This window comes from Ricinus communis, chromosome 6 (assembly GCF_019578655.1).
Source record: "Ricinus communis isolate WT05 ecotype wild-type chromosome 6, ASM1957865v1, whole genome shotgun sequence".
Taxonomy (NCBI): Eukaryota; Viridiplantae; Streptophyta; class Magnoliopsida; order Malpighiales; family Euphorbiaceae; genus Ricinus; species Ricinus communis.
Genome location: NC_063261.1, coordinates 29017669 through 29089757, shown reverse-complemented (window position 1 = coordinate 29089757; position 72089 = coordinate 29017669). Strand labels below are relative to the sequence as shown.

General features: G+C 33.9%; 3 protein-coding genes and 2 long non-coding RNA genes across 8 annotated transcripts; 2 read left to right on the top strand and 3 right to left on the bottom strand.

Annotated features, from left to right (window-relative positions):
- Positions 1–39013: 39013 nt before the first annotated feature.
- On the bottom strand, positions 39014–41347 carry LOC8260859 (tRNA (guanine(26)-N(2))-dimethyltransferase). The gene is made up of 6 exons (XM_002523003.4): positions 40758–41347; positions 40319–40519; positions 40128–40227; positions 39709–39909; positions 39530–39592; positions 39014–39433 (listed from the first exon to the last, which is right to left on the bottom strand). Exons 1-6 carry the CDS (start codon positions 41345–41347, stop codon positions 39320–39322), a joined length of 1269 nt encoding a protein of 422 aa, XP_002523049.1. The 3' UTR covers positions 39014–39319.
- Positions 41348–41620: 273 nt separating this feature from the next.
- On the top strand, positions 41621–50942 carry LOC8260858. The gene is made up of 11 exons (XM_025158057.2): positions 41621–41762; positions 42000–42129; positions 45064–45383; positions 46328–46507; positions 47515–47607; positions 48254–48436; positions 48510–48612; positions 48701–48886; positions 49425–49933; positions 50050–50510; positions 50595–50942. The coding sequence occupies exons 3-10, from the start codon at positions 45159–45161 to the stop codon at positions 50503–50505; spliced, it is 1935 nt and encodes a 644-aa protein (XP_025013825.2). The 5' UTR covers positions 41621–41762; positions 42000–42129; positions 45064–45158; the 3' UTR covers positions 50506–50510; positions 50595–50942.
- A 165-nt stretch (positions 50943–51107) lies between these two features.
- LOC125370404 (alpha-galactosidase 3-like) lies at positions 51108–54641 on the bottom strand. Of its 4 annotated transcripts, none has more exons than XM_048375630.1 (8): positions 54320–54641; positions 53934–54012; positions 53305–53369; positions 53127–53209; positions 52557–52647; positions 52358–52416; positions 51870–52010; positions 51108–51333 (listed from the first exon to the last, which is right to left on the bottom strand). In XM_048375630.1, the coding sequence occupies exons 1-8, from the start codon at positions 54366–54368 to the stop codon at positions 51133–51135; spliced, it is 768 nt and encodes a 255-aa protein (XP_048231587.1). In that variant the 5' UTR covers positions 54369–54641; the 3' UTR covers positions 51108–51132. The 4 variants fall into 4 exon arrangements, with proteins under 4 accessions (XP_048231587.1, XP_048231588.1, XP_048231590.1 ...); XM_048375631.1 differs by having other exon boundaries at positions 54371–54641; XM_048375633.1 differs by lacking the exon at positions 54320–54641 and adding an exon at positions 54213–54288.
- Positions 54642–57200: 2559 nt separating this feature from the next.
- LOC107261566 lies at positions 57201–58621 on the top strand. The gene is made up of 3 exons (XR_007216326.1): positions 57201–57240; positions 57445–57682; positions 58425–58621. It is a non-coding gene; the product is annotated as an uncharacterized LOC107261566 (long non-coding RNA).
- Positions 58622–61245: 2624 nt separating this feature from the next.
- LOC107261565 lies at positions 61246–64126 on the bottom strand. The gene is made up of 5 exons (XR_003079600.2): positions 63423–64126; positions 63031–63089; positions 62268–62323; positions 62149–62183; positions 61246–61691 (listed from the first exon to the last, which is right to left on the bottom strand). It is a non-coding gene; the product is annotated as an uncharacterized LOC107261565 (long non-coding RNA).
- Between the last annotated feature and the right edge of the window lie 7963 nt (positions 64127–72089).

Genomic DNA, 72089 nt, shown 5'->3' with positions numbered 1-72089 from the left:
ACAATTTAATAAGCATTTAATTTACTAAACAATAGTATATTAGGAAAAAATTACCAAAGTTATATTAAGCATATAAATCATACAATTAATTCACAAATAATTTCAAACTCAACCAATTCAATATTTCAACCAAACAAACAATTCCATTTTACATTAATTTCCATAAAATTAGGGTCGGATGACTTAATCTCACATTTTCTCACTTAATTCATGTTTCGGTGGCTACCGGACGAGACTATCTGCCGGCTCAGTCTTGCCATCTCACATACTCTGGTAGCTATCCCCCCAGCTCAGCTTTTCCGATTACACACCTATGAATCCGAAAGTCATCCTTTCCTCAAATCAGAATTAATTCACTTCACTTCATAAACACATCACAATTAATTCACAAAGTCTCAACTCAAGTAATATCTCATCCAATTCATAATTCACAAGTATCAATTTATTCATTACTACTCAACAAGCCAAGAGCATAGCAAACACCAATTCAATCATCTAAGAATATGTCAAATAATCAAACATAGTAATTCCTACTCATATACACAAAGTTTAGTCTATTAAATACTTACAAAAATTTATAGGACAATAAGATAGTCTTATTCCTCTCTTTTTACCACTTCTTTGCCCTTGGACACACATATTGTCATATATTCAATACAAAGTACAATCAATAAAAAGGCATATATATATCTGCAATTCAATACTTGATTTAATATGATGCATGAAATGAATGATAACATGACAGTTTGTTTATTTTTGTAGGCAGTTTACAGTAACTAAATTTAAAATTATGCCAGAAATTATATACAATTAATAAAAATCTCATATTTTCTAGAATCATACTTACATCCATTTACAAACTGTATAAAGAATCACCTCAAAATCATTTATATAAAGAAAGTTATGATAATTTTAGTACAGCTGCTCCAATTCCCGTTTCAGCAGAGCAGTAAAAAGTTGTCTCTTAAATGACCAATCAAATGGATAAATTTTCTCATGAAATTTTGTAGACTTATAGATGACATCTTCAAGTTTCCATAGACACTAAATTCACTAAATGTGGACTCTTATAACTCAAGTTATAGTCAAAATGCCGAGACTGTTTTACATAGGTAAAAAATCAGCAACATGCAAATATCTATAATTCATGTAATCAAACATCAAATGATATATTTTTTTACAAAATTACGCATGATTCATGCTATATAATGTCCTAATTACAATGCTACAGGTTCAAATTAAGTTTTTTCTAAATTACCCAAAAACCTAACTTAATCACTCAAATAGATAGTTAAAGATAAACTCACCTCTATTAAACTTCTTGCTCTTCAATTAAATCTATCAACAATAAAACTTTCTCCAAATCTTAATTATCTTCTCTATCAAAAGCTTCAAATTATGTTAATGGAGTTTGAGAAAAAGAAAAAAAAAGAATAGAAGAAGAAAGAAAGAAAAGGAAATGAAGTGGTGATGGTAGAGATTCCTCACTCATTTTTTCATATTATTATTATTATTATTATTATTATTATTGCCACTTATCACTCTCTTTAAGGTGCCACTTGTCCTTATAACTTTCCTCCCCATACAACCCTCACTATAAATTCTATCAATCAATTAATCCCTCACTCAAACTTATACTACAAATAACTCCTCTAACTATTCTTACAATTTTGTCCTCACTTTTTGAAATACCCATAAACTCTACTTCTACCACTTAATATAGTGAAAGGTGTTACACAAAATTATGATGCAAATAACATGTTTAATGATATGTTAATGCATATAAATTATTATTTAAAATACGGCTGTGACAGATGCGGTTTTGCTTTAAAAACTAGTTTATCTATTTATTTTGCCTCACTTTCTCATATAAAAAATCATCCATTTTGTGTTTTTTTAGAAATCATCGCTAATGCTTTTTAAAATTGTTCGTTGCAAATATCATTATTTTGATAGAAAATTTTAGCGTCATTTTAACAGCAACAATATATTATTTTTTCGCAATAACTATAATTTTTGTGATGTCAACAATATTTTCATCACTAAAAATGACCATTTGCTACTAGTTATAGTGTCAACCTCAAGTTTTAATCAACTTGCTTTATTTTCGAGGACTAAAATAATGTTGTTGTGATATGCTATTTGTGTAGCTAAAATCTAAGATAATGAACCTATCAATGCAGACTAGTACAAATGGTCAGTATCAAGGTCGTATTCTCCGGAAAGGGTGATTCTAGACCTACTGCAGCGTCTTATGTTATCTAACCTAAACAAAATCAATGAAGTATTATGCTATGATTAAATATGAATAAATAATTAATTAAATGTCAAATAATCTGAAAGGATTTAGAAAAACTCTCGAAGGAAAAAGCAAACCCTAGGGGACCTAAGCTAGTTAGATTTTAGTGAAGATAAAGATTATATTGATTATCAATTGCAATTACCCATGGACGAAGTCTTAACTGAATTTGGTCTCCCTCTCGAGATAACCGAATTCCTAAACCTAATAACCTAAAGTTGGAATCTCTTCCTAATGATCGATTATTCGATTAGCATTAAGATTTAACCCGCCTCTATTAAGCTTTATTAATTCTTAATCCGACTAATTAATTACACTTATCTCTAAGTGATCATTAACCAGTTCTTGCTATTCAAATTTCCAATTACTAAATGAATTTCTCAATTACATAAAGCAATTTGAATACCACAACTCAGAACGTCTCATGAATAAAGTGATTTCTCATTAATAATGAAAGCAAAAAGAAATAAGCATTGATAATCAAAATCTCATGAGCATTAAAATCAATCCAACAACATAGGAACTCCAAATGGGTTTGACAATTTAGTTACTCATACTAATAAGCAACACAAAATAAAGAATAGATTCAGAAAAGTAAATTAAAGGCATGTAGACCCTTCTTCTTCAACTTGGATGAGAAACCCTAAATTCCCAATTCAGAATAGTAAACCCTAATTTGCCTCTTAAATTCTTCCAAATTTTATCTTGATCTTCAATTTGATGTTAAAACAGTTGTAATCCTTCCTTCAATGGATGAAATAATCTTCTAAGGTCGAGTATTGAAGTCCGGAAGAAGATGGTCTAAGCTTGTATAATGGAGATCAAGTCAGAAAATCGAACCCTAATTCAGCAAATCGTTTTTGCCTATATAGTTCCTTCAGCACATCCGTGGTCAAGCCCGTGCTGATCAGCATGGGCGGAGTCCAGGCCGTGCTGGACCTCCGCGTTCCGCATTTGTTGACTTCTTCCAAGCCGTGCCCTAGCCGGTGCTGATCCACCACGGGCCGTGGTGGAGGCCGTGGTGATTTCAGAAACTGTGCCAAAATGGCACTCTTGGAGGGCAACTATTTGATGATTCAGCACGGCTGGAGTCCAAGCCGTGCTCAATCTTGGAATACTAGTCCTTGCTCAATTTGATGGATTTTAGTCCGTAATTGCACGGATTTTCCTCGATTATTGATAATATCCCTCGATAATGACCTGAAACGTGAAAGGAACCAAAAGACAGGTGATTCTAGCATAAAACGAGATAACTATGCACAAAAATATAAACAATTGAGCATGTAAATATGTATAATATGATGCATATCATATTGCAATTAGTAATACTTATCTAAAATAAAAATATAAATTTTAGATGTCAAATAAAAAACTAGAGTTGATTATATTATTTGATAATTTATAAAATATTTAAATTTATTAATAACAAGAGAAAAATATGCTTAAGAAAAATCTTAAAGATAATGAAAAAACATCCTTACCAATCTAAGGATAAAAGAGATTTTACATATAATTGCACCATTGCGACTGATATATAAAAAGGAAAAGACATAAAGAATAAAATAATACCAGTACTTCAAGAGACTAACAACCAATGATCGTAAACTTATAAAAACTAATTTAAAAATTCAATCATCATCATTTTGAAATATTTTCTGAAAGATTTGCATCTTAATTTTTATTTCCACCTTTATAATTGACATCAACCTATAGGAAAAAATATTTATTTTCTAAATGTTATTTTTATTATGTTAAAATATTTTTAAAATTTGTGAAAGTATTTAGTTGTGAAAGATACTCCAAAAAAATAATTTAAAAATATTTATAAGTGAATATGTTTTTCAATTTTATATTAAGAAGTGAAGAATATAAAAAAAAAAATTAAAATGAGGAAAGTTCAACTTATATTAGAGAAATAAAGAGATTATATCGTACTCTATGAGATGGTTATGCTGTAGATATTTTTCCACTAGTTTGTGTAATACGATAAGACTGTAAAATCTAATGAATGATACTGGGTATCTGATTTTTGGGTTCATTATGCTCATCTTCTATTTTTTTGAACTGATTGTATCATTCTTTATTATTTTTTTTTTTTATATCTTCTTCAGCATATCGCTTGCTAAAATCTCTAAATGAAGAGGCTCCATGACTTGGTTCTCCAGTCACATCATGATAAATGTCCTATTTATTTATGGAAGTGTCTTTTAATGTTACAACTGATTTTATTGATTCTATCTTATCCTAAAACAAATATAGGGAAAATATGAAAATTTGACTAAATTTAAGAATCTTAAAGAAACTAAAAAAGAATTTAGCTTGTTACATAAAATATTTTTGCTTTTTCAATAGCTCAAGAACCATCTTTTCTTATACGAATTTTCTTCCATAGGTAAATTGCACTTAGCTCTTTTACCAATTTTTTTTTAAAGATGAAATCATTTCATAAAGAAAATATAGCAATATAATTTAAAGATTCATGCATTAAATATTATCAATAACTTAAAAAATTATATCATATCTGCTCGGTATCTTTTTGCTGGCATTAATCCAATTATTGTAATCAATTCAGACTTTAGTCGATTTTGACTATTTCCTCTATTTTAATCTACAAAATTTCATCAATAAATTAAAATACTTGTACTTCACATAAATGCAAAAAGAATACTAAAATATAAAAAGCTAAAATATGAATAGATAAAAATTGGATATATTTACTTTCCAATCTTTCGTTCTCCATTTAATCACCATATTCTTCCAAACAGAAGGTAATACGCATGACAGATGATGGTTGCAATGCTCTTTAAAAGAGTGATATTTATTAAATACACTATTCCTTAATGTAGACGTCCAATATGAAAAACGAGTCTACACATATAACTTATCATCAGAGTAATTGTATAATACCCGGAATTTTTTTTTAATAATAAAATATTATTAATAATAAATAAATAAATTTTTACTTAGATTAATTTTATTTTATTTTTATTTAATTTAATTAGAATGATTTAAATAGAATTTTAATGCTAGACAAAATAAGGAAATTACTTTGTATATATATTTTGTTTGATTTTTTTAAAAAAAATTAATTAAGTAAATTCTTTGAAAAATAAATTATATTTTCGGTCATTCAATTTTTCCTCAATATGAATATATAAATTAATTTCTATATTGAAAGTTATGAAAGAATTAGTAAAGGATATTTTTATAAAATAATTTTTAGGGAAATGACATTTTAATTAGCTAATGGTGTTAATTTTAATTGAAAAATATTTAGCAAATTGATTAATTAAATTAATTGTGTTAGGATTAAATTGAAATTTTTTTTGTAATAAGGATTAAAAATATAATTCATTAATATGGGGTTTTAATGAAAATTTGTATGTTTGGTATTTTTGTAATTAAATATGTTGGCAAGGGTTTTTTGATAATTTTATATTTAAAAGCAAGGGTAAAGAAGTAATTATATATTTTCAATAATTCTGTTTTGGCCCAAATTAAATAGTTAGGGGCTTAATTGAAAAGCTAAAGAAAAGTTAAAGGGTTAATCAGAAATTTTTATGCACGAAATTGTTGGTAATTAAAGAAGTTGAGGGATTAAATGGTAGTAAGAGAAAGTTGGGGGACCTATTGGCGATAGAAGAAAAGAAAGAAAGAAAGTGGTTGCTGGTTTCAGTTGCTGCGGGGAAGCTACTCTATTTGATTACAACTTTTGCAGAGGTTGAGTTGAACAAGCATATTGTTGGTTGAAGAGAAAGAATAATACGATGTCATTAAGAATAAAAGTAGGGTTAGACAAGTTCGTGGAAGAACTGAAGGAAGCACTAGATGTTGATATTCAATACAGGTATCAAATGGCAAGCAACTAATGGTGAGTGATGAACGACAAGCGATGAAGATAGCAGATAATGGTACATGCAATGAGGATGGGAGTCGATGGTGCATGCGATGAGAACGCCATGCAATGCAGCAGCGGCCGCAAAGACTAGAAATTGTATCTCTCCCAGTAAACTACAATATCTCAACAAATCATCGGCTAGGGATATTCTTAAGATCTCCAGCATGCAAATCATCGTTCTTAGTAGAGGCGGTGCTGGGTCGATTAGAGGGCGGAAATGAAGCAGAAAAGTAGGGCAGCATTCATTTTCGGTAGGAGATCAGACGGTGGGGGAATTAGATGGGGTTGAGAAAAATCACAAGTTGCAGGTGGCGGTTGCAGCGTCGGCTACAGTGGTGTTAGGTGTAGGGAATAGAGTTCTGTTTAAGCTAGCTCTTGTTCCTCTTAAGCATTACCCTTCTTCCTCGCACAGCTCGCTACTTTCGGATATGGTTTTGGGTATTGATATTGTTGCTGATGTTTTTTAAGGTGTGAGGATTTGCAGGAATTAGTTATTCTCATCAAAAGCAAAAGTTGTTAATGCTGACAATAATGTTGGTAATAGCAATGCAGTTTCTTTTATAGAATTTGAGATGGTTATTTGTTATGTAAAAGCAAGAGTTGTAAGAGTTCTTAAAATGCCTTATCATACAAGATCTAGTCAAAAATTTAGTGTGCTTGCTGGTGGGGCTTGCACTTGGTTTGGGTGGGTATGATGATTTGGGCTGTCCTAATGTAATTATGGGTTATAATATTGGAGCATGTAAATTTTTTTAGTAGGGGCACATCCTGATTCCGTCCGTAATGGATTTAGAGTGGATAATGGTCTATTTGGAGCATGGTTGTGCATATTTGCTACTGATGATCTAGACATGTGCCTTGATGTTTGAAAATGGAGGGATGATTGAAATTTATCAATGTGCCTTGCTACTGGAGTCAAGAAAGAGATGATTCGTCAATTTGGCTCGCTCCATCCGAGGCATCGGAGCAAAGCTAGGAGGTCGGTCAAAATTGTGAGTTAAAATCATATATCTGCTTACGAGTTTCATACTAAGATTTTTATGCGATATCTTTGATTAAATGATTAATATTTTAATTATTTGTTATTTACTATCTATATATATTTCATTTTCTGCATTATGATTTTATTAATTTCTTGCTTACTCGAGATGGGACGGCTGTATAACATGCTATTTGATGAGTTGCACCGATATAAATCTGAAACAGATAGTAAAAAAAATATAAATTTTAAAAGGTAAATTTAGGACTTGCCCTGGTCAAGCATTGCTCTTTGGGCGCCGGCTTATTTAGAAACCTAAGTGACCGGACTAGAGTTAAGGACCCTGGTCGAGCTTCGCTCTCTGGGCGCCAGTCTTATTGGAGTAAGAGAGCCAAAAGGCTAAGACTAATAGTGTGACCGGACTGAACTTAAGGACTCTAGTCGAGCTTCGCTCTCTGGGCCCCAGTTCTGTTAGAATGAGAGTCGAGATGTTAGTGTTGGGATTAGGGTTTTGTTAAAGAACTCCAACCCGTGGTATGAAATATAAATTTATTTATTTTAATTTACAGAAGCATAGCATGACATGTATTTTTATTTTAAATTAAGCAAATATTTTATTGAAGTGTTCATAGTCGTTTTTGGAATATATGATTTTAACTCATTCTCGAGACTGACAGTCTCAATTTCACTGTATTTCAGGTGATTGTTAGTCTTTCCGCAGTTCTTATCTAGTAGCCCAACTCCTTCATCATCGGGTTGATGTAATTGATTTTGGTATGTTTGGCTTGTAAAATTTTAGATTCTCCACAGTAGAAATTTTAGACTGTTAGTTTGTAATTTTATGTAAATTCAAGTCTTGCCTAATTATGCTGGTAGACCGTATTAAGAATGTAGGATTTGATGGTTAAGGTTAATTGTGAATCAGTGCTTTGGATTGAGTCTGAATTTTTAATTTGATTGAGTTAGTGGATATTCAGGCTTACTACGGAATTTGGTGGCCTTAAACCTACCCATTCTCTAGTGCCGATCACGGGCCCACAGATCGAGTCGTAACAAATTGTGGTAAAACCAACATCTAAAAATGATTATAAGGTGTTAAACTCGGTCTCTAGATATTCAGCATAAGTGATATACGACTTATCTATTTTCTGATGAAAATATTGTTAATCTGATGAAACGCTATGGGAGTTATAATCCTACAAAAAGCAATCATGAAATGTTATTTTTAAAAATAAGCATATGCATATACATGAGTATTTTGTGTAAAAATTTAATAAAAGAAACACTTATATATAAAATTTTACTTACTATAAAAAATTTCTAGTTAAGTGTTATGTCCCAGTTGCACTCCTTTGTCTTTTCCTCAACCTTTTCTTTTTGCAGTGCTAGAAATTTAAAAAAGAAACAAATTATTGGGTTGGCATTAGGATGTGGATGTTTTAATCAGTTGACTTTTACAATTATATTTATCAGTTACATAAAAAAAAGGTGTTATAATGCGGCACATTTATTAAAATACTAGTTACTAGTTTTAATTATTTTGATCAATTTATCAACTAAATAGTTTTTTGTAATCTAACAATTCATTTTTCACAATGGCACAATATCATTAGCGTACTATAGATAACTCAAAAGTATTTTAAGAATACATATATAAATATATAAAAAAAGAAAAATTTAAGTATTACCTTTCCACTAGCCTTAACTGAAACTTCAGATTAACAAACTAGAACATGTGTTATTCCCATTGGTGATGCACCTATTTATTCACCATGTTCATGTGGATCGGATTCTTCATGTAAGCCTTCATCTAACAAACGAGGTTGCTTTTGTTGTAAGCCTTCATTCTGTTGTTGTATGTGTTCTTAAAATCTAATTCTTTTCTTCATTTGAACACACTATACATTCATTTATAAATAATTCAAACTTTAGTTATTATAAAATTATTAAAATATAACATATAAAAATAAATTATTAGATAAAATATATTTCAAACATGTTTAAATTGCCCAACATACAGTATAGAAAGAAGAGCAACTCTAGTTAATGGACTTCATTAAAATTTATAATAAATATATATAACTTTTAATTTACAATACATTATAAGAATATTTTGATGGAAAGTACTATATCAATTTTATTGAAAAATATAATAAAATAATGATCTCATTCATTATAAAAACATCATTATTAATTTTATTTCTATTCCAAATAATCTCATCATCTTTGTTGTCTACAGTATAAGCATCATGCATTAAGGACTCTTCATAAAATGGCTCCTCTTCCTTAGCAAGTATTCTAAAAAGACTTCTTGAATTTATTTTAATTATAAAACTCCAAACAAAATCTTTAATTCCCTTCAATTAGAACAGTTGATTAGCTTGGCAAGCTAATACATATGGCTCTTAGGCGTTTTAGTTTGCGTGCAGTATTAATGCTAATATTTTCATGTTGATCTCTCTTGTACCCAATTCCTTCATTAACTATACCATACCAATCATATATGAATAATACAATTGAATTCCTTTAGTATAATGAAGTTCAATAACATATGTGAGTGAACCATAATAAGGAAGCATATCATTGTGAAATTCTCCTTTGACAACAACTCCATTATTTTGAGTTTTTTTTTTACTTTTTTTCATATGAAACTTAAAACCATTGACATAGTAACTAGAGCAGCATGTAATTCGCTTGTCAAACCTTGAGCTAAAGAAATCATATCCAAATTAATTTGCTCTTTTTTTTTTCATGTAATCAAATAATCTGCAAAAGTAAAAGATGTGTGGTATATAGCTAACATAAATATGTTAATTATTTAAGTATAACTAATTATATCTTATTTTTAAACCATCAAATAAAGTGGCGACTATACACTTTCTCAATATTATTGACACCTAAATCATCTAGGTGTTTGTTATGTTCTTTACAGTAAAAGTATAATACATGATTAAGTATATAAGAAAACTATAGTATATACATAAGGCTCGACTTCATTATAATTATGTAGGACATAAAGTGTAGTAACATTCCATAACATATTGTCTAATTCTTTTTGTTCTTGGTTTTTCTAATGGCCTACCAAACAATGAAAAACTGATAATTTATAGGGCTCATATGAATATTTTCCTATATTGTCATTTCTTTCAGGCTGATTAGAAATTGTTTTGAAGCCATGCAAGTAGTGAAAGCAAAAAGTTATGCATTCATTTGCTGAATATGCCTCAAATATAGATCCTTCTAGACGTGCTTTATTACAAACTTTACCTTTCAAATTCTTTAGATCCCTATTTGAAATGACACATTATTTGAAATTCTAGTAATAATAAGATATGTTAGAATTTTTTAATAATGATTTCTAAAATGAAAAAAGATAACTCAATAAATGTGCTAAACTCAATAAATGCAGTATAAAATTTTTTAAGGAGTAAGTCACTAACTATTAGTAGAAGTATTATCTCGAGTGAAACATGGCAATCATGAGTCTTCACACTTGAATTTTACCCTCCCTAACATTCACACATCAAGATAAGTTTGCTGCAGAACCATCTAGATCCTTTAGGTTTGATGACCAATTACAAAATTCTTTTTTCTCATCCTTTGGCAATGAGAAATAAGTAGATGCTAACATGTCTTCCCATTTTCTTCTTTAGGATAAAGAGAATGCCTAACTCTCATATTCTCAATATCTCGACGTCCACTTAAAGAGTTTTTCTTATTTTTTCATCAATATTCATGAATGTTCCAATCACATTGTCACATATATTCTTCTCTATATGTATTATATCTAAATTGTGCCTTAATAAAAGCATCTCCCAATATGGCAGCTCAGAGAAACTACTATGTGTTTTGTCATACCCAAAAATATTTTGCTTTCTCACTGATTTGCCAAAAGTACTCAGCTTTAAATGGCGAAGTTGTCTCGAGGAATCAATGCCGGATGGTAGTTTTGGTGCTACTCTTTCTCCTTTTTTCATCAAATTGTACCTTTTGCTTGTGCCATCTTTGATCATGTGGTAGAATAACAACGTTGTCCCATATAAAATTTTTTATGCCCATGCTCCAATGTTAAATGAGAAGTTTGAATACAACAATATGGACTTGCTAATTTTCCTTTTGTACTCTAGCCGGATATATAACCATAGGAAAATCATTAAAGGTCCATAAAATTGTAGCTCTCATTTGAAAATTCTCATTCAATGATGCATCATATGTGCATATGCCCCATTATCCCATAAATCCTTCAATTAATGAATCGTTGGTTGCATATAAACATCAATGTCATTACTTGGGCCTTTTGGACCTGGAATAAGTAATGTCAATAACATATATGACATCTTTATACATATCAATTGAGAGAGGTTATACGGGAATAATGACAAATGATTCATGAATTTTATCCATTCTAACCCGAGCTTCAGTGTTTGTAGGATATCGTAATACTCCATTTTTCACACATGCGTCATGATGCCATCTCATGTCCTTTGCCGTCTTAGTTGACATAAACAACTTTTAAAGTCTTAGTGTCAAAGAAAAATATCTAAAAACCTTCCAAGGGATCAATTTTCCCTTTTTTCAACTCGTAGGATTAGATTTCCATCTTGACAAACTACATAAAAGACAATGAGTTGCTTGTTCATGCCTCTTGTAGTAAATGATACTGTAATATCCGAAATCTTTTTTAATAATTAATAAACGAGTTTTTATTTAAATTAATTTTACTTTATTTTTATTTGATTTAATTGGGATGATTTAAAATAGAATTTCAATGCTAGATAAAAATAAGGGAGTTATTTTCTATATCTAATTAGTTGATTTTTTTAAGAAATTAATTAAATAAATTTTTTGCAAAATAAATTATTTTTGGTCACTTAATTTTTCCCTAATATGAAAATGTGAATTAAATATTATATTTAAAAATTATAGAAGAATTAGTAAAGAATATTTTTATAAAAGAATTATTGGAGAAATTGAAGATTTTAATTAGCAAATGGTGCTAATTTTAATTAGAAAATAGTTAGAAAAATTGATTAACTAAGTTAATTAAGGGTTAGGATTAAATTAATAATTAATTTTGAAATAAGGACTAAAAATATAATTTTATTAATATGGAGTTTTAATGAAAATTTGTATGGTTGGTATTTTTATAATTAAGTGTGTCGGTAAGGGTATTTTGGTAATTTCACATTTAAAAGCAAGGGTAAATAAGTAATTCTATTTTGGTCCAAATTAAATAGTTAGGGACTTAATTGAAAAGCTAAAGAAAAGTTGGAGGGTTAATCAGAAATTTTGTAAGGCAAAATTGTTAGTGATTAAAGAAGTTGAGGGACTAAATGGTAAAAAAAAAAGTTCAGGGACCAAATATCAATAAGAAAGGAAAACAAAGAAAGAAAGAAAGAAAGAAAGGAAGGAGAATCGAGGAAGAAGGAGAAGAGAGTGAGAGGGAGGACCTTCGGTTGCCATCCGCATGTTGGCGTCGATGGTAGCAGCCAGCATTCAATGCGTTTCCGGCGACGGTGGTGGTCGACTCCTTTTGGCCTGAGCTTCATTTCGGCGGTGTTGGTGACGCTTTTGGTGGCCAGAGTTGGAAGTTTGTGATGGAGAGAGAAAGTGGGGGCAACCGGAGTTTTCGGGCTTTTTTGGCGAGTCCCGACGAGCTATGGCCGATTGGAGGGCATATCAGGACTCTCATCAGCTCAAGCTTTCCAATGGCACCGGTTTCGCGACGATCTGACTCCGTTTGAAAATCGACGCCCGAGATTGTTTGTAAATCTCTTTGGATGATCGGGGGTCAGATCGGAAGATCAAAAGCTAAAATCATCATCAACGGGTTGTCTCGAGTCCGTAGGCGCGTTAGTATCATCGATCGGACTCCGGCGGTTTGAGGCGAGTTGACCAAGTGATCAAGCATCTCGATAATCCGTCAGTTTGGCTCGCTCCACTCGAGGCATTGGAGCAGAGCTAGGAGGTCATCAGAACAGTGTGGTTAGTTTTCTACAATTCTTTTCTCTAGCAACCTGACATCTTCATCCTTGGGTTAGATGTAACTGAATTCTTTGGTATGTTAACTTTTAAAATTCTAGATTCTCTGCAGTATAAATTTTAGACTTATCAGTTTGTAATTTTATGCAAATTCAGGTCTTACCTAATTATGCTGGCAAACCAAATTAAATATGTAGAATTTGATGGTTAAGGTTAATTGTGAATCAGTGCTTTGGATTAAGTCCAAATTTTAATTTGATTGAGTTAGTGAATAGTAAGGCTTACTACGGGATTCGATGGCCTTAAGCTTACCCAGTCCCTAGTCCGGTCACGGACCCACAGATCGGGTCGTGACAAAGTTGGTATCAGAGCTTAGGTTTAGATTTCTTTCGACCTAGGTTAAGATTCTTGGTACTGCGAAGCTAGGATTAAGTCTGTCCTTGTTTGTTTTTATTGACTCCAGTGTCTCAGCTTTCACTGTTAGAGAGTCTATCATTCTTTTCTTGTGAGCTTGTCTTTGATGCTGTGTTGAGAATGAGCACTATAGGGATAGCAAGATCAGAAGCGCGGTAGACTCGTGTCGTTTCTCCAAGTGATTAGTGTAGAGTGGCCTTGGATGCTTCGATTGTTGTTTCGGCAGTGGGCACCCACAGTCAAAATTGGTGTAAGGTGTAGTTGTATTCGTGTCATGAACTGCCTCGTCATCGCATCGGGTATCACCTTAATGAGTAGAACCGAAGTTAGTACGTGGGAAGTAAGCAGAGGTTATGGTTGAGTTTTATGGTTGTAAGAAGCATAAGAATGGTGGTTGGTGTATTTTTCGGACGCTCGGAATCTAGAAAAACTTAAGCGAACACTATTTATTTTCTTTGTAGAACAAAATGTTTTAAAATACAATATTGCGCTCAGTCCTGCAAGAACTTATTATGGCATTTCATTGTTAGGCATGCACAATTTCATGACTCATTTTTAGGGCATGCATCATACATCGTGCATTTCAACCCTTGGTGATAGGGGGCATCATCGGGTTAAATGCACCGCTGGTACCAAACCTTCACACTTTTTTCCAAATGGTACCAAACCTTTAATTTGTTTCTTTTTGGTGCCACTCCTATTATTTATGTATCTTCTGCCGGTACCAATGAGGAATCCGGCACTTATTTGCTGATGTGGCTACCGGATTTATAAAATACCACAGACCTGTTGCCACATATATTGCTGACTCCTTTACTTTATCCTAGTCACCAATTAACAACATCTCAACTCTGTCTCCCATATCTAAACCCAAACCCATTTTGTTTTCTTGTATCTGTTTCCTCTTCTCATCTCTCAAACCCATCAATCCATGTAAATAGTGTTTGTAATTTCAGTTTCAGTTTCAAATCCAATCCAAGCAAAGGCATTTTCACTTGGAATAAATCTCCTGGGACCGTTATCAATGGGAAAAACGTGGGTGTTTAGGGTGCCAAAGACCCAGTTGCTACAGCTGTGTTGCTAGGTTGGCTAGGAGCGAAGCAGATTTCAAATTCAGTTCCGCAACATCTGCTGTAATGGAGTTCATCTCTGCTGCATGATGCTAGCTCGTTAATTCACAATGATTTTCTGATTTTCCCTACTTTTGGTATCCGATGGCTGATTTTCTGGCTCAAATTGGACCAAATGCTGATCACTTTATTAATTATTGTAAAATCTAGCTGTTTCCTTTCTTTTTGTTAGCTTTCGGCTAAATGCAATTACAACAACTATATGAAATAAAACCTAACTTTTTGCTCATAGATAAAAACATTGCATTTCTATACATACACAAACTTGGTAATGGATCATTTTTCAGTGTTCAAAGAGATTAAACTAATGGAATGAAACAAGCAAAAAAAAATTATACAGATGAAAATAGAGCCGTATAAAGAATAAATAAAAGTTGTGCCAAGCAAGAGCAGCCAAATTCCGCTTGCTGCATCCTATACCAGGCACAAAACTTGAAACCTTAGAAGCAACCGAGGAGTTTCTTTGGTGTTTGTCCAGTAGCACGGTGTTTTGCAGCCATTTCCTCTGCCTTTAGCACTTCTTCACCTCGTTGGGCTTCAACCATTGCTCTCTTTTCTTCAGCCTATTGTTGATAATTTTATTTTTTTTCTTTTTCGGTTGTTTGCAGATACAGATTGCTGACTAGGATAAAGTAAAGGAGTCAGCAACATATGCGGCAACAGGTCTGTGGTATTTTATAAATCCGGCAGCCATATCAGCAAATAAGTATCAGATTCCTCATTGGTACTGGTGGAAGATACAGAAATAATAGGAGTGGTACCAAAAAGAAACAAATTAAAAGTTTGGTACCATTTGGAAAAAAGTGTGAAGGTTTGGTACCTGCAGTGCATTTAACCCGGGCATCATCACTCTAGTGCGTAATATTGTAGAATTTTATATAAAGAAAATGACTAGAGATTTTACGATTTTATAAAGGTATTTTTCAAGATAATAATAATTTTTATCAGTGATGATTATAAAGTAAATAGATAAGTAAATCTTTCAAAGTAAATTATGTTAGCTTGGGATTCTCTGGATGACAAGCTGAGTTGCTACGAGAATGAATTTATGGCATAGTAGGCTCCATGTTGGATTGTAGAGGAACAAAGGAGACTTTCTAGATTCCAGTCGAGTAGGAATTCTGTTCCAGGATGCAATTGGCTTTGTGTTGGTTATCGCAACTAGATGAATGTTATGATGTGGATGATGTGATGTGGATGTTAAGGATATTCTGTACATGCAAGGGACACGTCATTAAGAAAGAATTTGGCTAATGGAATTTTGGCAGGACCGGAGTTGGTCTGGATCTTTCATTTAAAGAAAATTCCTTTTACTCATGGGAGTTATGCGGGCCAGCGTGGAGATTTGTATTAGAGAAGTATGTATTTGTAAGGCGTCTCGTATGCAAGAAGTGATACAGTTTGGTAAGGAAGGCGAGTTAGCCCCTATTGTGTGGAACCCTTAGAATTATCAGCAAGTTTGGTAAGGTGGCATGCAAGATGGACTTGCCACTAATTTTTTTTTCTCACAGGTCAATCCAGTATTTCGTATATCCGTGAAAAGGAAGTATCTTTTTTGTCTTTCGTTTATATTGTAACCTTGGTGTGCGAAAGTAAGTGAAGATTTGACTTCCAAGGAGCAGTCAGTCATGATCGTGGATTTCCAAGTTTGCCAAATTTGCTCCAGAGTTTTAACGATAGTCAGGGTTTTTAAGGTTAAATTATTCTATCGAGGAAAGTACCCGAGAAGCCGAGCTAGAGATGAGAGGTTCCTACTCTTATTAGTTTCAGTCTTAGTTTGAGTCTTTTATCTTAAAATTCGATGACGAATTTTCTTAGGTGGGGGCCGGGGGAGGAGAGTGTAATACCTAAATTTTTTTCTTTTAATAATATAATATTAGTAATAATTAATAAACGAAGGTTGTCTCTTGCCTACCCATGGATTCAACAGCAGTTTGAAAGGTTGACTCATTCGGGAATCTCTGGATCTATGCTTATTTTCAACTCCCCGAAGCATTTCGTTGCTTACTACGCTCACTCGAACTTGGAACTAGTCGGATAGAGTATAAATTTTCCTTGTTTGTTAAAGAATAGGTAAAAAAAATTTTCCATTTTCCATTGCACACGACTTTCCCTATTGCTTGTCCTATCATACGTGCTGAGCTTCTTTCATTCATCAATATGGATAGGTAGAGTCCTTTGCTTGTATGCTTGGCATTACTATAGTAGCACCAGTCTTCCTTCCTTTTGAGTGCACATGAAACTTTTTTATTTAAATTAATTTTACTTTATTTTTATTTGATTTAATTGGGATGATTTAAAATCGAATTCCAATGCTAGATAAAAATAAGAGAGTTATTTTCTATATCTAATTAGTTAATTTTTTTTAAGAAATTAATTAGGTAAATTCTTTGAAAAAGAAATTATTTTTTGTCACTTAATTTTCCCCAAATATGAAAGTATAAATTAAAAATTATATTTAAAAATGATGGAAGAATTAGTAAAGAATATTTTTATAAAAGAATTATTGGGAAAATAGAAAATTTAAATTAGCAAATGGTGATAATTTTAATTGAAAAATAGTTAGCAAAATTGATTAATTAAGTTAATTAAGAGTTAGGATTAAATTGATAATTAATTTTGAAATAAGCACTAAAAATATAATTTAATTAATATGAGGTTTTAATGAAAATTTGTATGGTTGGTATTTTTATAATTAAGTGTGTCGGTAAGGATATTTTGATAATTTCATATTTAAAAGCAAGGGTAAATAAGTCATTCTATATTTTTAATAATTCTATTTTTACGCAAATTAAATAGTTAGGGGCTTAATTGAAAAGCTAAAAAAAAGTTGGAGGGTTAATCAGAAATTTTATAGGGTGAAATTCTTGATGATTAAAGAAGTTGAGGGACTAAATGATAAAGAAGAAAAGTTTAGGGATCAAATGTCGATAAGAAAGGAAAAGAAAGAAAGAAAGAAAGGAAGGAGAATCGGGGAAGAAGGAGAAGAGAGGGAGAGAGAGGACCTTCGGCTTTTGTCCGCTAGGTGGCCGGTGCAACTGAGGCTGAGCATGTTGGCGTGCCAAGTGCGAGAATAGTCATCGGCCGATTCAGGAGATTCGGTGGCGATCGACTCCCCTTGGCCTAACCTTCATTTCAGCGGTGTTGGTGACGCTTTTGGTGGCTGGAGTTGGAAGTTTGCTGTGGAGAGAGAAAGTGGGGGCAGCCGGAGTTTTCGACGAGTTTCGGCGAGCTATGGCCGATCAGAGGGCATATTCGGACTCTCCTCAGTTCAAGCTTTCCAATGGCACCAGTTTCGTGGCGATCGGACTCCGTTTGAAAATCGACGCCCAAGATCGTCCGTAAATCTCTCTGGATGATCGAGGGTCGAATCGGAAGATCGGAAGTTAAGATCGTCATCAGCGCGTTGTCTCGAGTCCGTAGGCGCGTTAGTATCATCGATCGAACTCCGGCGGTTGGAGGCGAGTTGACCGAGTGATCAAGCATCTCGATAATCCATCAGTTTGGCTCGCTCCACTCGAGGCATTGGAGTAGAGCTAGGAGGTCGTCAGAATAGTGTGGTTAGTTTTCTGCAATTCTTTTCTCTAGCAGCCTGACTTCTTCATCCTCGGGTTAGATGTAACTGAATTCGTTGGTATGTTAACTTTTAAAATTCTAGATTCTCTGCAGTATAAATTTTAGACTTATCAGTTTGTAATTTTATGCAAATTCAGGTCTTGCCTAATTATGCTGGCAGACCGAATTAAATATGTAGGATTTGATGGTTAAGGTTAATTGTGAATCGATGCTTTAGATTAAGTCTGACTTTCAATTTGATTGAGTTAGTGAATAGTAAGGCTTACTACAGGATTCGGTAGCCTTAAGCCTACCTAGTCCCCAGTGTCGATCACGGCCCATAGATCGGGTCGTGACAGATACAATCATTCTTCCGTGCATATATCTTCTCATAATGGAGATCTATATCTTTTATGATCTTTTTTGCCCCATAATTGGACATCACACATAGAAAATGCAACTTTCAATAACTTCAAAAGCATATTGAAGACCTTATTACTCAAGTACATGCTCTTTAAATGCATTAGCTTGAGTATAAAGACATGTTTGAGTACTAGTTACGTTCTGGATACAATGGTTGCTTAACCTTATTAGTAATCTATAAAATCTTTTGGCTTCATTATTTGGCTCTTGTCTTTAACTTCTACTTGTTTTCTCCTCAAACCTCATTTCTAGACAAGTGTCACAAATAAATCCATTCATATTATCATTTTTCACTTCTTCATCACTACTATAAGCCTTATTTATTTTCATAAGAAATTTGAATTTATTTGGTTATATTTATTAAAAAATTATGGTTAATTTGGATAATGTTTGTCATATTTATTCTAAGTTAATTGATATTTTCTTTTCTTTTCTTTAGTTTATATCATTAAATTAGATTCTTGGTTAAACATTCACATTAAATATTACCATAAACAAGTTAAAAGTAGATTTATAGGTGGATAAATAGATTATTCCTCGTGGGAACGATTTAGTACTTGATACTATATTACTTGATTGATTTCGTATATTTGCAAACAGTAAACAATAGGGCTGAGCATGGATCTCGATGATTTCCGCCCGAACCAAATAACCATACCGAAAAATACCAGAACCGAAATAACCGAAAGTTTTTATAACCGAATTGAACCGATCCGAATTTTTTTACTATTAAGGTATGGTACTGGTTCTTTAGTAAAAACCATACCATAACCGTACTATAACTGATCCGTCTTGTACTGATCCGGATCCAACCGTAGAACTGAATTTTTTACATATATTTATTAATAATTATTTATATTATATAAATAATACATATTAAAAACAACTATAATATTATAAAATACTTTATCCTCTATAAAAAATTATTTTATATTTTCATTTATATAATTCAAGCAATTGTTATCGAAATAAAAAAATAATACATATTAAAAATAACTATAATATTATAATATACTTTATACTCTATAAAAAATATAAGTTATATATATTAATATGTCACATACTATATCGATGCTAGTAATCTAGTATACATACTATAATACTAGATTTAAAATTTATTTACTATCTAGAAATCTTTGACAAGTTAATTAAAAGATTACTTAATTTAATAAAAAATTTATATAAATTAGTAAAAATTATAAAAAGTTATTATTATATAAATGTAATATTATTTACATTAGATTTATGAATAAATTAATTTTTAATTATATAATATTTTTATTTTAAAAATAATAATATTAATTATACTAAAAGTATTAATTTATATAAATATTAAAATTAATAAATAAATATTTTAAAAATAATTGTTATATTATTATACTAATAAAACTTAAAAAATTAAATATTTAGAAATAATTAATTTATTAACTTTCAAAATATTATAAATTAATATTAAAATATTAAAAAATATATTAAATTATATTTATAAATTTAATTTTTTTAAAAGGATCATAGAAAATCGTACCGTTCCCATCGTTGCCATCGTTCGCCATTTCGCCATTTTGTTCCCTTTTGCCCCTTCGCTCGCATTGTTCTGCCGCCGCCATTTTCGCTGCTCTTGTCGCCGCCGGCCGTTCTGCCGCTTGCCGCCGCCATTCCGCCGCCTCCACCCTTGCCGTGTGATCCGATTTTCACCGTTGCTTCCATCTTCTCATGTATTGTTATTGTTTTAATACACTTTTATGGTGTTTTAGCAGAATAGCAGACCTTGGCTTTTATGGTGTTCTATGGTAATTTTTATTTGATTGAGGTCTTAGCAATATGTCCGCTTGATGCTAATTAACCCTGTCGTTTAGAATCTATTGCTTTGCATGATTACCATTTATTAATGAGATTCCCTAATACATTAAATTAAGGAAGGAGGGTCTATTATCGAAGCTATTAACGAAGATTAATTTCAGTATACAACTCATCCCTCATGCAATTGCAATGATAACAAATATGCATTTTTTTGAACATATGCAAATAGAAAGAAGCATGGAGTTAGCATATACAGTCCTATTAACCTTGCATTATATGACAAGAATATAGCAATTAAGCTTTAACTTAATTTTATCTTATATTTTGCAGTTTATAAAGATGGTAAAGTATGGAGTTAGCCAACTTCAAATAGTGATGGCTTGTGCTTAGCTTCAATTCCACCTCCATCGGAAAATAATGCTTTATTTGCTGGCAATAACAGTACCGCTGCCTGTTCAAGTAAACATCCATGTCCACCAACAATAGAAAAAGAAATGCAGACTGTTGACACTAATGAAGGTACTAATACCGCTAATCCACCAACTTCCCCTCCTAGTAAAACTAGGTCATTTGTTTGGTTGCATTTTGAAAAAATTAAGAACTCTGATGGTAAAGAGACGAGTAGAGTTAGGTGTTTATAGTGTGGTAAAAATTACCATGGTGGTAGTGCCATGGGAACTTTGGGTCTTAGGAAACACTTGCGAGTAACCTGTAAACAATTTCCTCATAAACAACAGTTGATTGATGCAGAAATTAAGAAGAACAAATCGCAAAAGGCCCTAACATTCTTAAAGTCCATAAATACAGAAAATCCTAAGATTGAAACTTGGTGTTTTGATCAAGAAGCTTGTAGGAAAGCATTAGTTCGAATGATAATTAAAGATGAATTACCCTTTAGATTTGTGGAAAAGGAAGGGTTTAGAGAATTTATTCAAGTTGTTGTACCTGATTTTATTATTCCTTCTAGATTCACCATTGTGAGGGATTGTTTCACTTTGTTTGCTAAAGAGAAAAAAAAACTTGAAAGCCATTATTGCAACACAATGTCAAAGAGTCTGTTTGACCACTAATACTTGGACAAGTGTGCAAAATTTAAGCTATCTTTGTTTGACTGCTCATTTGATAGATGCTGATTGGAATATGCATAAGAGGATATTGAATTTTTGTATTGTTAAGAGTCATAGAGGTATAAATATAGGTAATGCAGTAGATGCTTGTATGAAGGAGTGGGGTATAAACAAAGGTCATGTGCATAACTGTTGATAATGCATCTAGTAATGACACTGCTATTCAGCAGTTGAAGAAAAGATTATTAAAGAAAAATGCATTTATTTTGGATGGAGATGCATTTCATATGAGGTGTTTTTGTAATATCCGGAATTTTTATGTATTTAATAATGAGTTTTTATTTAAGTTAATTTTAGCTCTATTTTTATTTGGTTTAATTTGAAATGATTTAATGAAAATTTTAATATTAGTCAATTGAATGAATTATTTTTCTATACCCAATTAGTTTGAAATTTTAAGAATTAATTAAGTAAATTATTTGAAGGGTAGATTATATTTTTAGTTATTCTAATTTTTCCCCAATGTATATGTATATGTATAAATAAAATTATATATATTGGAAAATTTTGGAAGAAATTGTAAAGGATATTTTTATAAAAGAATTTTGGGGAAATTGGTATTTTAATTAACTAGTGGTATTAAAATTTAAGTTGGAAAATAATTAGTAAATTGGTTATTTAATTTAATTGTGTGTTAGGACTAAATTGGAAATTTATTTTGAAATAAGGATTAAAAGTATAATTTTATTTTTATAGAGTTCTAATGGAAATTTGTGAGTTTGGTATTTTTGTAAATGTTTATGTCGACAAGGGTATTTTTATAATTGTGTATTTTCAATAATTCTAATTTTGGTCCAAATTAAATAGTTAGGGGCTTACTTGAAAGGCTGGAGGAAAGTTTAGGGGTTAAATAAGAATTATTTTGGATGAAATTGTAAGTAATTAAGAAAGTTAAGGGACCAAATCCTAATAAGGAAAAGTTCAGGGGCCTGATGTGGATATGGAAGGAAAAAGAAAGAAAAAAAAGAAGAGGAAGAGAGAGAAGTTGGGCACGCCGGGAGAGAGAGAGAGAGTGAGAGAGGAAGGCGTGCCCATCTAAGGGCATGGCCAAGGGGGCTGGTAAAGACCGTACCTTTACCCTAGCCCCATTACAACCTTGGTAAAGACCCTTTGATTTTGGTATTTACTTATTCACAGTAGCGAAGATATGATTTATGAGCAAGCTTATGGTGAGCGGGTCTTGTGCATTTGCTTTGAGGGATTTGTTATTCACCTAATATACACTTTGAGCGACTTGAGTGATCCCTGTGAGGCATTGGTTCATGATGTTTGTGTTGAGTTGTCATTTAAGTTACTCATGCATTAATATTATTTCCATTCTTTGTTAATGGTTTGTAATTTGATTTATGATTGAGTATCCTTTGAGATGTGTTGAATACTCTCTGTTGTGGACTAGGGGCATAAACTGAAAGGAATTGCTAACTGTAGTTTTATGAGGTGAGTTGTTAATTGCTTGAGGACAAGCAATAGCTTAAGTGTGGGGTAATTTGATAAGCATAGTTTTACACATATTTGCTTGCATATTATTGCGTATGTTCTTAGCAATTATTGTGCTTTTATTCCCAGATCACCCGTGTTTTATGTTCTTTTGCATTTCAGGAACATTTATAGGACCATCATCGTTGTTTAAGCAATTATAGATCAATACGTGCGGAAACGGACGAGAATTCATCAAGATCGGACAAGAGCCCGCATCGCATACATCGAGCACGGCCTCGGACTCGGCCATGCTCAACCATTGGCTTTGATTCTTGAAATTGGCACTTTGGGCACGGTTTCCGTAGCCACCACGGCCCGTGGTGGCCAACACGGGTAGAAACACGGCCCGTGGTGGCCAACACGAGTAGAAACACGGCCCGTGGTGGCCAACACGGGGAGGAATACTACCGTGGTGAAACCCTACTGCGAGATCCATAGCCAAAGACGGCCCGGACTTCGTCAGATTGACAAAGACGGCCTTGAACACTACCGTACGAGTTAAATATATAAGAAAAAATGAGTTTTTCTTAAGTGAAAAAGAGGGGGGGAAGAAAAGAGTGACATTGAGCCCTAGTGGTCGGTTCGGTTCGCACAACACCGAAAAGAGAGAGTTGCGTGAGGTAAGAATCCGGAATCGTAAGATTCCGAGTGCAAAACAGTAGTGGAGCAATTCAAGAGGCGTTTGGGAGATTAATCAAAGTGTAGATCCAGGATTTGGAGCTCGCTCATCCAATTCGAGAGAAAAGGGTGTACATGTTTTATTTTCATTATTCTTTCATTGTAATTGATTTCCTAGATTGTTTTAAACATGAACATGTTTAGCTAGACTGATTTAATCCATTGGGATTTCTTTACTATGTTGGCTTGATATTATATTGTTGGATTGTTTGAGTTGGTTTTGTATTCTTCTTGTTTTCGGTGATGAATAAGATTATGCATTATTCATGAGACGTTGTGAATTGTGATGTTTAGATTGCTTTATGAGATTGAGAAATCCGTTTGGCAATTGGAACTTTGAATAACAAGAACTCAGTTAATAATCGCTTAGAGATAAGGATAATTAACTAGCCGGATTAAGAATTAACAAAGCTTAATAGAGGAGGATTAAAGCTTAATGCTAATTTAAGAATCAATCGTTAGGAAGAGATTCCAACTTTAGGTTATTAGGTTTAGGAATTCGGTTATCTCGAGAGAGAAACCGAATTGATAAGAATTCGGCCCACGGGTAGCATAATTAGACTCACCGATCCTTTATCTTTTGTTCGGATGCCAACTAGTTTGGATTCCCTTTGGGTTTGTCTTCTTGTCTTGATTATTTCACTTATCAATTACTCCTGCATCTCCCTTAGAGCTTAGCTCGTAGTTAATAGTTAGTTTAGAATTTATTCATCATCCATTTTAGGTTAATATAACAAAGGACAAAGAAGTAACTCTGGGCTTTCGCTTTCCCGAGGAATACGACCTTGATACTCACTGTTAGTGCTAGACTGCATCGATAGGTACACTGCCTTAGATTGTAGCTAACACGAGTAGCACACATCAAGTTTTAGCGCCGCTACGGGAATTGTTTTAAAACTAGAGTGAAATTTGCTATTTGTTAATTTAGCCATTTTTTTTTCTTTCTTATTATTTTATGATTTTTATTTTTATTTGTTTATTTATTTTATTTTATTTGTACATATTTATTTAGCTTAAGTTTATGATTCATATAGTGAATGATAAGGAGGTTCAATGCTAAATTTAAACTCTTTGTATGATACATTGGAAAATGGGATCGGGAACCAAGAGAGTGCTAAAAATTGGGATGCCCGTGCATATTTAGATGCTCGAGTGGAATCGTTTATAGGGCTACCGATCAACTCTCTTCTCCTATCCTTTCATCTCAAGTCTTTTGTGAATTTTGTTGTGGTTTACATGTGTGTAATGATTGTCAATTGTATAGTGATGTTGCTCATTGTTCTTATAACGTGAATGTGAATTATACGGAAGTTGGCCAAATGACTCATATGGAAGCACCTACAATCAAGAGTGGAGCACTCATTCACCCTTTGGATGGAGCTTAGATGGCCAAGAACCACTAGGAATTCAGCAACTACATCAAAGAAATTTAATGTTGCACCTTCAACTCAAGATGAAGAGTTAGTGTCGGAGGAGTCGATGATGAGGTTCATTACAAGTCTTGATGACAGATTCCAACAAACAGAGAGGATACTTGAAGATCAACAAGCCTCGATTAAGAACATAGAGCATCAAGTAGGCTTGATCTTTCGCCATTAGCGGCGAGCAATTGGAAACTCCATCAAACGCTATTGAATCCGAGGGAGCATTTGAGCGCCATCACTTTATGCTCAGGGTGAGAATTTTTCCTGGTTTATCTACTATGTTTGATGATGATGCTTCATGCGGGACGATCTTTTGAACATGGAGATGGAACCATAAAAGGAAGAGGCGAACATAATTCCTCCGAAAGACTATCAGCGAGGAATGTACAGTTGATGATGCTTGAGTTGCGATTAGAGGAATTGTTGGTAGATTTTCCACAAGTCCCTTCGATGATGGAAGATGAGCATGAGTTATCCAATAAAGAAGTCTTGGAGGAGCTCGAGTTTCTTCTAGCAAGAGAACCAAGCCAGGGACTGAAGAAAACCATTAACACTCCTGAAGAAATTGCCCAACCGTCGATCCTTCCAATTGTTGAAACTTTAGCTTTCAAATTGGAAGAGCCCCTAGAGCATCATGACTACGTGCAATTATACGAGGAGCGAGTTTTGCCCATCATACTGGCAGCTTGCTTGACTGTCGGGAAGAGGAAGTTGACGATTATCCCTCTAAGCGGATATTTGAAGCCATTTGCTTGGAAGAAGGATGGATGGTCGTCGATCACGCCCATTTGCTTTTCACCATGAGTCCAGCTAAGAAGACTCATCACATCAAAAAGAAGCGCTTTTGGGAGGCACCCCAATTTTTATCTTTAATTTCTAATTTTTTTTTTAACCTTTTTATTTTGAAACATTTTATTAGTTTTAGTTTTCATATTTTCAGTTTTGATTTTATTTCTTTATTTTATTATTTTCAGATTCTACCGAGGAGGCACTGAATTTCCACAACATCGGCCCTCGATGGATGATCGTAGGCGATCCCCTAGATCTTTTATTTTCCGCATTTATTTACTTTATTTTTCATACATGTCATGCACTTGGATTGTATTGCCTTTGTTCTCTTAGTTGAGCATTCCATGCGGGGTATCCATAACATTTTACACTGAGGACAGTGTGTTCTTCAAGTGTGGGGTGCTTATGGGTAAACCCTAATCTCTCATATGGATTTTTAATTGCTATGGCTAGGTGTTGTGTATTTTTAGGAGATGTTAGGACATTGTGTTTTTATGCACTTGAGTATGCTAATTTTGAGTCGATTGATGACTTGATTTATAGAATTGTAGTTACTTTTCTTTGTTGTTCATTGTCCTTGGAAAACCATTTATGGTGTTTTACATCAACCTACGGGTTAAACCGGTGTTATTTAATTGTTTTTCGAATTGTCGAATTTTAACTTAGAACGTTGATAATATCATATGCATGTGTTTCTTAAATAATGATTCAATTAATGATATTGCGAACCAACTGCACCTAATACCACACCTGAAAGTGAGATTTTGAGCCAGTTGAGCATTCATTTTGCTTATGCTCTTTATATTTCTTGTTTGAATGTGCATTGTACTTAACTTTGCTTCTAGAACTTGCTTTGTAATGCGTGTTGAAGTTACATGAATATTGTGAATACCATGAGATGATTTGGGCGATTTAGGATTCCCCACATTTGACCAAAAGCCTACCACCTTATGTTTCCATTAGTTAGCCAATTTTTGAGCCTTAACCTTTTCTTCATAATCTACACCTATACACTTCAATTATACCATTCTTTACATTTATCTTTCCTTTACCCTTATGCTGGAATTTCTTTCTGTGATATGTTCGACTTTATGTGGGATTAAAATGCTAGTTGCTATGTTGGTAAATTCACTAAATCTTTTGATATTTTAAATGCTCCCTTTGATCCAATTTGTATTTGTTATTCTTTATGTTTATTCGAGTTGTATGCGTCAGCTAATAAGTCGCTAGTTCATTATTATAAAAAAAAAGAAGAGAAAAAAAAAGATGAAGAAGAAGAAAAAAAAATATAATAAACAAATCTCTTTAATTATTTATCTTTTATTGGATTTAGAGCATTTGCGGCGTTATTCTATGAAGTAGGGATTTTAGTGAATGATTCTTTTGTGATCTTAGGCATTTAATCCTTTGAGCATATAATATTGTTTATCGCACGAATTCCAAACATTTTCATACTTCCGTCCAAATCTCCGTACCTTTACCCTAGCCCCATTACAACCTTGGTAAAGACCCTTTGATTTTGGTATTTACTTATTCACGATGGCGAAGATATGATTTATGAGCAAGCTTATGGTGAGCGGGTCTTGTGCATTTGCTTTGAGGGATTTGTTATTCACCTAATATACACTTTGAGCGACTTGAGTGATCCCCGCGAGGCATTGGTTCATGATGTTTGTGTTGAGTTGTCATTTAAGTTACTCATGCATTAATATTATTTCCATTCTTTGTTAATGGTTTGTAATTTGATTTATGATTGAGTATCCTTTGAGATGTGTTGAATACTCTCTGTTGTGGACTAGGGGCATAAACTGAAAGGAATTGCTAACTGTAGTTTTATGAGGTGAGTTGTTAATTGCTTGAGGACAAGCAATAGCTTAAGTGTGGGGTAATTTGATAAGCATAGTTTTACACATATTTGCTTGCATATTATTGCGTATGTTCTTAGCAATTATTGTGCTTTTATTCCCAGATCACCCGTGTTTTATGTTCTTTTGCATTTCAGGAACATTTATAGGACCATCATCGTTGTTTAAGCAATTATAGATCAATACGTGCGGAAACGGACGAGAATTCATCAAGATCGGACAAGAGCCCGCATCGTATACATCGAGCACGGCCTGGACTCTGGCCATGCTCAACCATTGGCTTTGATTCTTGAAATTGGCACTTTGGGCACGGTTTCCGTAGCCACCACGGCCCGTGGTGGCCAACACGGGTAGAAACACGGCCCGTGGTGGCCAACACGAGTAGAAACACGGCCCGTGGTGGCCAACACGGGGAGGAATACTACCGGTGAAACCCTACTGTGAGATCCACGCCAGCCAAGACGGCCCGGACTTCGTCAGATTGACCAAGACGGCCTTGAACACGGTACCGTCGAGTTAAATATATAAGAAAAATGAGTTTTTCTTAAGTGAAAAGAGGGGGGAAGAAAAGAGTGACATTGAGCCCTAGTGGTCGGTTCGGTTTCCGCACAATCACCGAGTGCGAGAGAGAGTTGCAGTGAGTAGAATCCCGAATCGTAAGATTCCGAGTGCAAAACAGTAGTGGAGCAATTCAAGAGGCGTTTGGGAGATTAATCAAAGTGTAGATCCAGATTTGGAGTTGTTCATCCAATTCCGAGAGAAAAGGGTGTACATGTTTTATTTTCATTATTCTTTCATTGTAATTGATTTCCTAGATTGTTTTAAACATGAACATGTTTAGCTAGACTGATTTAATCCATTCGGGATTTCTTTACTATGTTGGCTTGATATTATATTGTTGGATTGTTTGAGTTGGTTTTGTATTCTTCTTGTTTTCAGTATGAATAAGATTATGCATTATTCATGAGACGTTGTGAATTGTGATGTTTAGATTGCTTTATGAGATTGAGAAATCCGTTTGGCAATTGGAACTTTGAATAACAAGAACTGGTTAATAATCGCTTAGAGATAAGGATAATTAACTAGCCGGATTAAGAATTAACAAAGCTTAATAGAGGAGGATTAAAGCTTAATGCTAATTTAAGAATCAATCGTTAGGAAGAGATTCCAACTTTAGGTTATTAGGTTTAGGAATTCGGTTATCTCGAGAGAGAAACCGAATTCGGTTAAGAATTCGTCCACGGGTAGCATAATTAGACTCACCGATCCTTTATCTTTTGTTCGGATGCCAACTAGTTTGGATTCCCTTTGGGTTTGTCTTCTTGTCTTGATTATTTCACTTATCAATTACTCCTGCATCTCCCTTAGAACTTAGCTCGTAGTTAATAGTTAGTTTAGAATTTATTCATCATCCATTTTAGGTTAATATAACAAAGGACAAAGAAGTAACTCTGGGCTTTCGCTTTCCCGAGGAATACGACCTTGATACTCGCTGTTAGTGCTAGACTGCATCGATAGGTACACTGCCTTAGATTGTAGCTAACACGAGTAGCACACATCAAGTTTTGGCGCTGTCGGGAATTGTTTGAAAACTAGAGTGAAATTTGCTATTTGTTAATTTAGCCATTTTTTTTTCTTTCTTATTATTTTATGATTTTTATTTTTATTTGTTTATTTATTTTATTTTATTTGTACATATTTATTTAGCTTAAGTTTATGATTCATATAGTGAATGATAAGGAGGTTCAATGCTAAATTTAAACTCTTTGTATGATACATTGGAAAATGGGATCGGGAACCAAGAGAGTGCTAAAAATTGGGATGCCCGTGCATATTTAGATGCTCGAGTGGAATCGTTTTGCGGGCTACCGATCAACTCTCTTCTCCTATCCTTTCATCTCAAGTCTTTTGTGAATTTTGTTGTGGTTTACATGTGTGTAATGATTGTCAATTGTATAGTGATGTTGCTCATTGTTCTTATAACGTGAATGTGAATTATACGGAAGTTGGCCAAATGACTCATATGGAAGCACCTACAATCAAGAGTGGAGCACTCATTCACCCTTTGGATGGAGCTTAGATGGCCAAGAACCACTAGGAATTCAAAGAACTACATCAAGAAACCTAATGTTGCACCTTCAACTCAAGATGAAGAGTTAGTGTCGGAGGAGGCCGATGATGAGGTTCATTACAAGTCTTGATGATGATTCCAACAAACAGAGAGGATACTTGAAGATCAACAAGCCTCGATTAAGAACATAGAGCATCAAGTAGGCTTGATCTTTCGATTACTAGCGTGAGCAATTGGAAACTCCATCAAACGCTATTGAATCCGAGGAGCATTTGAGCGCCATCACTTTATGCTCAGGTGAGAATTTTTCCGGTTTATCTACTATGTTTGATGATGATGCTTCCGCGTGACGATCTTTTGAACATGGAGATGGAACCATAAAAGGAAGAGGCGAACATAATTCCTCCGAAAGACTATCAATGTGAATGTACAGTTGATGATGCTTTGAGTTGCTAGAGGAATTGTTGGTAGATTTTCCACAAGTCCCTTCGATGATGGAAGATGAGCATGAGTTATCCAATAAAGAAGTCTTGGAGGAGCTCGAGTTTCTTCTAGCAAGAGAACCAAGCCAGTGGACCGAAGAAAACCATTAACACTCCCTGAAGAAATTGCCCAACCGTCGATCCTTCCAATTGTTGAAACTTTAGCTTTCAAATTGGAAGAGCCCTAGAGCATCATGACTACGTGCAATTATACGAGGAGCGAGTTTTGCCCATCATAATGGCGGCTTGCTTGACCGGCTTGGGAAGAGGAAGTTGACGATTATCCCTCTAAGCCGGATATTTGAAGCCATTTGCTTGGAAGAAGGATGGATGGTCGTCGATCACGCCCATTTGCTTTTCACCATGAGTCCAAATGAAGACTCATCACATCAAAAGAAGCGCTTTTGGGAGGCACCCCAATTTTTATCTTTAATTTCTAATTTTTTTTAACCTTTTTATTTTGGAAACATTTTATTAGTTTTAGTTTTCATATTTTCAGTTTTGATTTTATTTCTTTATTTTATTATTTTCAGATTCTACCAGGAGGCACCGAATTTCCACAACATCGCCTCGATGGATGATCAGGCGATCCCCTAGATCTTTTTATTTTTCCGCATTTATTTACTTTATTTTCATACATGTCATGCACTTGGATTGTATTGCCTTTGTTCTCTTAGTTGAGCATTCCATGCGGGGTATCCATAACATTTTACACTGAGGACGTTGTGTTCTTCAAGTGTGGGGTGCTTATGGGTAAACCCTAATCTCTCATATGGATTTTTAATTGCTATGGCTAGGTGTTGTGTATTTTTAGGAGATGTTAGGACATTGTGTTTTTATGCACTTGAGTATGCTAATTTTGAGCTGATTGATGACTTGATTTATAGAATTGTAGTTACTTTTCTTTGTTGTTCATTGTCCTTGGAAAACCATTTATGGTGTTTTACACATCAACCCTCGGGGTTAAACCGGTGTTATTTAATTGTTTTCGAATTGTCGAATTTTAACTTAGAACGTTGATAATATCATATGCATGTGTTTCTTAAATAATGATTCAATTAATGATATTGCGAACCAACTGCACCTAATACCACACCTGAAAGTGAGATTTTGAGCCAGTTGAGCATTCATTTTGCTTATGCTCTTTATATTTCTTGTTTGAATGTGCATTGTACTTAACTTTGCTTCTAGAACTTGCTTTGTAATGCGTGTTGAAGTTACATGAATATTGTGAATACCATGAGATGATTTGGGCGATTTAGGATTCCCCACATTTGACCAAAAGCCTACCACCTTATGTTTCCATTAGTTAGCCAATTTTTGAGCCTTAACCTTTTCTTCATAATCTACACCTATACACTTCAATTATACCATTCTTTACATTTATCTTTCCTTTACCCTTATGCTGGAATTTCTTTCTGTGATATGTTCGACTTTATGTGGGATTAAAATGCTAGTTGCTATGTTGGTAAATTCACTAAATCTTTTTGATATTTTAAATGCTCCCTTTGATCCAATTTGTATTTGTTATTCTTTATGTTTATTCGAGTTGTATGCAGCGTTCGCTAATAAGCTGCTAGTTCATTATTATAAAAAAAAAAAGAAGAGAAAAAAAAAAGATGAAGAAGAAGAAAAAAAAAATATAATAAACAAATCTCTTTAATTATTTATCTTTTTATTGGATTTAGAGCATTTGCGAGCGTTATTCTATGAAGTAGGGATTTTAGTGAATGATTCTTTTTGTGATCTTAGGCATTTAATCCTTTGAGCATATAATATTGTTTATCGCACGAATTCCAGCATTTTCATACTTCTGTCCAAATCTCCGTACCTTTACCCTAGCCCCATTACAACCTTGGTAAAGACCCTTTGATTTTGGTATTTACTTATTCACAGTAGCGAAGATATGATTTATGAGCAAGCTTATGGTGAGCGGGTCTTGTGCATTTGCTTTGAGGGATTTGTTATTCACCTAATATACACTTTGAGCGACTTGAGTGATCCCTGTGAGGCATTGGTTCATGATGTTTGTGTTGAGTTGTCATTTAAGTTACTCATGCATTAATATTATTTCCATTCTTTGTTAATGGTTTGTAATTTGATTTATGATTGAGTATCCTTTGAGATGTGTTGAATACTCGCTGTGGACTAGGGGCATAAACTGAAAGGAATTGCTAACTGTAGTTTTATGAGGTGAGTTGTTAATTGCTTGAGGACAAGCAATAGCTTAAGTGTGGGGTAATTTGATAAGCATAGTTTTACACATATTTGCTTGCATATTATTGCGTATGTTCTTAGCAATTATTGTGCTTTTATTCCCAGATCACCCGTGTTTTATGTTCTTTTGCATTTCAGGAACATTTATAGGACCATCATCGTTGTTTAAGCAATTATAGATCAATACGTGCGGAAACGGACGAGAATTCATCAAGATCGGACAAGAGCCCGCAATGCATACATTGAGCACGGCCTGGACTCTGGCCATGCTCAACCATTGGCTTTGATTCTTGAAATTGGCACTTTGGGCACGGTTTCCGTAGCCACCACGGCCTTCAGCACGGCCCGTGGTGGCCAACACGGGTAGAAACACGGCCCGTGGTGGCCAACACGAGTAGAAACACGGCCCGTGGTGGCCAACACGGGGAGGAACACGGCCGTGGTGAAACCCTACTTGGTGAGATCCACAGTTCCAAAGACGGCACGGACTTCGGCCAGATCGTGACCAAGACGGCTTGAACACGGCCGTCGAGTTAAATATATAAGAAAAAATGAGTTTTTCTTAAGTGAAAAAGAGGGGGGGAAGAAAAGAGTGACATTGAGCCTGGTGGTTCGGTTCTCGCACAATCTTGAGTCAGAGAGAGTCAGTGAGTAAGAATCCTTAATCGTAAGATTCCGAGTGCAAAACAAGAGTGGAGCAATTCAAGAGGCAGTTTGGGAGATTAATCAAAGTGTAGATCCAGTTTGGAGCTGTTCATCCAATTCGAGAGAAAAGGGTGTACATGTTTTATTTTCATTATTCTTTCATTGTAATTGATTTCCTAGATTGTTTTAAACATGAACATGTTTAGCTAGACTGATTTAATCCATTGGGATTTCTTTACTATGTTGGCTTGATATTATATTGTTGGATTGTTTGAGTTGGTTTTGTATTCTTCTTGTTTTCAGTATGAATAAGATTATGCATTATTCATGAGACGTTGTGAATTGTGATGTTTAGATTGCTTTATGAGATTGAGAAATCCGTTTGGCAATTGGAACTTTGAATAACAAGAACTGGTTAATAATCGCTTAGAGATAAGGATAATTAACTAGCCGGATTAAGAATTAACAAAGCTTAATAGAGGCGGATTAAAGCTTAATGCTAATTTAAGAATCAATCGTTAGGAAGAGATTCCAACTTTAGGTTATTAGGTTTAGGAATTCGGTTATCTCGAGAGAGAAACCGAATTGAGTTAAGAATTCGCCCACGGGTAGCATAATTAGACTCACCGATCCTTTATCTTTTGTTCGGATGCCAACTAGTTTGGATTCCCTTTGGGTTTGTCTTCTTGTCTTGATTATTTCACTTATCAATTACTCCTGCATCTCCCTTAGAACTTAGCTCGTAGTTAATAGTTAGTTTAGAATTTATTCATCATCCATTTTAGGTTAATATAACAAAGGACAAAGAAGTAACTCTGGGCTTTCGCTTTCCCGAGGAATACGACCTTGATACTCGCCGTTAGTGCTAGACTGCATCGATAGGTACACTGCCTTAGATTGTAGCTAACACGAGTAGCACACATCAAGATCGTCCGCAAATCTCTCCGGATGATTGGGGGTTAGATCGGAAAATCAGAAGCGGGAATCGTCATCAGCGCGTCATTGTGAGTCCGATGGTGTGTTCAGAGCGTCGATCGGACTCCGGCTACAGGAAGCGAGTCGACCGAGCGATCGAGTGTCTCGGTAATTTTCTCTGGCCCGTTGATCTTGGAAATCCTTTGATTTAGAATTGTGCAAATTGTTTTGTGTTGTGTATTTAATATTTGTGAGTCAAAAATAATTGTCTGTCAGTTTGCTTGCCTCGTATTTTGTGCTGTGTGGCGGAGTGGAGAAATAGTGAAGTTTAGGGACCCGACTCCCGTAGTTTGAATTGTTGAATATTTGAAGTGTTTTTCTGGCAGGTCCTGGACCCGTTTTTACGGGGGGTAATGTCCGTGTTGTAGGGGAGGTTCTGCCGGATTTTCGGTAGAATTCTCCCGAGTCGAGATTCTTAGACAGTCAGTCCTAGGAGTCTAGACCTAGGATTAATGATCGATTGTTTCAGCGTTTTGATAAATTGTTTTCCGTGACTAGATTGTCCGGTTTGTTCTCCGCTCCCAATAGAGGCACCGGAGCGAGCTAGGAGGTCGCCCCAATTCGCGAGTTAAAGTCACTTAATCATTGCACTATTGCTAAGTCTGAATTTAATATGCTATTTTGGAAGTTTATGCTTAATATGGTTATTAGTATCGCAACGTAAATAATTTCACTAGATTATTAATTATTGAAGATAATATAAGTATTATTATAGTAATGTTATAATAATACCAAATATTATCAGTTTTCCACATGAGTTGCATGATGTCTTACTCTAAATTGTTAATCATTATTTTGATATGGTTGAATGACTTCTTTAGACAATAATATTTATTAAATGTGGTGATTGCGATTTGGGAAATGTGGCTTGTAGAACATGCCGCCTGATGGGTTACATCAGGATCGCGTGCGCATCAGTAATGATCATGGACGGGTAATAAGATTTTTATGAGTTCGCCCTGGTCGAGCATGGCTTTCTGGGCTGATTTGAGTAAATTGCGGTAATAAGATTATTATGAGTTTTAGTTTTGCCCTGGTCGAACATGGCTCTCTAGGCTGATTTGAGTGAGATGCCGGAGTAAAGGACCCTGGTCGAGCTTCGCTCTCTGGGCGCCGGCTTATTTGAATATTAAGTGACCGTTCTGGAGTTAAGGACCCTGGTCGAGCTTCGCTCTCTGGGTGCCAGTCCTATTGGAATGAGATGCCGGAGTAAAGGTCCATGGTCGAGCATTGCTCTCTAGGCGCCGGCTTATTTGGATACTTAAGTGACCAGACTGGAGGTAAGGTCCCTGGTCGAGCATTGCTCTCTAGGCGCTAGTCTTATTAGATCAAGAGAGCCAAAAGGCTACTAGAATTTGGTGATTAGGGTTCTACTGAGCCACTCGTCCCGTAAAAGTAAAAATATATTATTTATTTATTTATTTATTTATTATGGTATGATTATAATATGAGTTGTATTTACGTGCATGGTTTGATATACTGATTCGAATAATTAATATTTTCTGTGAAGCCTGCAATAGTTTCTAGATTATTTGATTTTAACTCACTCTTGAGGTGACCTGATCTTAATTCTATCGCTTTTTCAGATTCGTGGATCGTTAGTCTTCCATGACTCTTACTCAGTAACCCGACTTCTTCATCATCGGGTGGTGTTTGATTTGGTATATAAATTGGTAAATCTTAGATTCTCCGCAATAGTAATAGTAGATGTATCAATTGTAAATTTTTTTGAGTTTCGGGTCTCGCCTAGTTCTTCTGGCAGACCGATTTAATTGTGTAAAATTTAATGTTACTGTAAATTATGGCGTTAATAATAGTAAAAGTTGAGATGATATTGGTTTCAGTGGTGAGTGTCAGGCTTACTACGGGACTCGGTGGCCTTACGCCTACCCATTTCCTAGTGTCGGTCACGGGCCCACGGATGGGGTCGTGACAGTTTTGCTCATATCCTTCAATTAATTGTGAAAGATGGACTTCAAATATCTCAAGTTTCCATTAAAAAAATTAGAGATGTTATGAAGTACATTAGAAATAGTCCTCAAAGAATGGATCTATTTAAGAAGGCTTGCGAGTTAGCAAATTTATAGAATAAGTCCTCTTTACAGTTAGATTGCCTAACTAGGTGGAATTTAACTTATTTGATGTTAGATTGTGCTTTGGGCTATCAAAAGGCTTTTGATATGTTGGAGGACATAGACTCCAAATTCCTGGCTGATTTTGGTGATGATTTACCTAGTGAAGTAGATTGGACTAAAGCTAAGGTGCTAATAAAGTTTCTTAAGAAATTCTATGATGTTACTTGCAAACTATCTAGCACATTGTGCTCTACTTCAAATCTTTATTTTAGAGGTGATAAAGATTTTAAAAGAATTAGATGCTTCTAAAATTAGCAAGGATAGTGAGCTAACTGAAATAACCATTGAAATGCGAGCTAAATTTGACCAATATTGGGGTTCTTTAGATAAAATGAATGTTATGCTATTTGTGGTTGCTGTTTTGGATCCTAGGTGCAAATTAAAGTACTTGAAAGCTAAGTATACCATTTATTATGGTGAAGATGAGGCAAAAAATTTGAAAAAATGGGTGAAAACAGCTTTAGAGTTGATGGTGGATAAATAAAGATAATTAAAGATCAATTATATATGGGTGAGGTTGTAGGGAGCTCAGAGAAATCTGTATATGATAGTGGGCTAAGTGATACGGAAATAGAAGAAGAGATTGATGAGTTCTTTTTAGAGGAAGAAGCGCAGCAGAATTTGTCTAAGAAATCTGAGTTAGATAGGTACTTCTAAAAATTTGCAGAAAAATTCACCATTGATTTCGATATCTTAGCATGGTGAATGTGAATTCAGTAAGGTATCCTATCTTGTCCAAGGTTGCATGCGATGTATTGGCTATCCAAGCTTCAACAGTAGCATCTAAATCTGCATTTAGTACTGGAGGACGAACTCTAGATCAATATAGAAGTTCTTTATTTCCTACAACAACAGAGGTCCTCATTTGTTGTCAAAATTTGCTTAAAAGTTCAAATAAACCTATCCAACTAGAAGAATCAATAGAGGATATTGAAAGCATAGAGTCAGGTAACATTTCTTTACTTCTTATATGTGTTTGTTTATTGTTGATGTTGTTAAGTTTTATTGACATAATTTTTTACTTTTATTGTAGAAATTATTCAAAATCCTGAGATTGGTGAGTCCCTTATGCCAAGATTAAATGTGGAGTGCTAATTTTGAGGGGAGGTAATAACATTCCTTTGCTAATTTTGGACATGTATTTTAGTGCTACATAAAGTTTGTAAATTTATTTATTTTAATGATTGCCATCTGCAAAATATTTTTATGCTAGCAGTAACATATATTTTAATAGTTTGTATTTGAATATTGAATGAATTATTATATTTGCAAGTGACTGAATTGCAAAACAGGTTATTCAAGAATGTGATTGCAATTCTAATTCAGATTTTCATACTACTTTTTTTAAGTTGGTAATCATATTTTCTCTAAATGTATTTGATTAAAGATGAGATTAAAGTTGTGTTTTTAAAATTTTTTAGAATTGAAAATAGCACCGAACCGAACTGTATTTAACTGTAAAATTGGTACAATACGGTATTGGATCCTTTTATGTTTGGTACGGTATTGGTACCTTCAATTTTAAAATAACTGAGGTTTGGTATGGTACTGGTGATTTATAGATAACCGAATTGGACCGATCCGTGCTCAGCCTAGTAAACAATATATATGGCAAATATATTTATTTTTATATACATTTTAATTGTCATTAGCATTTGTATATTAATTGATTTATGGTTTGGCTAATTCTACTAATATTCTTAATGAAAAAAATAAATTAAATTAGATTATAATAACTATTTTTACTATTTATGTTATTAAATTTTAAATGATAAATTTTAAGGAGGTAATGTTGCTAAAAATTAAAGTACAAGGACGTAATATTAAAAAGTAATGTTCAGGGGGCAAATGTTTAAAAATGTTAAATAAAGAAACTTAAAAATTCATTTATATTCTCATTAATAGAGAGTGTGGTACACACACTAACCTTTTGTTAAAAGAGAACCTAATATCAACAAAAATAAAAGTGTAAAGACTCAATGTGAACAAATAAAAGTGTAACTAAAATTTCTTACAAATAATAAAAAGTGCAGCGAGGCTAAATATGCATTTTTCCCATAAACAATAATGGAAAAAGAAATGAAGAAAATATATGGAAAATGATTCTCCTTCACTCTCCTTGTAAAAAGTTAAAATTACTTAAACTCTAATTTGAGATGTAAAAAAATTTTAATCTATGGAAAGACACTAAAATTTGGTCAATTATTATTTTTATTCCTATAATTTTAATTAAAAAATTAAAAATCTAAATAATTTTCCTTCCTTTCCTTTAATGATTATTTATTATGTAAAAAACACAAGAGGATAAATATTTTCTTTCTCTCTACCTTAAATTCCTTTTCATTCTTTATTGTCATCCATAGTGAGAATTATGAAATCAACGGTTAAAATATAGGATGTGAGGAACAAAATATTAATACTTTTTACTATTAACTTTTAAAATGCAATTTAGGTAATAAAAAAACTCATTGACATATAAATTCAAGGAATGATTGAAAACAAATATAATGATAATAATATTAATAATCTAAATTCAAAATTAAAGTGTATATACATCAAAGCTAATATTTTGTGACAATAATCCCCCCTGAAAAGAATTATGTCACTAAAGATAATTTGAAATAAATAGAAACAAGAAAATACATAGTTCTTTCAACCCTTTTTTAATATTGAAATGAATTTGAAAGACTTTAGTTTGATTTTGTTGTTGCAGATTGACTTGGTGCAAGTAAACCATTTTACAAATAACTTCATAATCTTACAAATTGGCAGATCAAACTAACTCTACACCAATTGATAAACCTATTTCTTCATTGAGATATTGGTCGGAGTTGGACAAAGATTCAGCTTACAAGAGAAATTAGCCTTTCCTTCTTCCAATGAGCTTTCATTCCCATCACCACCAGTTTTGAGCTGCTACGGCCCGTATGTCTGCCCCATAATCACTTTACATCAAATTTTTTTAGCACCCTGGAGTTCCTTGGCTAGCCTAATGAACACTGGCATAGGACAATCTGTCTTGATTGCATTAGAGGCAATGTGCGACCGACTAGCAGCATAACCCTCCTAATAAAACCAAATGCACCAGGCCGTTAGACTGGGGAATATCATTTAAAGCCTCCTGGCTGGTCATGGTGAAATGTTATAGTTATGGCAGCACACCTGGAGGAGAGTGTTCATCAAGGTCTTTATTGGAGGTGAATTAATTTTTGCACGGCTTGCCATCTGAAATGATTAAAGGGATAACTAACAAAATCCTCCTCGAATTTTATAAATAAAGTTGCAAAACATAGCATATTGACAGAAACAAATAAAATGAATGCACAAGGATTTTAAAAGACCTCATCCAGTTTAATGAATCCAAATGGTAATCTGGGGTCGCTTTCATCTAACATCTGTTTCAAAAGTTTATCCAGATCAGCTCCTACATCATTTCCTACCCATCCCCATTGCTCAGCCAAATTCAACATTTCTGTAATGAAGGTAGCATCATGAAGAGGTCCTGTCCACAGGGGTCCAGAAACAGTAAGGGGCCTATAATCCTGAAAAAACAGAGCAACAGGAAAAAAAATTAGCATATCCTAAGATATATAAGATGCAACCTTGATCATAAGACTTGTGGTGTAATGCACGGTGCCAAAGCTAGCAAAAAAGAGACTACTGGTAGACATAGGTTGGAAGATTAAGCGAAACAAAATAAGGTAATACTACTCAGTGTAGCACATCGTAAAATGGAACGGTTAGAGAATGAAAAATATACTTCATTGCTGCAGAAACTGCAACTAAAATGACCAAGCTCTTCCCATGAAAATGCTCGAGTATTTCCACATTGATTGCAGTAGGTGATGAAACCATAATGCCTAATCAAAATGGTAAAGCCATTTTGTAAGTACCAGCACCAATATAAAGTGTCAAACTCATAAAAATATAAGCCACTGAATTATAGAATACCTGTTCTCATGTTCCTTCCCTCGATTCACTCGGAGCATAACTCTAAAAACTGGTCCATGATATGAGTAGTATGAAAAAAGTGGGGTAACATGATAACCCAGCAAAGATGCTTCCCTCACAGCCCCACCTATAAGCATTCGCAAACCAACCTCATTGGAACAAGGCATAGGGCGAATATATGCTCCATATGCAGCTAAAGAGCTAGACCATAAAAATAACAAAAGTATAACCATACTACTCAACCCAATTACGGAACTCATTTAAACTACACGAATTAAAAAGAAATAACTCTGTCTCCACCAAGTCCCAAAGAACTGACTCTGTTTTTCAGTAATAAAAACAAACAGAAGCACTAAAGCAATAAACTTTTGTATTCAAACAATACCAAGACAATCATTTTAACAAACAATAACAGTTCATTTCCAAAAGAATTACTCACCAATGAGGCCTATGACCACCAGAAGAGTACCCATCAGTGGAAGTAAGATAAAGCAATCCGTCCAATTTTAAAGCACTCATTGCACTCCTTAAAAACAAAGAATCACTTCCAAATGAATCAATGTCAATCAAGTCAAAGAAGTCCCTTTGCAAGTAACACTCAGTCAATACTCTATTCGCGTCGAAATGTGTAACAACCCACTTTCTCTCATCACCAAAACCCCTTCCTACTTGCTTCAAATTCCCAACAATAACACCTCTATACTCATCATTTGCATCATTTGCCAATACAAAATCAGCTTCTGCTTCAATTAGGTACCTACAAGATCTAATTCCACACCCACACATTGCATCAATAACCCTTAATGTGCCTTTCGATTGCTTATATAGAGCTCCTGCCAATATCCCCAAGTCTCTACCTTTAGCACTTTCATGGCGATAAAAGGAATCTCCAGTCTCAAATTCAATACCCCTTTCTACTTGAAGCTCAGAGTTACAGTGAAATTTATTGAATTGAGGTTTAAAGATTGGAACTTTATTAGGGTATTGGGGTGGTCTATAGAGAAATAAAGAAGGGGATAGAGCTAACATGGCGGGAAAGTTATAGGGCTTAGATGATTTTAGAAGGGTTTTAGATGGGTCAGTTATTTGACTATGTAAATGAACGGTCCTTCTGATTAGATAAGTTTTACATCCACGAGATTTGGACACGTCAGCAACAATTCAACTTTGATTATACTGGGTTTTCTTTTGCTCTTTTTTTTTTTTTTTCTCTCTTTTATTACAATTTTCTGCGTTTTCCTGCGTCCGAATCCAGTTCGAGTAGTAGAAAGGGTTTAGTGGATTTGGGGTGCTTAAAGCTACTACCTTTCTTCTCTAATTTATGGAGAAGATGTTTAATTTGTGCTTTTGTGAGTCACTTTATATGAAAACAGATTTGGAAATTAAGCACAGTAATAAGGCAAAACAAAAAAAGGAGAGAGCACCCTGTTTGGCACTTACCAAGGTATTTCCTTTTTCTAACGTCAAATTTTTAAGATTTTTCCTTTTCTGTAATTTCTGTCAATGTAAAAATGACATAATGTATTTGCTGGTTTGCCGTTTCCAGTTTTTGCAGTTTTTTAGCATTTTTATTGTGCCCCATGTTTTTCTTCATTTCTTTTTTTTGCACTTGTCAGTTTTGGTGGCTTTTGTTCTGAAATTGGATTTGGCTTCATGTAACTGTTTCAATACTTGCTTTTAGGAAAGTTCCACTGTAGTTCTGGTTTGCAAAATGCAACGATTGGCTATCATATACTGTCGTTCAAGGGATTTGATGAATAGGGTTTGACTGACCCATATTGCAGCATTACTTTCAACTTACCTCTGGCAAGGTATGCAGATAATCTTGTTATAAACATTCTCATTGTAATGTTAGTAACTTGAGCTTAGTCATCTATTTTGGTGTTTCTGCCGTTTTTTGTTTGGATTTGGTTGATTTTGTACCCTACTTACTAGGGTTCCATGTATCTCAATTCTCAACCATTTCTCTTTGGAGCTAGGCTTGATACATGGTTAAACATTCTATCATATTTAGCTTTTGTAAGAACTTGTGAACTCTAATTAAGGTTGTTTATTTTTAACTACATTTTCCGAGTTAAATCTTTCTTAAAATTCATATGATTGATAGAACTTGGAAAATCTAATACAACTGGACTTTTTAATTCAAATATCTTGGAATTAGAATCTATATAAATTCTCTTTGAATCTTAAAATCTAGTTTAAAAATTATTCTGCCAGTTCATATATTCAGGTGTTTCAAATAATTTGTTTCCAATTGGGCAGACATTAGACCAAATGACTGAAAGGGTAAAAAAGATAGCACTTACATACAACTATGACACTTACTAGTTTACTAGGCAGAAATATAACCATTAATTTTTTGCTGGTGAAGCATACCAATATTTCTATTTCAATCACTTCTATGCTGATTGCAATGATATTTGTTTTGAATATCAAACTTTAATGTGCTATAACTTGATATACTGGAAAACCTTCAGTTTACCCTCAATTCTCAACCTGTTTTTCTTTTAAGATTAAGGCTTTTGACAATAAAAGGTTTGCAGTTATAAAACATGGTTTGGCACTGTTGGGCTTAGTGAGTCTTAGTTTAAATATCAATTTTATTAGACAGGCAAAGGAAAAAGAAAAAAGAAAGAGACAGAGAGAAACAAAAAACAATGTCTTTTCTTCTGACTTCATAATCAAAAGCTAATAAATTTTTTTGACATTATTATACTATTTTTGGACATTTGTACTAAAAGTAGTAAAAAGTTTGCAACTTTATAAAACTTTACAACATTACTACCTGATTTACAATCAGCCTTTGACGGAGAATCCGAATTAACAAATCTAATTTTCGATAAATCAATAAGGCCTCTCGCCAATTTTACGGAGAATCTGAATTCCAACGACTTAGAACCCAGTTTTGAGTGTTTCTTTCTTTATAATAGATTATGTACTTGATGATCAGGGTAGAGCTTAGATTGCCTGCTAAATATTCTCTTTGTTTATATTTCTACCGCCTAATTTGGTTATACTATCATTTAGATACCACCTGATTTTGGTCACTATCATTTGGATTACATAGCATCTGCTATGTGACTCACAAAATTAGGCACGTGCATTCTGGTTGCTAAATTTTTTACCTTTTTAACCTATTTGGTTAGTTTCATGAAGATTTGCAACTTTAGAGGACTACTTTGTGAGGGCTGCATGCATGTTGACCATCTTATTTTGTATACTATAATTTCGTCCATCTGTGACGCAAATGAAATTATATAACTAGAAAGAAACACTGATTGATGATTAGATACACTTGTGTCTCATTCTTCTCTCTCTTTCTTTCTTTCTTTTTTTTTTTTTTGTATCCATCTGCTAATTGTGTTTGACCGCATGCCCGCATTTATGTGGGGACTAACACTTTATGAATATGGTTCCACACCACATAATATCGGTTGTCACAAGTCTTAATTCATATATGGATAATCAATAAGTTAGTTGAACTATAGAAAATTTACAGATGATTTGCGTAGACTCGTTTGTTAATCATCGGGAGGAGTTAAAACCAGGATCCCAATGATATTGACCTTTCCAAAACAGCTTCGAGTGTTTTATAATAGCTTTTGTACAAGGTAGTTGGCATTTTCCTCTGACAGTGAATCACCTAAGAAATGGGCAGAGAAACCAACATTTCATTTCTGTGCAATAAATGCAATTACTAAGTGATATCTAGGAATAAAAAAACTAGATCTGAAATCTACAAAATTTGAATCACAAAGGACAAGGAAATAGGAGTCTGAATCACACAGGATAACTATTAGGAATTTAAAGCCTGAATGGGAAATAGCTAAAAATTGATCTGTCACCAAATCTAGCTTCTTTCTTGCAAATAAGGAAGCACAACTTTACTTTTTAACCTTATTGCAATTTGTCTCACATTCTGTGTTGGTCCATTAATGAATAAAGACCACTTTGCTAAGAAAATCTCTCCAGATTCTAACATTTAAAACTCTTCTTTTGCTTGGTGTGAGGCTAAATTCAACCATTTTCTATTGGATGGAAAGACTAGTCAACAGCAGGATTTGTTTATTTTCTCTTGTTTCGTCTCTTTAATTTTCACTTGAGTACAAATACTAATCTCATTCTGGGGTTTCGCTTGAAGATGAAAGGGGAAGAGATGATGGGGAGGTTAGAAGCTTTTTATTTTCGTTTTCCCTTTGTTAATATCACACCTGTCCTTATTCCTTGCTTTTATCCATGCTTGCCGACCCATATATACAACTCTTTTCTTTAAAAATCTAATCTCATTTCTGTGGAAATAGTAATCCCACTTTCTGATCCTATTCCACATGGTACCAAAAAATCCTACTTTTTCTAAATAATCCCGGTTTTTTCTTTTTTTCTTTTCTTTTTTCTCTTCGGCATTTCTCTTTTTCCTTTTTCCTTTTTTATGGTTGTTTCTACTCCCATTGTACCAGTTCTTCTTCTATTATATAAAGGCTGAAAAAACCTTCAAAATATAATAGAGAGTGTTGGAGTCTGCAAACAGTGTAGAATTACTTTCAACTGCTTCTGAAGCACTGGACAGCTAATTTTTGTTCTCAACTGGTGCCAATTTCACACATTGGTTATTTCTGCTTCTTTAGCAGTGTATCTCTACTTATCATTCCTTTTCTTAATCTACTCTTGATGTCGGCTTAAAATTTTTGTTTTGGTTTCTGCTTATTCATTCATTTATTTGAATTTCTGATTTTTTACTGCCAAAGGTTCCATTATTGAGTTATACGATCAGTTAAAAGGAAGTATCAATGGCACCGTGCAATGGTGAGGAATCCTAAGTTTTTCTTTGGAACTTAAAATTATGGGAGATCTTCAATGGTGTTTGTCTTCTTGCTCTTCTTCAACCTCTTCCTCCCATTCACTTGATCTATACCCATTGTCAATTGATTCGGAACTCTGGCTAATGGCTGAGAAGAGGACCCAGGAGATACTTTGGGTTCTTCAACCTTCTTCGTCTTCTGAGCAGAAGAGAAAGGAGGTTATTGATTATATTCAAAGGTTAATCAAGCATCATTATGCAACTGAGGTGAGAAATTCCCACCCTCTTTTCTTTGTACATCTTTTTTGAGGGGCAATGTTATATTCAATATAGTTCTTTTTTCTTTCCTTTGATGTAGTTTCTCTCATTTAACATGATATGATTAGCCCTAGAAAATTTTCTTTTCCTCCATTAAATATTTGTATGTTCTGGATCTTTCTTCTTAGTATATTTCTATATGTTTTGATAAAGTTTTCTTACAATGGAAGTCTGTTTCCATATTTTCCTTTTAATTTAGCAAATATAGTGGTTTAAAAATACGGATTCCTCATTAAGAAGGTCTCATCTTTTGAGGTGTTGGTACTGTAAGGATTTGAACTGCTATAGTTGATCTATGGACAGTTATTTAATTTATAGGATGACTAATAGGTCGGTCTGTGTTTTTCTACTGAGAGGTCAGTTAGATCATAGATCAGTGAACCTCATGCATTGATTTTCACATCTCCTTATTTTATCTAGTACTTGCATATTTCCAGCTCCTCATAACATGGCCGATTCCATCATCCATGCCGTGTATGTGGTGGGAAACTCATCTTTTCACCTACAAGAATGGATATTAGTAATTAGCTTCTCTAGTTTAGGGGGACTTGGTGAGAACTTAACCTACATGTATCATCATGTGCATGCTGTTATAGCCTGATCCTAAAAATGTTGAGCCAGAAGAATTTAAGACGTACAATCCTTTTCTCTATTAACTTATTAAATTCACATTACGTGGAATTTTGGCGTTTTGTTATGTGAAGTCATTCAGATCTGTTCACCTATGCCAATTAGTTGAACACTTTTGGGATCTGAGGGGCCCTCTTGACTTTTAACTGCATTTGAGCATTAATGCTTTGCCAAGGGAGATCAATGAACAATTAATTCAATTTATTCACGTAGTATTATACAGACCTTAAACTAACATGAAGTCTTTGTATTTTCATGTACAGGTCTTTCCATTTGGTTCTGTACCACTGAAAACATATCTTCCTGATGGAGATATTGATCTAACTGCTCTCAGCCATCAAAACATGGAAGAGGATTTGGCTAGAGAAGTCTGCGATATCCTCACATATGCAGAGCAGAATCTTGAGTCTGAAGTAAAAGATGTACGATATATTCAAGCACAGGTTAACTTTCTTCACTGTAATCTTTATATTGTAAAGTCATGACTTTGTAGTCCATTCCAATATCAATTAAGTTTCATCTTAGAACTGTACTTATAGATGCACATTTGCTTTTTCTGTTATCGCGTTTTGTCGACACTGTTGTTTCAATTGCTTCCGTGCTGACTTTGTCCTTTTTCACCTTATGTCGCTTTGTTTCTCAAAGCTTAGAAAATCTTCCTTCTGCCTGTTTGTAGCAAATGAAAGTGGTATTATTTTAAGCTGAGTCATCTAGGCAGTTCATAAATGGTTTCTCGACCTTAACACTAACTCCCTTTTAAGCACTATTAACAATATGGGCATGGTATTTATAGTGCTTCTACATTCTGAAAATTGCCATGAAAAGGCTATTACATTTATGAACAAGAAATCAATATGAGAATGTTGACAGCTCTTTGGATGCTGATCAATGAGAGTATTATTTATTTATGTCGTGCTCATTTAAATTCTTAAACAAACAAATATGACAATTAAAACTGTCATAATATGTTTTATCTTTTCCTGAATGTTGTAGAAATTGTACCATTACTTGTCTCTTCATAAATATGCAAATAGTTTATTCAAGCTCTGGCATCTAACTTTTTTCATATACCCCTGCATTCATTTGCAACCCTATACAGAGACTTCCTAGAAAGCGAAGTTTAGATTCTCTCAAACCTAAGATGCTTTGAACCCTAAATAGAGAATTCCCAGAAAGAGAAGTTTAGATATTCTCATATCTAAGATGCTGAAAGCGCTTGCAATGATACCATGTTACAGTAAAAGCTGAAGAGAAACAAAGTACGTTTACTATTCAATTTTATCTAAGTCTAGGCAAAATTGAGACTGTCCATTGAACATATATTCTTAAGAATTGATGCATGTTTATATGTGCTACTAATTTAACGGAAGCAATGCTTAGTAATTCTTTTAACAAAATATTCAATTCTTTGTTGCATATGATGTTTCAATGTTACTATTTTTTATGACAGGTCAAGGTTGTGAAATGTTCTGTGAAGAATATATCAGTTGATATCTCTTTCAATCAAATGGCAGGGCTCTGTGCTCTTTGCTTTCTGGAGCAGGTACATTCCTATTCTACCCCTTGGCTCTAAGTTTCCTAAAAACATATTACCACTCAATCTGTTATACTATTGGAGGGGAAGAACATCAAGATGAATGGGAATCAAGAGTTTTTTCAGAGTAGTTAGTGCGTGGTTGCAGTTTCACTGATGGGATATTACTGTTTTCTTTACATTGTTTTTCTCAAATTATTGTTTCCTTATGTTGCAAGGGTACAATATTATCTTTAGGATTATTTTGGAAAGAATTATTCCTTGTGAAAACTGTCACCAACTTAAGCTGGTGCCACTTTTAACTTCTGTTTCCGCACATTCGTCTTGGCATTCTTATCTCTACCATGCTCATCCTGTTGACAAGTGTACATGTTGTAATGCTATGTGTATATGCATGTTTATATGTATGTTTCATGCCTGCAAGTGTGATTTTACATGCTCTCCTTGCAATGGCTATTTGTAATTATCTTTTCAGCTTAGTGTCGTCATCAAATACTAGATTTGGTCCTTTCCATTTCTGATGTAATTGTTTGTTTACCTAAAAATCCTGGCTCTGAGATTCTGTGTTAAATCTATTATTTGGTCTCTTTTTTATCAAAAGAAGTCAAAAAAAAAAAAAAAGGTAGCATCTTATAGTGTTATAATGGTTTTTCAGGTTGACCAACTTATTGGGAAAGATCATCTTCTCAAACACAGTATTATCTTGATCAAAGCCTGGTGCTTTTATGAGAGTCGAATTCTTGGTGCCCACCATGGCTTGCTCTCAACATATGCATTAGAAATATTGGTCTTATATATTGTAAATGTCTTCCATTCATCGCTACCTGGGCCTTTGGCGGTGAGTATTTTTAAATTCAGAATTTCTTTTGTGCATCTGCAGATGAGAGTTAAGTTTAACTTTCTGTTTACAGGTACTATATAGATTTTTGGAGTACTATAGCACTTTTGATTGGGATAACTATTGTGTCACCATTAACGGTCCTGTTGCAATATCTTCTCTTCCGGAAATTATGAGTAAGCAGTATTAGAATGTCTAGAGAAATTCTTTCAGTTACTTATTCACTCAAATCTGATGTTGATTTATTCTTTTGGGGTATTGCAGCAGAGGCACCATATAGTAATCGGAATGAGTTATTGCTCACTCCAGAGTTTCTGAAGAGATGCAAAGAGAGATTTTCAGTTCCTATAAAAGCAGTTGAAAATGGAGGCCATGAATTTTCTATTAAGCATCTCAACATATTGGATCCTTTAAAAGACAGTAACAACTTGGGGCGTAGTGTCAGCAAAGGTATGATTAATGATAGACACTGAAGCTATGTTAGGTGAAAGACAAGATAACAAAGGTTTGTGTTTGTGCATACTGCATCCGCAATGAACTTCTTATATGTTTGTAGAAATCTTACTCAGGATACTGCCACAAATTACTGAATGAACATGAACTGGTGTTGTGGGTTGGAAAATACTTTGCACATCATCTTCTACTGATGGACGTTTGATATATCATTTTGTAGTCATGACACAAGTAATTGTCTGAATTTAGGAAAAACAGTGGAGGCTTTCTATACCTATAGATGCATGAAAATTATCGGATATCTTATACATTATGTACATTGATATGTACACATATGCGCATCAGCACATGTGTTCCCACAGGCATGAACACATGCACACGTGTGCATATAGACAGAGATAAGCATACACAATGTTATTGTCATCTTTATCTGTAGAGGTGAACTTAAATTCTGGTTTTATTTGTGTTTGCGTGTTGAGGTCATAAGTCCCTGGTGTAAATGATCAATAAAACTGATCAATTTGTCTTTTACCAGGCAATTTCCACCGTATAAAATGCGCCCTTTCCTATGGGGCTCAAAGACTTGGAGAAATCCTTATGCTACCAGGAGAAAACATGGGTGCAGGACTGGAAAATTTTTTTATAAATACTTTGGATCGGAATGGGAGGGGAGAAAGGCCAGATGCACCAGTTCCTGTACCCACTTTTGGCACTGGAAGATCTGAGGCATCTGATCTCAGTGGAGACTATGACAATTACTACAATGGTATACTACAGGGCCAGTGGTATCACAGTTATTCACTGCCTGTTTCTCCCCAGTTGACTCCCCCGTCATCTCCTTCCCAAATCCAGCAAGGATGTACTTGGGATACACTGTCTCAGTTGCTGCGGTGGAAGCAGAATTTTTTGTCTCAAAGGGGCACAAATGTATTTGTCCCAAGAGTGCCATACCATCACCCTTATGCTGCAAAGGTATATGCCACTGCTTCTAGTACTGATGAAATGGGGAAGTCACGAGGAACAGGCACATACATCCCTCATGTGGTAAATCTAAATTTCTTGTTTTTCTTGATCTGTCAAATTGACTGAGCTTGTGGATTCTATACCAAAGTAGATAAAAGTCATTGACCAAAAGAGAGAAAAATTCTTGAACTTTGCAGAGCCATCATCCTTGCAGAGATAAGATGTCATGTTTCAGGGTGAAGAATCCAGATTCTCTGACTTACAGTTCAATAAATTCTCGTCGAAAGGCTGAGAAAGTTGAAGGTGGCCCAGAGGCAAAGAGTGATAATGAATGCTGCCTTAATCTATCACTTGATCAAAACAAAGCAAGAGAAGAAAATAGTGAGAATGGCAGCTGTCCGGATCTTTCACTGGATCAATTCCCACTTCTTTCCTATCAGGCCAGTCATCGCATCTTGCAGTCCCCGCAGGCCAAGGAATGCTCTAACTCGATAAGGAGCATTCCATTTGGAACTTTCAGGCATATACCATCTCCACTGGCACTGCCTTCATCAGTGACAGGAGTGCAAACAGAATCTGTTCCAACCACTTCGGAGATCATACCTGCTATCCGGGAAACGGGAATGCTGAAGCAACAAAAATCATTAGACTAATATAGGTATATACAGCATTCTCTCATATTAATGCCTTGAAAACCATATACAATATTCTAAGTTCTCTTCTTGCTCATTTGGCACTGCAGGGTTCTCAAACAACAATAACACCACCTTTATGTCTGTTAATGCATGAAACAAAGGATTCAAGGTGAAAGATGGAACCAACAGTAGAACAGAAAGACTGATGAATATGTTTTATGTAGATCTTTGTCTGCATAGAGATTCCCATTCAGAAGCATTCAAAAGTAATTCTGCTTCTGCTTTTGGTTATCCCTCTTTGGCCCTACCTCCGTTTTGCTAAAATAACATTAACTGCTTGTAGAGGATGGCTATTTTGAACTTCTTCCATCCGTTTTTAGGTGATTATGTAGGAATATGCAATTAGCTTTTATATTATAATATAGCCCCTGAAGGGAAAAAAAACTTAAAACCTATCTTTTCTCATAAAACTGTTTAAACTTGCTAGTGGAAACATTGAGTTGGATTCCTTTCACCATTCAGGACTTGCATATAAGAGAGGGTAATTGTTCCAATGCACCATAATGCATAATATGGCTAGAAAATCCAAGTTTCTACGTACTCAGTGATACTCCTTGCAATAAATAAAAAGGGATTAACGTACTGCTATAATAACACACTCATCTCATCTTCACAGGGATTAGATGCATTAACACTGAAGCGTATATGCATAAGTAGAATCACACCATACAAGAAACTAACTTTCAGCACGCAACACTGTCCTGGGAGTAAAAATATACATTGAGCAGCATGTGCATCTACTCGAGTACCAAATGATGCTGCTGAATCTCCTGTAATGTCTTTGTGCTGCAAGCCAAAAGAATCCTTAATGAGAATGCTGACGTATGAAAAGATAAAACGCTTGAACCGAGTTAAAAGAATTTGGGCCACTTCGGAAGTCCCCTGAACACACATCACTTGGTAACTTACTTGACTGCTATGAAATTGTGAGGTGTTTATTTGACATGTTTGCTCCCATTTGTAAAATGAAAAAAAATATTAAACATCTGAATCTTTGATTGGAACATAATTAACCCCAGTTAAAGTCAAAACGAAGTTTAGATTGATCACAAATCCCAGCAAGGCATAGCCATGCAACCACGGGACAACTTTATGCTCTTAACTATAGAATTTTAGGACTTGAAAGGCTTCTAATACTCTAAGGTCAGTTGGATAGGGTATGAGATTAAAACATGAGTTATGTATGATACTGCTGTATCATTGATGCTTGTGATCCTGAAACATGACTGTTATCAATACTTGCCAGGCATGATTAGAAAAAAGGGTCTTATAAAAGGATTGCTAACAAATTCTGTTTAATCCATGCGATTCAATTTCCTCACCTGCCACAGGTCTCGCACCACGACAGTGGTGCCAGATTCGACCCCAAGTGCATCCCATCTAACTGTAATAGTTGCAGATTTTGAACATCGGTTACAGAGAACAACAGCCATGCGATGTCCAGTCAAAGGGCCTGCCCAGACCTGGAAATAGTAACAACTACTTAAATAACCAGGTTAAGGATTTGAATTAACACAGGACCAACTCAGTTTATCAAATATATAATTATTAGCCAGATATGTTGCAGTACATAGAATATACGCCTAGCCTTATTTCTCCATTAAGCAACTGTTGCATTTCTGAAGAAACAAATGAGCGAAAATCGGCTCTTTTCTATTAAAGCCCCATGTAAATACAAGGCAATTCTTGTCTTCAATCATAGAAGACCCAGGTCGACATGAAACAATTTGAATGGGAAACTATCAATTACTCAGCTCTATTCAGGTGTAATTTTGTTGAATCTATTATAAACACATGCAAGAGGCAGGACCTGTAGGCAACCATCTGTTCTAGAAGTTTGAACTTTCCTTCCCTGAACCCCATGCGGGTCTAAAAAAGAATCAAAATCTTTTTCTCTTTAGTATTTCAGGCATGGTATACTGAAGAAACAATAGTATAGAAATCTGCCAGAAAAAATGGAAATGGTAGCAAAAAATTCTTTAAACAAGTCAGAGAGATATCAGATTCACCTTGGTTTACAGCAATGACTTCCTTATTTGTTAGAATCTCATAAGTTTCTGCTGTCATGTTTCTTACATCACAACCAATCAAAAGCGGGGCCTGCATGTTCATGCTCAAAATAAGTTCATGGATTCAAACTTCCCTGAGAACCCACATCAAATACTAAACATTCACGCAATGCAGAAGGATATGGTAATCATATTTGTACACATTAGATTGCATAAAAAAAAATTGCGTCATCTGAATTACACAACTCTATCCAACTAGGCAAAGCCTTAACAAAAAATATATGGAAAATTTGCGTCTTCTGAATTATACAACTCTATCCAACTAGGCAAAGCCTTAACCAAAAATATATGGAATAAGCTACATGATATTTGTTCAGTTGCTTAGCTCTATCAAATATGTTTTTTATATTGTATTACCTTCATAACAATCATACAAAAACTTAATAGATGAAATAACTAAACCACTGTGCTGATTATCTTTCTGGCCCAGAAAAAAGAAAAAGAAGATTGTCAATTCAAGCATACATCCCAAAGCCAATGAGTAAAATAAATAGACTTCAAAGGTCAGACCTTCATCAAAGCCCAGATGCTGAAATGTGTGCGACACTCCTGATAGGTCATGCCTCCATTACCAACTTCCAACATATCTGGATCTGCCCAGGTAAAATAACATAGATAATAAGATACAAATTTGGGACACTACAGCTGAGCCTTCATGCGAGCATGTTTCGAGAAGTCAAGTTCATACCATTCCATCCACCAGGTCCTGCATATGCTGCCCATTTATCATTCAGATCGGCTATAGTGGTCATGCTTAGCAATAAATGAGAAGACTCTATCAATATGACAACCGAATTGCAGGAGAAAAAGAACTACCTGTAGTTCCTACTATGAAACAGATAATTCAGGTAGTAATAATATGCTCAAAATCTTAGGACCAAACTGAGGCAGTGCTGCCAGCTGGCATTTAGGTATTAAATTAATGTATATCAAAGTAATTATGTTATAGAATAAGTTCCTACTGGCTTTTAAATAAAAGTAAGACATTTGGGTGATTAACTAGCAAACTTCTTATGGTTCTCATTTTATTTATCATTCATTGCTCCAAATAATTTGAATTTTCATCTATGCAGAGCTAATTAGGTGGTTATGTTACTACAGTTATTCATCGCCGTTTTCTTATGACAGAACAGTAGCACAACAGCAAACTAAATCCGTGCAGTTCAATGAGAAGGGACTAGATTTATTCACGCCAAGAATAAAAGGAAATCATGTTCCAACCCTTTAAAAGTAACTGTCCTCTAAACCAGATATTGAAGCCTGCTTGGCACAACACATATTTTGGACATATATTAGACTCCAGAAGACTAATCTTACCCATGAATCATTAATGTCATCTGTTGTGCGCCAGCTATTTCCAACTTCTCCAGCCCACAAAGCAGGGTCATCAACACCCCTGTCAAAAACATGACAAAAGAGTCAGCATTAATCTCATAACAAAAAAAGAACAACTAGGGAATTTACAGAACTAGATGGAGTAATTGCTTTATCATTCACAAAGCAAATAGAAAATTGTGCGACCAGTAGCATTTAGAGCATCACACATTGGTGGCTACATAGAAATTACCAAAATTACATAAGTTGAGTTTAAGGTACCTAGTGATGGTTGTACAAAAACCTAAACAAGACTAGGTTAAACATGACACCTTTCTATTGGTATATACCGAGATTGAAACAGTTGTCACACTATAGATAATCCACACCTGATAACACAATACTAAGCATTAACTTGATATAATAATTCCCAACCATACAATAATAAGTCTCTGAAGGTGATCGCTGTTGGGAATTCTGTCAATTAGGGATTTAGCTTTGATTCAGCCATATCACAGATATATGCTAGGATTTGTATTATATGTAAATATAGATAGTCAAATCTGTAAATTAAGAAAAATTGGCTGCTGTCCATATTTAAATTTAGTTTTCCTTTTTTTCTATTATTACTCTCTTTATTTAAAGAGGACTTTGTAATCATTCAAAAATTAATCAAGACACTTTTTCTTGAATATTTCCTTAGTTGGTATCAGAGTATGGTTTCTCTTAACATGCCTGAAACCCCAAGTCTGCTTTTGTTTTTTTCCCTTTATATTGCCCTAAACTTGTTAAGCCATGTATGAGGTTACATTAGAAACCACCCAAAGTCCTGCTATTGCTGTTCAAACAAAAACTTCCGAGACCTAGCCACATCATTCTAGTACCCATTTTGCCCGAATCACCACTATTCATTTAAATGGTGATAATTTATTTCGCTGATCTTAATCTTTTCGGTTGTATATTCGTGAGCAAGGGAAAATTGGCTACATTACTGGGGACAAGAAAGCTCCTACAGCAGGTGATCCATTATACCATATTGGAGATGCTGAAAATTCCATGGTTATGACATGGCTGGTCAATTCCATGGATGAAGATATCAGTTCAAATTATATGTGCTATCTCACTGCAAAGGAATTGTGGGACAATGTCAATCCGATGTATTCTGACCTGGGTAATCAATCTCAGGTTTTTGAATTGACTTTAAAACTAGGAGAAGTTCAGCAAGGCAATGACTTCGTTACTAAATACTTCAATTCATTGAAGAGATTGTGGCAAGATCTCGACTTATTTAACACATATGAGTGGAATTCTACTGATGATTGCAACCATTACAAGAAAATGGTGGAAGATAGTCGTATTTACAAGTTTCTTACAGGCCATAATGTTGAGTTTGATGAAATGCAAGGAAGGATCATCAACAGACCTCCTCTCCTTTCTATTAGTGAGGTTTTCGCTGAAGTTAGGAGGGAAGAAAGCTGAAGGAATGTCATGCTCGGAGAAAAGACCATTGGTGAGTCAATTGAAATTCTGCCTTGATTATTAATGCTGCTGCATGCAAGGCTACAAATTACCAGCGCAGTTGTGATGAGAAGTCACAGGTTTGGTGCGATTACTGTAAAAAGCCGCGACATATCCATGAAAGCTGCTGGAAAATTCATGGTAAATCTGCCAATTGAAAAAGCAATAAGCAAGGAGAGAAGAGCAACCGTGGGGTCCCTACTGCCAATGAGGCTGACTCAAGTCCCTTTAACAAAGAGCAAATTTGATCAACTCATGAAGCTGATAAAGTCTAATTTTGCATCTGGTATTCATAGTGTTTCTTTGGCACGAACAGCTAAATATCCTAAAGCCCTTTCTTGTCCAAATTTCTTACCCTCGATTATAGATTTTAGAGCCTCCGATCATATGACTAGCCTTTCTGATTTATTTATAACTTATTCCCCTTGTTCTAGCAATGAAATAATCAGAATTTCCGATGGTAGATCACCTATTGCACGAAAAGAACTTGTTAAACTGACCGAGAAAGTTAACCTCAATTTTGTCGAACATGTTCCTAAATTAGCTTGCAAGCTTATATCTGTTAGTAAATTAACGAAAAACTCTAATTATCATATTATTTTCATAGTGATGTTTAGGATCCCTCTAAAATTTCTATAATTTATAGAAAAAAAGTGGTTTATTACATTTATTGACGATCATACGCGTTTATGTTGGGTTTATTTGATGAACAAAAAATTTGAAGTGAAAAATTTATTTAACAATTTTTACACTATGATTGAAAGTCAATTTCAAATCAGAATTGATATTTTACTCTCTGACAATGGGACAGAGTATTTTAACGAGCTCTTGAGTGATTTTTGAAAAGAATTAGTATTTACCACCAATCTACTTATCAGGATACTACTTAACAAAATGACATTTATTGAACGTAAAAATAAATATTTACTCAAAATAGCATGTGTCATAATATTCTCTATGAATATCCCAAAATATTTATAGGGTGAAACTATTTTAACAGCGTCCTATTTAATAAATAGGATGCCTATTAGAGTGTTAAACTTCAAAACACCATTTGAATGCGTAAAAGATTACTTTTCCAAAAATAGATTACATTTGGACCTACTTATTAAAATTTTTAGATATACGGTATATGTTCATATACTAAGTCAATTTCGTCAAAACTTGACCCACGGGCTGTAAATGTGTTTTTTTGGATTATGCTCCATACAAAAAAAATTATAAGTGTTATGATCCTCAAATAAAAAAATTCACGTGAGTATGTGTATATCTTTTTTGAAAAGCAATCCTAATTTACCCAAAATTCTCTTTAGAGGAGAAGCATAAGATTGAAGACAATTTTTGAGATGTTTTTGTCCTATTTGCTGATGTAATTTGGCTTATATAGAAATCACATATTTCGAAAATAATAATGTAATATTCAGTATTTTATTTTTGAATAATAATAATAATAATAATAATATTTATTTATATATATAAAAAAAATATTATATATATATAGATATTATTTTTACCTCCCATTTCCCCCGCTTTTCCTTCCTCCCTCTTCCTCTCTCCCTCTCTTTCTTCCCTTCTCGCTCCTTTCCATTTGGTTGCCTCACTTTTCCCGCCTTCTTTCCGCCAGCTACCTCTCATCCGGAAAATCTTCAAGTGTCGAGCAGAACTTTCCGCCCGATCCGCAACCTTCCCACTTTCCCCAAAACTCTTGTACGAGCTTCGTAGGAGCTTCCGGATTCGAATTCACACTGGTAGGGTGTTTTCCGAACGCGTGAAATATTTCAATTTCGGCTCGGTATAATTTTATTTAAACTTTGAAAATTATTTTGTAATATTAGAAAACTATTGTGGCTATTAATTGCTTGTGATGGTTAGTTTAAAAATAAATTTAATTTAATTATTTGTGTTGTGGTGTTGTGGAGTCGGGAAAATATTAACGTCGTTCTTGTGGTCCGGCTCTTATTATTTAATTCTAGCATATTTGATGTGTCTATGGCAGGTTATGGATCCGTTTTACGAGGAAGTAAACGTCCGTGTTTTAAGGGAGGTTCTGCCGGATTTTCGGTAGAATTCTTCCGAGTTGAAATTCTTAGACAGTCAGTACTAGGGATCTAGATTTAGGATTAATGATCAATTGTTTCAGCGTTTTGATAAATTGTTTTTCATGATTAGATAATCCGTCTGTTCGGCTCGCTCCAACTGAGGCACCGGAGCAGAGCTAGGAAGTCGCCAAAGCTGTGAGTTAAAATCATATATCGGTTATGCACGTGTCATGCATAATTTTTTGAATTGCTATCGTAATTATTTTATTGCAAGTTTAATTATTAATTTATTTATTAATCATATATATTATGCTTTTAATCCCTATTTATGCATGCTCTTTTTTTATCATTGCATGATGACTCGGGATGAGACGACAGTAGAACATAAGAGTTTGATGAGTGTACTGAAATAGGTCCGAGAGTGATGGAAAATGGTAAATAGTTAAATTTGAAAAGTAAAGATTTAAGAATTGCCCTGGTCGAGCATCGCTCTCTAGGCTTAGTAAAGTGTGGTTGTCGGAGGTAAGGTCTCTGATCGAGTTTGCTCTCTGGGCGGCGGCTTAGTTGGAAATGAAGTGTTCAGGTTGGAGGTAAAGTCACTGATCGAGCTTGCTCTCTGGGCGCCGGACCTGTTGGATTAAGAGAGCCGAAAGGCTAAGACAAGTGACCCGACTGGAGGTAAGGTCCCTGATCGAGTTTCGCTCGCCGAGGTTGATCGAGATATTAGTGTTGGAATTAGGGTTCTACTGAAGTACTCCGTCCCGTAGCGTGTGAAAATTATTTTATTTAATTTAAACATGACATGACACGTATGTTTTTATATGACTTAGTATTTATTTCAAATTAAGTAAATGTATTATTGAAGTGATTGCAACTGTTTTTAGATATGATTTTAACTCACTTTCGAGACTGACAGTCTCAATTTACTGTTTTCCAGATTCATGACTGTTAGTTTTCCTGCAACTCTTATCTAGTAACCCGACTCCTTCATCATCAGGTGATGTATTTGATTTGGTATGTAAATTTGTAAATTCTTAGATCTCCGCAATTGAAATAGTAGATGTATCAGTTGTAATTCTTTGAAGTTTCGGGGTCTCGCCTAATTATTCTGGCAGACCGAATTAATTGTGTAAATTTAATGGTTACGAAAATGTGGAATCAATAATATTAATTGACATGAGATTTATTTAAGTCAGTGAGTGTTAGGCTTACTACGGGATTCGGTGGCCTACGCCTACCCATTCCCTAGTGCCGGTCACGGGCACACAGATGGGGTCGTGACAGGTCACTTAGGAGAGTCGAGTCCTTTGGTGCCAAATGAAGAAGTTTCTCGTGCAGGGAGAGAAATATTACAAACTGGAAAAATGATCTAAATTTTAAGCTTCAAGTTTATGCTAGGAAGAGATTTCGCCAAAGGAGTAAAGACCTGAATATCAACTCTGCACAAAACCAGTTTGAAAACTCGAGAAATGGTATTGTAAGTTCAGATAATCCTATTCTAGCTCCTGTTATAATTCCTTCAGCTTTGCCTAATGATTCACCTGTTGATTCTTCAGCAATTCCCAATAATTTTCCAATTATTCATGATCTTGATGTCCTATAGCAATTAGGAAAGGTGTCTGGAGTTGCACCAAACATCCTATAGCAAAATATCTCTCCTACCAAAGACTATCAAAAAATCATAAAGCTTTCACATCTAGGATTTTATACTTGTTTGTTCCAAGGAATATACATAAAGCATTAGATGATCCGAATTGGAAATTAGCAGTCAATAGAGAAGATGAATGTTTAAGAAGTGGTACTTGGAAGATAGTTTATCTACCCAGGAACAAGAAAACAGTAGGGTGTAAATGGGTGTTTACAATAAAGTATAAAACTAATGGAAGTGTTGAGAGGTACAAGGCTAGACTGCTTGCTAAAGGCTTCACTCAAACTTATAGGATTGACTATCAGGAGATCTTTCCTCCTGTGGCTAAAATAAACTCTATTAGAGTCCTATTGTCCCTTACAGTAAATTCAGATCGGCTTTTACACCAACTTGATGTTAAAAATGTTTTTCTTATCGGTGATCTTGAAGAAGAGGTCTTCATGAGCTTGCCACTAGGATTTGAAAAGAAACTTGGGAGTGACAAAGTATGTAAATTGAAAAAGTCCTTATATGGAATAAAATAGTCACCAAGAGCATGTTTGAAACTTTGGAAAAGCAATTATTACTTATGGCTTCCTTCAAAGTCAGGCTGATCACACTATTTTTTATAAACACTCTAAACATGGTAAAGTTGCAATTTTGATTATTTGTGTTGATGTATTTTAACTGGTAATGATAAGACAAAGTTGGCAACCCTTAAGAAAAGACTCGCAAAAGAGTTCCAAATGAAGGATCTGGGAATCCTGAAATACTTCCTAGGAATGGATTTTGCAAGATCTAAAGAAGGTATTTTTTGTTAATCAGAGAATATATGTACTTGACCTTCTTGGAGAAACAGGTTTACTTGGTTGTAGGGTGGCAGAAACTCCCATTGAGCCTAATTTGAAGTTACATGCTGCCAAAGTCAAACAAATAAAGGACAATGAGCAATATTAGAGACTTATTGGCATATTAATCTACTTGTCCCATATGCGACTAGATATTGCTTTTGCAGTTAACTTGGTAAGTTAGTTTATGCACTCACCAGGACCAAAGCATTTTGAGACTGTCTATAGAATTTTGAGATATCTGAAAAGGACTCCTGGTAGAGGCATACTGGTTCAAGAAACATGGCCACCTACAAGTTGAAATCTACACTGATGCAGATTGGGCAGGTAGTGTTACTGATAGGAGATCTACTTCAGGGTATTGCTATTTTGTTGGGGGAAACCTAGTTACTTGGCGAAGCAAAAAACAAAATGTGGTGGCTAGAAGTAGTGCAGAAGCAAAGTTCAGAGCTGCTACCTGTGGAATTTATGAGGCAATATGGATCAAAAGAATACTTGAAGAATTGAACTTTTCTCATTCAGCACTAATGAAAATCTTTTGTGATAACAAAGTTGCTATCTCCGTAGCTCATAACCGAATGCTACATGATCGTACAAAGCATATAGAAGTGGACAAACATTTCATCAAAGAGAAGGTTGATGCTGAAATAATATGCATGCCATACCTTCTGACAACGGAACAAATTGTCGATGTTCTAACATAGGAACAACACATGAAACAATTTGATAAATTAATTGGCAAGCTGGCTATGGAGGACATCTACAAACCAGCTTGAGGGGAAGTGTTGGAAATTCTGTCAATTAGGGATTTAGCTTTGATTCAGCCATATCACAGATATATGCTAGGATTTGTACTTTATGTAAATCTAGATAGTCAACTCTGTAAATTAGGAAAGATAGGCTGCTGTCTATATTTAAATTTAGTTTTCCTTTTTTTTCTATTATTCCTCTCCTAAGTAAAAGAGGACTTTCTACTCATTCAAAAAATTAATCAATACATTTTTTCTTGAATATTTTCAAAGTATCTCCTACATTAAAAGTTCTGATTTGAAATTCTCACACCAAATGTTTATTCAGATGTTAGTCTGAATTGGCACAATGTGAGAAGATCGATTACATTTTCTTCATGCAAGGCTTTATGTGTTTACAATATGGAGAATCTCATTTTGACATCTCCAAAAAAAATAAACCATTTCAATCATGAAATTAAGCGATAACTTGAGAGTCAAGATGCTCAGCTATGACCCATTACTCTCTTCATTCTTTTAGTGTTTGCTTTCAAATGATAAATTAACTCATTGCATACTTCAAAGAGGGAATGTAAAACACAAATACGAATAGAAAATTATTCACCTCCATGCACATGCAAATACACTTAGGTAATGGACCATTCAGTAGGCCTTCAATCAACATTCAGGACAATATAGCAAAGAAACTAATCCAAGAAGCAATTAGATCAGCATCATCTTCTTCATGGTGAAGTGACCCTGGTCGAACTTCACATGTAAAAATCCTACAGAGATGCAGTTTGGTGAGTCCATAGAGTGAATAGAGATCAAAACAGCAGTGATCATAATGAATTATCTATCTTCCAGCTTCTGACACATGCTTGAAAACTTTTCATACCCAGGATCAGAATAGATACCAAGCTTGAGGCCTTTCCCATGTATATAATCAGCAAGAACTTTGATTCCTCATGGAAAGTTTTTATGATCAAGACTAGATGACCCTGTGAAATACCAAAAAATTCATAGTAAGGGATTTGAGATGATTATTAGCTTTCAAAATTTGGACTTCTCCACTTTTTGTGTGTATAAATGGGAGAGGGGAGTAGAGGCTTTCAAATTATTATTCTATGCTGTCTTGTGCAAACAAGTTACTGTATATTGAAAGTCTCAAAATGTCTCTACTCAACTAGTGACATGCTTGTATGCTCCCAGAAAATTGCTCTACTCGAAGAAGAACAAAGAAAAGGAAAGAAAACTCCTATCATACGAAGAAGCATTTTTAATTTTTAGTTAGAAGTAGATAATTTTGTGAAACATTAAAAGTCAATAATGCAACCTACAAATTGATAAAAGAAGTGAATAATATTTCCTAATATATGCATAACTAGATATGTTATAGCTGCTACAAATTATTGGATGAGACATATAATTTGGAAAGGTTAATAGGATTCAACAGACCTTTGCATCTCTCGTTGCAACAGACCAGCAATCATCTGCATCCCATAAAATGGAATAAGAATAAAAGAGAACTAAAATGCTAATCTTCAGAGATCATCTGAAACAATCAGGAATAATACCTATATTGACATACACATAACGTAATCAGCCAAGCCAGTTGAAATAAGTGCATCAGCTGTCAAATGTAAAGTTGGATGTTAGAATTTCTAAAGGAGTTCCTGATAAGGAAAATAAGACATGTAGACAATCCTAAGAGTTTCTAAGTTCAAACTCTATTGTCTACATGTGATTTAGAAACCATATTCGTGTATCAAATTATGATCAATCAATTGCATACAAATATGCATTCAAATTCACTCTAGACATATAGTCATCAATTTTAATGAATAGACTTTCATGAAGCAAGCAACAAATTTCAGGGCATAATTAGAAAAATTCCATCAAGTTTACCATATATGAGGTGCCCTTACACAAACATATTTCTCCAAAACCAGTACATAGGCACCTAAGAATCTGCCCACCCACTCGCAGTATAATGTTCTTCAACTTATTCTTTATTTATTGCTTATGGGATTTTGAAAATGCTATCAAGAGGGTGAAAAAAGGACTGCTAACTCATCCTTTTATCCTCTTCAGCCGACTCAAGTGATTCTTCTTTCATTTCTTCTCTACTCTTTCAACTTACTTGCGTACTCACAGTTCACAGCCACTCAACCATATGAGTTTGAGCCAGCATTCCTCCGACTCTTCTCATTTACTTGAGGACTCCAAAATTAATAACGTATATCCAATTGTAGATTTTTCAACAATGTACCAACATAACACCAGGATAAATGCCAAAAGAAAAGAAAAGAAAAAAAACAACAAGGTATCAAAACTCACATGTTTCCTTGATGACTGTTTCATTGATATTACATGCAAAGAAATTCCAGCTATTCCATCTGTAAGGACACTTGTAAAATACAAAATCAAACACCAAAAAATACAAAATATTTGCACAATCTAAAGATTTTGGCACATGTTATAATTGTTGAGTACACAAAGTTCTTTTTTCTTTTTTGTCCTTTGAAACAGAGGGGATTTAGAAGGGAAGACAGTATTTCTTGATCATACGCATAAACTAAGACCAGTACACTCTCGGAACTTTATGATCCTATCAGTGTCTACATCAATAAACTTATAAAGATTGCGAAATTCATCAGAAAACGCTACTTTGGTATGAAACAAAAATATTTAAATAAACAATAAAGAGAGAAAGATAGAGAGAGAGAGACCCCATTTGAGGAGTTCGAGCCAAACCATTGTTGAGCTGAAAAGTTCCACACTTTGAAGTGTCAAAAATGCTATGAAACAATTTGCTATACCTAAAACTTCCTTTCTCATTGCTATATAAAAGAGGAACTTCTCTTCCTGCAATTGTCACTTTGCCATCATACCTTTAAAAAAAAGAAGTAAAAAGGGAAGAGGGTCTAAATCAAGAGCAAAAGAAAGAGCTCAAGATCTTCCCTCACATCATTCGAATCAACTTTCAATTTGCTTGGACAAGTCGTTTTTGACCACTCGAGCCGAAACTCGACCTATGAGTGTCAAGGGAGGATTCCCCTATAGTTGTAGTTTTTCCTGCTGAACCAATCCATTCAGTTTCTCCCGAAGCCAGAGAGAAAGCCGCGAGGAATATTCTCATCCGTTTGCAGGGACCAAAAACCTATTCGTCTATCGGTAAAAAATAATGGACAATTTCTTTTGGATGTGAGCTTCTCGCCTACTGAAGTGCAAAAAGAAAAGTGAAATACCCATCAAATATAAGAGAAAGAATTGCTTCTTTTCTCCATGAATGATTTTGTGTTTTTTCCTTCAATTTCAAAGCAAAAGAACAAAAGTACAATCAAAACAGAGACAAAAAGATAGTCTTGGAATATTTTAACTATGCTTTGTCCTATTTTCTTCAGAAGACAGCCAGCAATTTGATTATTTTCCACTATTATTATAACTACTGAACATCATTTATTTCCTTAAATTCTTTGATTAGTTTATTAATTTATTTAAACATGGATAAGGCTTCTTTACCAAATGTTAAATGTTTATATGATTTAATTTAGCTAAAACAATACAAATTGTCATCTGCTAAAATATATTAATTAATCTTGCACTTTCTTTTTATTCCAAATTTAATAGGAATAAGCTTCTAATAACTCATAAATTTTATAAGTGGGTTAAATATGCTCTTTTAATTTTTCTTCCTCATTTTAAGTCAAGATCTTGATATTTTAGCTTAATTCCCCTTAGATAAGGGAATTTAAAATAAAATAAAAGTAATTAATTTTTATTAAGGATTAATTATTTTTTAATATTATTATTAATAGCTAATTACTTAGTTATTAAATTTAATTTTAAAAATATTTTTATATTTTTATTGAATTTAACTTTTTAATACAAAGAATATAATTCATTCTAAGGACTAAATTGAACTAAAATGGATATATTTTGAATTAAAATAACTTAAAAGTGTCAAAAGAACCTATTTGGCCCTTTGGCAGTAAACAAACTAAGCATTTCGTGAGCTATTGCTTGATGTTCGACTCGATAAAAGCTCACATGAGTTCGTTAATAGAGACTCATTAGTGTTAAAAAACTAAGTTCAAACTTATCATTACTCGGCTTGTTAACTCGCGAGCTAGTTTGTTTATAAATTTATTAACGTATTGGGGAACTAACTTCCATTAATGGTTGTGTTAAACTCGTAATATTTTTTATTATAATTATTTTATTTTATATATTTATTAATTTATATAAATTAATGTGTGAAAATATTTTTATTTTTATTTACATTATAATTAATTTTTATTATTACATATTTAAAATTAATGGATTTAACAAGATGAAATAAATTATATTATTAAATAAATCAATTGAATTAAAAAATTTGGGTTGAATTTGATAAATAAATTTTAACGAGTTAAGCTTAAAATAAGCTCGAGTTTGTTATTATTTAACTTAAGCTCGATTCAGGTTCGTACAAAACAATAATGAAATAAGTTTAAATTTATTAAAGTTCGATTAGATTTAATTTGTTTACAGCCCTATTTGGCCCACCCTCAAAGTTTAGTAGCTTGTTTGAAGCTTGTTCCAATCCAATAATTTATTAGGTATTCTCAACAAGGATTTTAGACTTTTTACAACAGTATAAGCTATTCTTTCATGACCCTCCACTTGGCAGTGTTTTATATATAATTTTTTAATAAGAAAATAATATATAATATTGATGTGGCATGTTGAAAGAGTACTAATCTTAAATATCAATAACACATGTGATATAAGTTTATGATTTATTTAAATAAAATTGTCATTTTCTTAAAAAACAAACTATTATGCCAAGTATAATACTTATTATAGGTGCTACAAAATAAAAATAAATTTACTATCTTTCTAATAATAATAATAATAATAATATATACACATATATTTTGAAGTGTATAAAAAGATTAATAACTAATTAGTAAAAGAATAATAATTGAAAGAATATGGATTTTAAAGACAATTTAAAGAATTCATGAAGTGTTGAATAATTTATTGGTCTAATAGAATAAATAGAGACAATGCTTAAATTTATATATGTGAAATTTAAAAATAATAAAAAAGATTATTAAAATTTCTAGCATTCTGAATTATAAAAAAATCTATTTTATAAACGTACGAGGACTTATTGGTATAATAAAATAAGCAAAAAAAATATTGACAAGTTATTCTATAAATTTATTTAGAAAAAGTAAAATAGCCAAATATATATATATGTCTCGTATTTTTTTTACTGTAGCATATAATAAATATAAAAAATTTTATAACAATGTGTTACATGATTTAAAAACAGTTAACACACATAAATAAAAGTAACTTATAAAAATAAAAAATTAACAAATAATTTTTATATTAAGCGGGAAAAGACGAACACACAATTCCAACGACAGTAGGAGAAAGAGAGACTTTTAAACCCGATTCATCCACTGCAAAATCTGATATGCTGAACTACAGAACGAAAAAGTGAGATTGTTCCTCACTCGATTTCCACCTGCCCAGCTAGTCGCATCAAAGGCATTCCTTCCGTAGTTGTTTATTAAGAGAGAAGAAGGGAAAGCAGGTCCCTAGAATGGTTTCAGAGTACACAAGTCTGACTTCGATTGGATAAAGAGGTCGAGTTAGGCCAAGAAGGCTAAAGCTGCTAATGAAATTCATAAATGCACTGAGGTTACCCCTTAACTAGCTCTCTAACGGTGATAGGATGAGACACCTCTTTATCTAGATGGACTTTACAGTGTTATTCAGGAGATGATGGCTCTTTGCAAAGTCCCGAGATGCTTCCCTTTTAGATGCTTCGGCCAGTTCTCACCAACACATATCATAAGATTCTTGAAAGCTAGACTCTATTTGACCATGAAGTCAAGGCGCGCTAAATTATGAGGAAGTAGTGGGTAAAGCAAGTCGTTACATTAGAGATTCGTATCTATATTTTGGACTTCGTGATTGAGCCGACCTAAGTTTAGTGATCGAGGAGTTGATGGACCCAGCACTTGGACCTATTAGCTATTTTTTCCACCCAACAAAGAATGGCACTATTCTCATCTCCCGAAGTAGGTGCAAAGAGCTCCAACTCAGTGGTCAATAGAAAATGGTTAAGCGATCACTTCATTAATAGAAAAATCCACAAGGCTTACATTTAAAGATCTATATTAGGCATCAGAAAAGATTGAATACGGGATGAAATTGCTTTTCTAGGCTTTCATTATACGCCATACGAAGCTGACATTACTTGATTCGCCATCTTTTCATTTGCTTTGGCTTTCTTGTTCATATATAGGATGGCATACCTTCTTTTAAGGGTCATGAGTTCTTAGAGTAGAGTTGAGGCTATTTATAAATTAAAATAAAAAAAAAAGATATAAACTAAAAATTTATTCCATTAAACAAATAAGATGATTGTACAATAACATAAGTAAATTACTAGTAATAAATAACTTACTCTAGCTAAGTCATTTGTATTCAATTTATTTAATTTTTTTTTTTATCAATAGCAAGATGGCATCAAAGGGGAAAAATTACCTAACAAACAACATGAGATTTACTCTTTAAAATACAAAGCAAACCTAACAATAACAAGATGTAAAGTGTAATATCCCGAATTTTTATATATTTAATAAATGAGTTATTTTCTATACCCAATTAGTTTGAAATTTTAAGAAATTATTCAAGTAAATTATTTGAGAAATGATTATATTTTGGTCATCCAAAATTTTTCCAAATGCATATTTATATAAGTAAAATTATATATTGAAAAATTTTGGAAGAAATTATAAAGGATGTTTTAATAAAAGAATTTTGAAAAAATTGGTATTATAATTGATTAGTAGTATTAAATTTTAAATTGAAAATTTATTTTGGAATAAGAATTGAAAGTATAATGTTATTTTTGTGGGGTTTTAATGGAAATTTGTGAGCTTGGTATTTTTGTAAATAAATATGTTGGTCAGGGGTATTTTTGTAATTGTGCATTTTCAATAATTCGGATTTGGCCCAAATTAAATAGTTAGGGGCTTAATTGAAGGCTAAAAAGAAGTTTGGGGGTCAAATTGGAATTCTGCAGGATGAAATTGTAAGTAATTAAGAAAGTTGAGGGACCAAATTGTAATAAGGAAAAGTTCGGGGGTCTAATGTCGATATTGAAAGGAAAGAAAATCGGGGAAGAGGAAGAGAAAGAAAGGGAGGAGAGAGAGGGGCGTCATGGTGGACTATGGCGGTGGAGTCGGACTTCCGAGTTCCTCAAGGGCTCTCTTGCGGCCGGAGACGGAAGATCCGGTGGAGAGAGAAAGTAGGGGGCAGCCGCGTTTTTCAGCTTTTCCCGTGAGGATGGACGATCGGAGGACGTATCCCGACTCTCCTCACCAAGCTTCGCGACCGGCGTGGCGATCGGGCTTCGTTCGCGAATCGTGATGAGATCGTCCGCAAATTTCTCCCGGATGATCGGGTGTCGGATCGAAAAATCGAAAGCGGATCGTCCGCCGTCATTGTGAGTCCGATGGTGTGTTCAGATCGTCGATCAGACTCCGGCGGCCGGAGGCGAGTCGACCGAGCGATCGAGCGTCTCGGTAATTTTCTCTGGCCGTTGATCTTAGAAATTCTTGATTTTAAATTTGTGTTTATTGGGTTATATTGAGTATTTGATGATATTTGTGAGTCATAAATAATTGTTTGTCAGTTTGCCTGCCATAGTCGTGTTTTTGTGCTGTGTGGTGGAGTCAGGAAATAGTGAAGTTTGGGGACCCGACTCCCGTTGTTTAAAGTGTTGGACATTTGGAGTGTTTTTCTGGCAGGTCCCGGACCTGTTTTACGGGGGTAACGTTCGTGTTGTAGGGAGGTTCACTGAATTTTCGTGTAGTTCCCGAGTCGAGATTCTTAAGGAATCTAGACCTAGGATCTATTGTAATTGTTTCATCGTTTTGATAAATTGTTTTCCGTGACTAGATTGTCGGTTGCTCGGCCTCCTACCGAGGCACCGAGGCGAGCTAGGAGGTCGCCAAACCCTGTGAGTTAAAGTCATTTAATCTTTGTGCTTAATATGATTATTAGTATCGCAAAATAAATGATTTCACTTGATTATTAATATTTGAAATAATATAAATATTATTATTAGTATGTTATAATAAGACAAACGTTATTATTTTTCCCCTCACAAATTGCACGTTGTTTTATCTTAAATCTTTAATCTTTATTTCCGATATGTGTTGGATGAGTTCATCGGATAATGATATTTATTATATGTGATGATTGCGAATTGGGAAATGTGGCTTGTAGAACATGCCTTTGATGGGTTACATCGCGGTAATGATCATGGACATGTAATAAGATATTTATGGGTTTGCCCACGGTGAGCATGGCTCGGGCTGATTTGAGTAAATTCGCCGGGAGGTAAGGTCCCTGGTCGAGCATTGCTCTGCCTTATTGGATTAAGAGAGCCAAAATGGTCGTTAGAATTTGGGGTTAGGGTTCTCTTGAGCCACTCGTCCCGTAAAAGTAAAAATATATTTTTATTTATTCATTTATTTATTTAATATGGTATGATTATAATATGGATTGTATTTACGTGCATAGTTGATATATTGATTCGAATGATTAATATTTTCTATGAAGAAAGTAATAGGGTATGATTATAGTATGATTTGTATTTATGAGCATGGTTTGATATACTGATTTGAATAATCTATGTTTTTTGAGAAGAATGCAATAGTCCCCAGATTATTTGATTTTAACTCACTCTAGACCGGTCTCATTTTCTTAGTTCTCCATGACTCTTATTCAAGAACTCCTTCATCATCGGGTGATGTATTTGATTTGGTATGTAAATTGGTAAATCTTAGATTCTCCGCAGTAGTAATAGTAGATGTATCAGTTGTAAATTTTATGAGTTTCAGGTCTCGCCTAGTTTTTCTGGCAGACTGAAGTATTTATGTAGAGTGTAGTATTTAAGATAATTTGTGGCTTTAATAATATTAATTTGAGATGAGATTTGTTTAAATCAGTGAGTGTCAGGCTTACTACGGGTTTTGGTGGCCTTAAGCCTACCCATTCCCTAGTGCCGGTCACGGGCCCACGGGTGGGGTCGTGACATAAAGGGCCTAAAGCTTTATAAACTGACACTTCTAAAGATTTTTTAAATTTAGGCGTTATATATAGGGATGGTAAGTCGGGCGAGTATTTGTGGGTACTTGGTCCGACCGAATCCTAATGGGACATACTCAGATAATAATAAACGGATTTGGGACGGATTTTGAAATTTAATTTTATTAGCTGTATCGGGTTCAAGTCATGTTTGAATTTGAACTTACGGGTACCCATTATCCGAAGACGATTATATTAAAATTTATTTATTATATTATATTTTTATTATTTTAAATATTATTTTAAATTTTACTAAATTTATGTTTGGATTATATTAATATATTGAATATTTATATTTGTTTAATTTATATTTTGTACTTTTTTGTTTATATTAATTTTTACTATATATTTTAGAATTTAATTACTATAAACGAATTTGATAAATGTGTATCTATTTAATTACTCGAATGTTTATATAAACGGATAGGATACCCGCTACCTATTTAAATATCCATAGATATATTTAATAATTAATTAATATAAACAAATTTTAATTGCATCCGAAGTATTCCTATTCGGATTTGTGATGGGTTCGGATAACAAAAAAAATTTCTCAAATAAGTTTAGGATAAATTCAAGTACACATATTTTAATCGAGTTTGAATTTGAACATCCTTAAATAAACGGATTCCTTAACCCTTCCAATTCATATTATAAACAAAGAGTTTGGCCTAAAAGCCCAACGTAAAGATGAAACATAAGCCTACAATAGAAATGAGAAATTGAAAATGCCCCTAGATTGTCTTTTTCCTCGAGCTGGAGACTTCCATTGGTGGCCGGCTAGACACTTCCACTCCGATCGAGGGGCAAAATATTAGGTTAAGATATAAAACTATTTTATTAGCACAAATACCGTCAAAATAATGAAAATGGTTTTCTATTTAGCCACAAAAGATGAAAAACACCAAAACAAATAGTCACCAGAGTGAATATGCTTGCTTCCAACATATGTGGTATTTAAACAGGCAAAATTGGCTATGGTTTTCAAGGTCCAACACCAACACCCTTGCATCAACAATCTTTCTTTAACCTCCATAACCACTGATAGACAATATCCTACAAGACTTTGGAAAATGCCATACTCGACTAACGCCAACAAGATGTAGTCGATAAAAATAAAACCAACCAAATAAAGACATTAAAAGAAAAAACCAAACAACCAACTATAGATGATTTATTTGAAATAAGAACACTCAAAATGTACACAAACGACATATACAAATAGAAAAAATAAGTGTCTTATAGGGTAAGCTTTTGGTAGCAAAGACTATTAAAGTTTATCCGCACCATAACCCTAAAGATCGAATACTGTCAATTAATAAAAAAGAAAAATTCTAAAAAGAGGAAATTTTCTTTTTTTCTTATACTATTTTAGTACATTTCTTTTATAGAAATAGAAATATGGTATTTTGATATAGCAAATTATTACTTATTTATTATATTTTATTTTGAATAAATTCAAGAGAATAATATTGTTGTATATAATATTATTTAGTAAATAGTATTATGTACTCATTATTTATAATAAACATAAATCATTATCATTAAAATAGTTATTAATAATATTATGTAAATGAATTTTTTTTAATTTTGTTTATAGTTCAGTTTCATATAATTTTCTGAATTATTTCATTTTTCTTTTCAAAAAAGAAAAGCACGAATGTAATTTCTAAAGCGACATAGTTTGGGAATTAATTGTGCTCAACATGCCGATTATAGCATGAGGTCTTTTTTTAAGGGTTTGTTACCCAAAGTTGGTTATAATAAATATTTTCTTAGTTTCACAGAAAGAGACAAATAAATTCGTTATTGTCATAGCAACATATTTTTTTTATTCAAAAAAGTACCTCTTGAATATTATTGAAAGTTTATCGTCATAAATTATGAATATAAAAATATGGTTATTTTATCATAGAATTTGCAATTATAAATTATGAATATAAAAAGTAGTTTATTATAGTGAGAAGGTACATTTTAGCCTCTAATTGTTGCTCTATGGTATAAATATACTTCTCAAGTAATTTTTGGGACATTTAACTTGAAAATTATATTTTTTAGGTTATATTAGCCCTTGGTAAGCAAATGGTATATATCACCGTTTATAAAAATTGAGTTAGACTAAGAACCTAAGAAATTAAAACAATAGATCTAACTCATCTTCTTTCCTAACCTCTTTTTTCTTTTCTTTTTTTTTTTCTTAACCTCTCTTTATTTTTAATGAAAATTTTCCTTTT

Coding starts and splice junctions, on each gene's coding strand:
- LOC8260859 (XM_002523003.4), bottom strand. CDS start 41,347: ATGTTAGCTCTATCCCCTTCTTTATTTCTCTATAGACCACCCCAATAC. Junction 40,520..40,757: donor GGTGGTCATAGGCCTCATTG/GTGAGTAATTCT, acceptor TTTATGGTCTAG/CTCTTTAGCTGCATATGGAG. Junction 39,434..39,529: donor TGATGAACACTCTCCTCCAG/GTGTGCTGCCAT, acceptor TGGTTTTATTAG/GAGGGTTATGCTGCTAGTCG.
- LOC8260858 (XM_025158057.2), top strand. CDS start 45,159: ATGGGAGATCTTCAATGGTGTTTGTCTTCTTGCTCTTCTTCAACCTCT. Junction 47,608..48,253: donor CTCTTTGCTTTCTGGAGCAG/GTACATTCCTAT, acceptor ATGGTTTTTCAG/GTTGACCAACTTATTGGGAA. Junction 48,613..48,700: donor TTCTCTTCCGGAAATTATGA/GTAAGCAGTATT, acceptor GGGGTATTGCAG/CAGAGGCACCATATAGTAAT.
- LOC125370404 (XM_048375630.1), bottom strand. CDS start 54,368: ATGGTTGGGAATTATTATATCAAGTTAATGCTTAGTATTGTGTTATCA. Junction 54,013..54,319: donor GCTTAGTATTGTGTTATCAG/GTGTGGATTATC, acceptor TGTTTTTGACAG/GGGTGTTGATGACCCTGCTT. Junction 52,011..52,357: donor GAACAGATGGTTGCCTACAG/GTCCTGCCTCTT, acceptor TACTATTTCCAG/GTCTGGGCAGGCCCTTTGAC.